The 68,527-nt window shown below is 38.7% G+C and overlaps 8 protein-coding genes and 1 pseudogene across 25 annotated transcripts in view; 4 read left to right on the forward strand and 5 right to left on the reverse strand.

The window, feature by feature from the left end:
* Positions 1-1,120: 1,120 nt before the first annotated feature.
* LOC103408968 (gibberellin 3-beta-dioxygenase 1-like) lies at positions 1,121-2,602 on the reverse strand. Its single transcript, XM_008347785.4, has 2 exons — positions 2,115-2,602; positions 1,121-1,920 (listed from the first exon to the last, which is right to left on the reverse strand). Exons 1-2 carry the CDS (start codon positions 2,600-2,602, stop codon positions 1,326-1,328), a joined length of 1,083 nt encoding a protein of 360 aa, XP_008346007.1. The 3' UTR covers positions 1,121-1,325.
* A 2,358-nt stretch (positions 2,603-4,960) lies between these two features.
* Positions 4,961-6,347, forward strand: LOC103410544 (gibberellin 3-beta-dioxygenase 1-like; annotated as a pseudogene).
* Positions 6,348-6,404: 57 nt separating this feature from the next.
* Positions 6,405-11,878, reverse strand: LOC103408978 (uncharacterized). 2 transcript variants are annotated; one of them, XM_008347802.4, is made up of 8 exons: positions 11,533-11,878; positions 10,773-11,375; positions 9,884-9,984; positions 9,724-9,800; positions 9,451-9,520; positions 7,751-7,841; positions 7,609-7,671; positions 6,405-7,148 (listed from the first exon to the last, which is right to left on the reverse strand). In XM_008347802.4, exons 1-8 carry the CDS (start codon positions 11,611-11,613, stop codon positions 6,525-6,527), a joined length of 1,710 nt encoding a protein of 569 aa, XP_008346024.2. In that variant the 5' UTR covers positions 11,614-11,878; the 3' UTR covers positions 6,405-6,524. The 2 variants fall into 2 exon arrangements, with proteins under 2 accessions (XP_008346024.2, XP_008346017.2); XM_008347795.4 differs by having other exon boundaries at positions 9,884-9,993.
* Positions 11,879-13,188: 1,310 nt separating this feature from the next.
* LOC103418492 (vacuolar protein sorting-associated protein 36) lies at positions 13,189-24,246 on the reverse strand. Of its 3 annotated transcripts, XR_011574052.1 has the most exons (9): positions 23,501-24,245; positions 23,132-23,320; positions 22,387-22,480; positions 22,208-22,265; positions 21,956-22,025; positions 21,034-21,169; positions 20,828-20,912; positions 19,547-19,744; positions 13,189-13,522 (listed from the first exon to the last, which is right to left on the reverse strand). XR_011574052.1 is itself a non-coding variant. In XM_029095041.2 (8 exons), exons 1-8 carry the CDS (start codon positions 24,143-24,145, stop codon positions 19,687-19,689), a joined length of 1,335 nt encoding a protein of 444 aa, XP_028950874.1. In that variant the 5' UTR covers positions 24,146-24,244; the 3' UTR covers positions 19,184-19,686. The 3 variants fall into 3 exon arrangements, 2 of the variants coding, with proteins under 2 accessions (XP_028950874.1, XP_028950876.1); XM_029095041.2 differs by lacking the exon at positions 13,189-13,522 and having other exon boundaries at positions 19,184-19,744; positions 23,501-24,244; XM_029095043.2 differs by lacking the exons at positions 13,189-13,522; positions 19,547-19,744 and adding an exon at positions 19,839-20,022 and having other exon boundaries at positions 23,501-24,246.
* A 455-nt stretch (positions 24,247-24,701) lies between these two features.
* On the forward strand, positions 24,702-28,422 carry LOC103418533 (uncharacterized). The gene is made up of 3 exons (XM_008356649.4): positions 24,702-24,995; positions 25,507-26,445; positions 27,053-28,422. Exons 1-3 carry the CDS (start codon positions 24,987-24,989, stop codon positions 28,091-28,093), a joined length of 1,989 nt encoding a protein of 662 aa, XP_008354871.2. The 5' UTR covers positions 24,702-24,986; the 3' UTR covers positions 28,094-28,422.
* Positions 28,423-28,661: 239 nt separating this feature from the next.
* On the reverse strand, positions 28,662-49,466 carry LOC103418491 (NADP-dependent D-sorbitol-6-phosphate dehydrogenase-like). 2 transcript variants are annotated; one of them, XM_029095067.2, is made up of 6 exons: positions 48,890-49,159; positions 48,560-48,654; positions 48,360-48,477; positions 47,998-48,130; positions 29,197-29,416; positions 28,662-29,087 (listed from the first exon to the last, which is right to left on the reverse strand). In XM_029095067.2, exons 1-6 carry the CDS (start codon positions 49,020-49,022, stop codon positions 28,857-28,859), a joined length of 930 nt encoding a protein of 309 aa, XP_028950900.1. In that variant the 5' UTR covers positions 49,023-49,159; the 3' UTR covers positions 28,662-28,856. The 2 variants fall into 2 exon arrangements, with proteins under 2 accessions (XP_028950900.1, XP_028950895.1); XM_029095062.2 differs by lacking the exons at positions 28,662-29,087; positions 29,197-29,416 and adding exons at positions 46,661-47,087; positions 47,197-47,416 and having other exon boundaries at positions 48,890-49,466.
* On the forward strand, positions 35,108-45,487 carry LOC139187469 (uncharacterized). 3 transcript variants are annotated; one of them, XM_070809794.1, is made up of 9 exons: positions 35,108-35,360; positions 35,558-35,632; positions 35,717-35,827; positions 42,652-42,745; positions 43,403-43,500; positions 43,608-43,703; positions 43,815-43,847; positions 44,820-44,940; positions 45,369-45,487. In XM_070809794.1, the coding sequence occupies exons 1-8, from the start codon at positions 35,244-35,246 to the stop codon at positions 44,838-44,840; spliced, it is 645 nt and encodes a 214-aa protein (XP_070665895.1). In that variant the 5' UTR covers positions 35,108-35,243; the 3' UTR covers positions 44,841-44,940; positions 45,369-45,487. The 3 variants fall into 3 exon arrangements, with proteins under 3 accessions (XP_070665895.1, XP_028950917.1, XP_028950914.1); XM_029095084.2 differs by having other exon boundaries at positions 44,820-44,904; XM_029095081.2 differs by lacking the exon at positions 45,369-45,487 and adding an exon at positions 44,982-45,220 and having other exon boundaries at positions 35,110-35,360; positions 44,820-44,904.
* A 12,263-nt stretch (positions 49,467-61,729) lies between the features above and the next one.
* On the forward strand, positions 61,730-66,167 carry LOC103426959 (uncharacterized). Of its 12 annotated transcripts, none has more exons than XM_070809827.1 (12): positions 61,735-61,876; positions 62,014-62,100; positions 62,193-62,359; positions 62,635-62,698; positions 62,896-62,970; positions 63,055-63,165; positions 64,254-64,336; positions 64,683-64,852; positions 64,959-65,009; positions 65,379-65,428; positions 65,787-65,876; positions 66,031-66,167. In XM_070809827.1, the coding sequence occupies exons 2-6, from the start codon at positions 62,029-62,031 to the stop codon at positions 63,133-63,135; spliced, it is 459 nt and encodes a 152-aa protein (XP_070665928.1). In that variant the 5' UTR covers positions 61,735-61,876; positions 62,014-62,028; the 3' UTR covers positions 63,136-63,165; positions 64,254-64,336; positions 64,683-64,852; positions 64,959-65,009; positions 65,379-65,428; positions 65,787-65,876; positions 66,031-66,167. The 12 variants fall into 12 exon arrangements, with proteins under 12 accessions (XP_070665913.1, XP_070665928.1, XP_070665924.1 ...); XM_070809823.1 differs by having other exon boundaries at positions 64,778-64,852; XM_070809820.1 differs by lacking the exon at positions 64,683-64,852 and having other exon boundaries at positions 63,055-64,092.
* A 2,045-nt stretch (positions 66,168-68,212) lies between these two features.
* Positions 68,213-68,527, reverse strand: part of LOC103407383 (putative laccase-9) — a 6,526-nt gene continuing 6,211 nt past the window's right edge. The window contains exon 7 of the mRNA XM_029095060.2: positions 68,213-68,457. Within this exon, the coding sequence (XP_028950893.1) occupies positions 68,318-68,457 (140 nt within the window). The 3' untranslated portion in view covers positions 68,213-68,317. The remainder of the gene's footprint in view (positions 68,458-68,527) is intronic.

Genomic DNA, 68,527 nt, shown 5'->3' on the forward strand with positions numbered 1-68,527 from the left:
TTATAGGAAAAAATAGAAGTTATATGAAAATTTTTGTAAATAAAAAAAAATAATAATAATGTAAAAAAAAAATCAAATCAAATGCAATGGCTAGTAGCCGTTTCATTTGAATTTTTTCTTAATAAATCCTGTCGGTTATAACCGACAGGAATAACAAAACATTAAAAAAAAAATAGCCAGCCTGGGGCGGGCTGGCTGGCTGGCTGAAAGCAGCCAGCCCTTTGGCCCTTGGCCCTTTAAAATTCCGTGGGGGCCTCCCAGATTCCCGAGCCCTCTGGCCTAGCCCTCGGTTGGAGACGGTTTTAGGGCTATTTTCGGTCCTCTGGCCCTCTAGACCCTTCGGTTGGAGATGACCTAACTCACTGAGCTATTCACTATGTCGGCTTAATGGGCTAAACATATGACGGTTGTTTCTATTGTAAAATTGAAGGGTGAATGCATTAGTTGTGTCTTACGGATAATTAGGAATCAGACTTTACTATTTTACTACAAATATGATAGTCATTAACATTATGTGAGTCGAATTTGAAATTTCTCACTTACAAATAAAATAGTACTAGTTGGTTTTCTGATTTTTATCTTCTTTTTTTCCTAGTTGGTTTTCTGATTAGTTAAAATCCTTAATTTGTGCCTTTTACTTTTATTTTTGGATAAATTCAGTACAACGAACACCAACTTTTTTATTCTTTTATTTTTTTTAAGAAAACAATATATTCGTGAATCTAACGTTCTGTTTGGTATAACATTTTTTTCATTAAAAGTAAGCAATAAACACTGTTTAATAAAAATAAAAAATCATATTTATTTTAAAAATAATAAACTCCCTCAACAACTTTTAAAATGTCTTTAGGTTACTTTTGAAAGATGCATTCACAAATCAAATGAACTCTAGAATAAAGTCAATTTTGGATTAACCAGTGTAACTTTTTTTTTGGGTTGAAATCACAGGTTTAAGGTCAAAATCAAATATTGATTTTAGTCCCTTGACCATATATATGTCCCAGTCATATTTTAATTTTCTAGTAGTCTATTTTGGTTAATTTTCTATTAGCCTATTTTGGGTTAATTTTCATCGATCTTCCTTTAAGAGTTGATGGAAATCCAAATCTTACCCAAGGACTGAATCTAATTAACCTTTTATTCATTTGGGTACATAACCATTACAAACTTCATATCGAAAACAAACATGCATCCACCCCATTGAGCATATCTCAAATAGAGTTCTGCAACTTAAGATCTTTGAAAGCATGACAAGAGACAGATTAGAGGCAAAACCTCAATTATTTAATCCAAATAAAACTTGATAATTTAGATCTGCAAACCCATTACTTCATAAGAGGATCATAAAGCCGAAGTGATGGAAGTGCTTTGCCCTTGAGCTTTGCCTTGGTACTAATGTACTCATTCCAATTAGTGACCGGCGGGTAGAGGGGAGGGTGGCTTGGGCCAAATAGCTTTTCTAGGGGTGCGATTTTGACGGCTGCCGGCGGTCCATAATGGTAAACAAGTGATATACGGTGTTGTGCCCGTTTCACCAAGACTCGATGGAGGACACTCGAGTACAAACCGTTAGATAATATGCTCATGAGGTCACCAACATTGACCACCAGAGCACCGGGAACTGGTTGAATCGTGAACCAACCGGTGCCCTCCCGAAAAACTTGCAAGCCATCGATGTTGCTCTGGTGGACAATGGACACAAGGCTCGAATCAGTATGGGGAACAAGGCCTAGGGTCCGATCTGGATCCGGACAAGACGGGTAAGAGTTGAACTGGAAGACAGCTGATGCATTTTGATCATCACCTTTTGGACCATCCCATTCGACGTCGTCCTTGGATATTCCTAACGAGGCAAGCATTAGCCACATGAGCCTAGAGGCAAGCTTCTTGATCTCTTTCTCAAATTCTTCGGTAATGCAACTGAAAAAAAGAGAAAATACTCAAAACGTTGGGTCAGTCAGTGCACCCGAATTAAGCAAGAACCACTTAAAAAAAGGGAAATTAAAAGGCGTACGTTTCATATACAATGATAGGACCCGTCTCTAAATAACAATCAATCTATAAATAACAAAGAGTAGTTAGTTGTACGTGTCATGAGTACTGTGATAGGTTACCAGAATTTGGTGTAATCTTGGGGCCAAAGTTGCTCATAATGTTCAAGTGGTGAACCAACAATAGTGAAGCACTCAGACCACTGCTGCTTGTCCCAAAAGGCAGCTATGAGATGGAAGCCGTAGCCGGAAATTTGACCCGGTGAGCGGGCAACTTTGAGCTTTTGTTGGGCTGGCAGGGAAAAAAGGCTTCGAGCAGCAGATTCCATGTCATGAACCAGAGTCTGGGGGATGCCATGGTTTGTGAGTTGGAAGACACCCCAAGTCTTGCATGCATGGCCTAACAGTTGAAGGGCATTTGGGTCATTCAGATCGACAACGGGGACGGAGTCCGAGTCCAGGGAGGGATGCTCGTTGAGGGTTGTCCATGCATACGAATCTGGCAACTCATGTAATGAGTTGAAGTCATCAGGGACTTGGTCCAACACCACATTCACAGAGTTGCCTTCGTAGGCATCAGGGACAACTCTTGCACTTGCACTTGCAGGCATGGTAGAGAGGGAGAGAGAGAGAGAGAGATAATATTTGTACTTGGGATGAAATTTGATGCCCTTAGCTAGTGAATATATAGGCATTGTCAAAGCTTCTCAAACCCAATAATTAACCCAACACATTTTTAGATCACGTGGGTGTACCATAATGCGACAAATGATATTATAATTAACATTAATGAAATAAACTCATTAATGACATATATACATCACTTGCAACATCAAATCTTACACCAATGTGATTTAGTATTTTTCAATAATAAAAGACGAAGATTGGTAGAAAAATAAGAGGAGTCATGTTTAGCTCTATAAATTAAGTAAAATGTCAGGAAGACCACATTTTTGCAACACTTTTGTGTACCATTCTGATGTGGCAAATAATATGCATATGTCACGTCTATTAATGAATTTATATATGGATATATTGATTGTATGCATCACTTGCCACATAAGATTATATACGAATGTGGTATGAATTTGTGTTCTCCCTAGCATTACTCATAAATTAAACTGTTGAATTTGATTTAATGAGCTAAAACATTTAAATTGAGAGAAAATAATGAAACAAGAAAAGAAAAGAAAAACAGATTCATAAACAAAAGTGAAGTGTGGTTTCAATGCTACGTATCATTTAGTGTGTTTAAGGCGTAATATTTATCTCTACAACTAGTTAGACCTTATTTTTAATCTCAATCATTTACTTTATCATCTCATTTAATGTTACGTAGTACTGAAGAAATTCCCATGAAAAAGGGAGTGAGATATAAGAGAAGAGGATGAAAAAGGAGCCAAAATGATGACAAGTAACCGATACCACACAAAAATGAGTGAAATGAAGGATGAAAAATGTGAATGCACACACATTAACAATGTGGGAAAAGAATGAAAAATGTGAATGTGTGTTTAATGAATATCTTCAAAAGATGTGAAACTGATAGAAGAACAAAAGGAGACAAACGTGATCTCAGTCCATAACTGAAACATTTTTTTCTGGGTCGATTGTTTGTTTCTATGAACTTGAATATATACAGTGTCAAAATATATTAGAGGATTATCCATCCATGCACAAATGACAAATGAAAAATAAATGAGAAACTTGCCACCGTAAAGTGGTAGATTGTTCTGGTGGTTAGAGTCTTTTTCTTCAACCTACATTATTTCAGGTTCAAACCCTCCTTCCCCTCTTTAGCGTGAACTGGTGTAAAATATTGCTTGTAATAAAAAATAAAAAAAGGGATTTTTGAACATTAGTCCTTGCAAAAGATTAAAATTAAAAAAAAAACCTAGTGCTTGATTACATATTCAATTTAATCCCTTAAAGTGTACTTTTATCAAAATTTATATTCAAATTTTTGTTATTTAATGTGTATTTCTATTTAATCTCTCCACATTAAATTTTAATTTTATTATAATATGCACATATTTAGTTCTTTAATTATAAATGAACATAAATGAGAAAATATTAAAAGAAATTTGTGATACAAAAATATATAAATACACAAGTGTATAAAAATGATTGTGCCGAAATATATAAAATTAACTTTTTTGTATCTAAATATTTGTACCTACATGATTGTACCGAATTATATTATAATGAACCTAAATGTATGCATCGAAATATATTATATTGAATTAATGTACTTAAATGTCAATACCGAAATGTAAGTACCAAAATGTATGTACCGAAATATAGTATATTGAATTAATGTACCTAAAAGTCAATACTCAAATGAGAGGTATTAGGTTCGAATCTCGTGGATGGCGAATTCGATACCAAATTAAGTTGTCCATTGTGTAGCTTAACCGAACACGTCGCCTTAGTGTAAAATATATTGTTGTACTCACCAAAAAAAAAAAAAACTCAAATGTGTGTACCAAAATGTACGTACCTAAATGCATGTATATGTTTGTATCAATGAATTAATGTACATATATGTTTGTATCGATGGATATACAAAAATATTCAAATGTATTAAAATGTATCTAAATGAAGAACATACAAAATTGTGATCGGACTATATATTATACAAAAAATTAGTTGCTTAAATGTAGACATTAAAAATATATTATGATAAATGAAATGAAAATTAAATTTAAATGTAATTAATAAATTAAAATAGGAATAAAAAGATAAATAAAACATAAAATATAACTAATAAATGAGATGATTAAATGTACTAGGGACTAAAATTGGATTTTAATCTTACACAAGGTTATAGCTTTTTAAGGATTAAAATGAAGTTTTCTAAATAAAAAATAAAAAATAAAACTTGCCACCATCTCTATTTATATGCGCACAATCCTCCCCCTCCCCCCCCCCCCCCCCCCTCTCTTCTCTCTCTAGTAGAACTATCGACTATGTCCAGTGGAAAACTCTCAGATGCATTCAAATCCCACCCTATCTTTCTCCACAAGCAACAGCCAGACGACTTCAGCTCATTGCAGGAATTGCCGAAGTCGTATGCATGGACGTCACAGCTGAACGAATATCCATCTTTCGAATCATTATCTTGCTCAGAGTCTGTGCCGGTAATCGATCTCACCGACCCAAATGTCGTTGAACTCGTAGGACATGCATGCAAGACTTGGGGCATGTTCCAGGCCACAAACCATGGCGTCCCTCAAAAACTTGTTGACGACATGGAATCTACTGTTCGAAGCCTTTTCTCTCTGCCACCCCAACAAAAGCTCAAAGCAGCTCGATTGCCCGATGGCTTTTCCGGCTACGGTTTCCATCGCATATCTGCCTTTTGTGAAAAGCTAATGTGGTCTGAGAGCTTCACTACCGTTGGCTCACCACTTGAACATTTTCGCCAACTTTGGCCCCAAGATTACACCAAGTTCTGGTACGTACGCATGCATGCACGTATTACTCCAGCCACTAATAATTACATATACACTGTTTAGATATACAAAACTAACAGATGTGCTTTACAATATGTTGTGTATTCGAGAATGTGTTAGCAATTAAGTGTCAGTTTTTTGTCTCTAAATTGCATATTTAAATATATATATGTATATATATATATATATGTATATGTATGTATGTGTGTGTGTGTGTGTGTGTATTGTGTTTTTGCTTTGAATGGTGTTTGATTTTTGTTTGGTCAGTTGTATTGCTGAAGAATATGAGAGAGAGATGATAAGGCTTGCGGCTAAGTTGATGTGGCTAATGCTTGGCTCATTAGGCATATCCAAGGAAGACATCAAATGGGCGGGTCCAAGAGGTGAATTTGAAGATGCATCTGCAGTCTTACAATTCAACTCTTACCCAGCTTGTCCGGATCCGGATCGGACCATAGGTCTTGCCCAACATACCGATTCAAGCCTCATTTCAATCGTCCACCAAAGCAGTAACGCCAGTGGCTTGCAAGTTTTCCGACAGGGGGAGGAGGAGGGCCGTGGGTGGCTTATGGTTCCACCAGTCCCTGGGGCTTTCGTGATCAATGTGGGTGACTTCATGCACATGCTATCAAACGGATTGTACCAGAATGTCTTTCACCGGGCAGTGGTGAACCGAAGCCAGCACCGCGTATCAGTCGCTTGCTTATATGGTCCTCCGGAGAATGCTCAGGTCTCACCCCTCTCAAAATTACTTGGCCCGAGCTGTCCTCCGCTGTACCCGCCGCTCACTTGGAATGAGTACCTTGGAACAAAGGCAAAGCTTCACAACAAGGCACTTGAATCACTCCGACTGTGTGCTCCTCCGAATTAGTTAGAGGATTTAATGAATGTAATCATATAACCATGCTTCGTCTTCCCTTGCTTACTTCTTCCCTGTAATAAAATAATAAAACTTCGATTTCTGCTACATAAGAAATTAAAGATATAAATATTTCTTACATGCCTTTGACTTGCTATAATATTCATGAATTTAACGCACAAGGAAATACATTACATTTTTGTACAAAAAGTAGAATTTCTAGTTTATGATTTCTTCCTCTTCCTCCCCAGGTGTCTCTGTTCCCTCTCCTTCACCATCATCTTCATCACCGCTATCATCATAATTCCTGACATCGTTGTTATTTCCAGAATGATTGTTATAAACTCTTCCAACCATGGATTTATCGCTTCCCTTTAAAGCATCTTTCTCCGCAAGTGAGGACAACTTTTCAGCCACCTCTTCCTCACCCGAGCTTTCTTTAACTGCTACAGTAGGAAATTTCAAAGGTTTGTCTGGACAATCTTTGAAGAAAGAGTTTGCCACCATGAACCTAAACGCCTGCAGCAGGTGGCTTCTGTCTCTCCTAATATCTGCACTAAGAAGCTTCTGCAGCAAGGTTGGCTCCCTTTTGTTTGGCTCCATCTTGTTGAAAGAAGGGTTATTAGACGAACCCTTTTGATGTGATCTTTGCCTCTTGGAAAACCGATCCTTTCTATCATATTTTTCTCTCTTACCAAACTTGTTTGCCAATCTCCCCTTCTTGGTCAATGATTCATTATCTTCTTTTACATGCCCTTGATTAGAATCTGCGAGGTAGTATGATGGTACTTCGGCAACTTCAACTCCCAACTCAGCCTGCTTTGTAAGAATTTCTTTGAGTTGCTGCAATGAAGAATAAGTAAAACTATCAAATATAAGAACGTGGTGGCAAAGATTTACTTCCTCAGTGTCCGGAACAAAGTCAAGGAAAACCAGTATATCACCTTTTGAAACATAAACATCAAGCATCATACCAGTAATAGAAGAAGGTGACATAAACATCAAGCATGATACGAGTAATAGAAGAAGAGCTATCTCAAAGAGCTCTCATGAAATGATCCAAAATTTCAGGTTTAATGTAATACCAGTGATCTCTTTGAGTAACAATTAAAAATATAAGCCACGATGCAGCTTATAGACATACTAACAAAATGCAAAAAGTTAACCAGAACTAGCTCAATTGGCCTAGGTGATAATGAGTTGAGCAAAAGTATTTCTCAGTCTTCTTCAATGATTAGTGCTCAAATAATCAGTGCGAGCGTGCACGCGCACAAAGAGATAGAGAGAGAAGTAACCGGCACACCTCTCGTCGAATGTTGGCCTCTCTTTCAATGATCTCTGAATTTATCATCTTTTCATTTATCTTCTGCAAGTGGCATTTTGATATTAGAAAATCTACATTTAGATGGAAAGAAAAAGCAGGCATGTCTCACAGTCAGCCAAACCTTCTCTATGTTGGATTTTGATGGGTAGTGCTTCCTACGTTCCTCACGCCACCGCTCAATCTCTTGTTCCGTATATGACAAGGAAAGAGATCTTCTCATTTGGGACAGAAAGAAGGCGAGTCCATATACATAAAAAGAGTGACGAGTTTCATTAAGAAACAGGACAGTGTGATCACTCAAAAGGCAAGATGTAAGGATTATGGATGCGGAGAATGTAAAGCTAATTCATGACTGTTAATTTTGCAATGTAAAGCACAAATACATATTACCTTTTACTCCTATCTGTGAGTTTCTAGGTACCAAGCCCATAATTGTAAAAAGTTTTAAGACTTCAGGATTCACATATGGCTACAGAGACACTCATCATAAAATTCAAGAGTAAAGAGGAAGTTTCTTGTTATCTATCCTCTTTCTTGGAGAAACATTATGGTGTATCATCAATTTTGGGATTACATTAAAATGGTATTTTCAAAGTTTTTGGAACTACAGTCAAACTTTGGCCTTCATTGACAAAACCAGTCAAGTTTCAATACTAATGTTACTGTGTAGCAAGGAGGGCGAACAAGAGGGAGAAACAATAAGACCCAGTTGGTATTATTAATACAAGTTTTTTATTTTTTTTTTATTTTTTTTTTAGCACTGCCAATTTGGCTGAACTGGCTCAAAACCCAACTTGTTTAGCTAAAACATTTTAGGTTGAGCTGTCTTTGAACTTTGAGTAAGCTTATTCTGGATAAAGGTTTGTAGGCCTGAAAAAAAAGGGCTAACGCATATATCAGGCCTCACACAGTATCTTCAAATAATTTTTCCATGCCGACCTGCGAGTGTCTCAGCCCAAATACTGCTCTACATAAAGGTCATCTGATCGCTTAGGCTCGAAGGTTGGGCTGGGATCAGCTCAGGCCAAGGAAATTGTATCTTAGTGAAGCTCAAACACGCCACCAGCCTGCCAATTGAAAATCCTACATTTGACTACTCAACTACTCAAGCAAGCTATTATATTTTGTGACACTGTCGAACTGCCATGGTAAAGTAAGGGCCTGTTTGTTAACACTTCCATTTTTGGTTCAGTTTTTATATTTTAGTAATAGGTAGTGAGGAAACGCAAGGGATAAATAACGGATGGATGGGAGAATGATGGTTAGGGAAGGATTGATGGACGAGGGACGAAATGTACAAGAAATGACCTACAAGGAAAACCCAAAATTTAAACCTAAAAGCAATTCCAACTAGAAATTTAAACGCAAAAACAAAAGTGTTTCGAAATGAGCACTAAATAATTGAATATGATTATATCTAATGATGTTCTCAACTAATCCTCTTTATCAAATTCCCCCGAGAGAAAAAGTTCACTAATTACCACTAAAGACTTGGCAGCCTAAAGTTATGTTCCAAATGAAAAAATAGCTCTTTGTTAGAGTTTATAATGCAATAAACTAAGCCAAAACCAGCCTCAAAAGATGTAGTTAACCCGCTTTGTTGAAAACCATCTTAACAGAGTCAGAGACAGGTATAATTTAATCAAGAGTATGTTGTTAAACTTATAAAAGAGTGTATAATTTAATCAAGAGTATGTTGTTAAACTTATAAAAGAGTAAAAGTATCTTCAAGACAGTCTACAAGCCGGATTGGTGAAATTCCAATTAGAGAAAACTCATGAATTCATTCAAAACTATATGATATGAGAGAGCAGAGGTTACCTTTTCCCTTGCTTGCCCTGGTTTGAAGAGTTGGCCAGAGCAAACTTTCCTTCGCTCTCATTTCTTAACCCTGCAATTTTGTGGACAGAGAGAGTCGGAGACTCATGAATGAACATCATGCTTACAAAAAGTATTCTGTACTTGAAACAGTAACAGGAAATCATGGTTTATGATTTCTCTGCAACCCATGAAGCATGGACAATGACATTAAAGGAATAAACAGGAAAGATACTATATAAACTTGGTACTTGGTAGACAGGTATAAGTCCACACCTTTTCCTTTGTGCCCATTACGAAAAGTGAACTTTCCCTTTGCATTTTTCATATGATGTGACTGCGGATTCTGAAATCTACACAAACCATATTTATTAACAATCCCAAATCATTGGTATCTTCAGAAGTAAAATAATGAAATGACACTAGTATGACCTACCCCCCTTGGTGATTCTTCGGATTTTTTGTAAAGTTTCTGCTTGGTGATTGTTTCCAATTGGAATTTGAATTGTAACCACCATTACTGTTTGTATTATTTCCCTGCAGAAGCTGACACCATTTTTATCAACCACAGCAAATGCATTTACTTCAAAGTTATATAAATCTACTCTAATTAGCAACTAATTGTTTTTAAGAAAATGTACTTCATAAAAAAAAATGATGGAAAACTATCTACATCAAAGTTAACAGAAAAAGGAGGCAGAACATTTTGACAGCCAAATGATGTATTTTCAAAAAGCATGGCCTTACTATATCAATATAATGTAACAACCTTGTCCATCAAATCGTAACCAACAATAAAGTGACTTACTTATCAGTATATGTAATGAACCACGGAGCACACACATATACACAGACAAAGGTGATCTCGGAATTTACCATGCCCTTATAAAACATTACAAACTAAGTCTCTTACTAATCTTAAGAAGAAGAAACAAAAAAAAAGGTTCATTTTACAACCATTATGTTTTTAGTTTTTAGTTTTGATTTTTGATTTTTCTTTTCCAGTTAGAGATAAAGGAGAAATACATGGGTGCAATGAGGGACGTAGAAGGGTGGAGGAGGGATGGTGGAAGAGATGTAGAAGAAATGTATGAGGAAAGGTACACAAAATGAAAACTAAAACCAAAAAATATCAAGATTTTGTTCTCATTCATTCTTCCCCTCTCTCCCACCACCCGTCTTCGTCCGTCCTTTCCCCCCTATACTTCGCCCATATCTCAAACACAATAACTGAAAACTAAAAACTAAAAATTATCAAACAGATAAATAAATGCAGCGATATTCATGTAATACTTTTTGCCACAAAGAATATAAATTCAAATTACCTGTGTCCCTTGCACTGGAGGTAGACCCAAGTTTTGCTGATTCTGGTTAGCTTGCTGGCCTGCCTGATTAGAATGCAGATTAGCCTGGTTATTTGCAAACAATGGGACATTTTGAGACATTGTGGCCCGAGGTGCTTGATTTGATCCCTGGAAAGCATAATTAGGACGGACTTGCGATGGATTTTGCATTTGCATTGGCACAAATTGATTCATGTTTTGCATGGAATTCGGCAAACAAAACTGCCCATACGGCAAACCCATATTCGGGTTCATCTGTTGCTGTAAATTTAACATGTTATGCCCAAATATCTGCCCAGGCACTTGAGAAGACATCAATTGATTCACTTGCTGCACCAAATTGCAAAATTGCCCAACCGAGTTCATACCTTGCCCGTTACTTTGCGAACCAAAAAACCCAACATTCGGCTGACCCGGCTGAGATGTAGGGCCAACGGAACCGAACTGAGGCATACCCAGATGGTTATTTTGCATAGGAGGAAGGTTGTTTGGTAGATTCATGAAATTGGGTTGAGCTATCATGGAATTAGAATTACTAAATTGGACTGGAATTTGGGGATTCCTGATACCCAATTGAGGTTGCATCTGCATACGCATAGAACATTGCAACATATCAGCAACAGATTAGATTCCGTAACCTCCTGCTTCTTCTTAAACAAGCCATAAAAACCAAAACCCAGAAAGCAGAAGCAGGTTGAAGTGAGTGAAAGCGGTTATATTTTGGAATGCAGGAGAAAATTACCTGGTGAGGAGGTGGAGCCGAGATACCGGTCGTGTGAGCTTGGTTGGAATGGCGAGGAAAGGAATTGTAGTGAGGTAACATTTTGCAGCGTCCAGACTGATACAGCGACTTCTGGATACTTCTTTGAGGTAGCGGAGGAGGAGCTAGGGTTTAAGAAGGGTTTAGAGTGCCTCGTTGTTCGCTGTGTCGGGGGGAGGGGGACAAGGATTTTTGGAGGATGGAGTGATTGGGCTTCTTTTGTTTCTTTTTCTATTTTTTTACATATTGGGCATGCAACTTTAAGCCCAAAGGCTTCGGTTTCTTAAGCCCTTCAAACTCGTGGACAAGGACACATCTCCACCAATATGGGTTATATGATCGGAGCGGTCTCGCATTTTTACACTCACTTCATGGGCCCAGTATATTTCAATAGTTTAACCGTCTATTTTTTTACGTATTTCTTAAAAAATCATGTCTAAAAAAACTCACTGAAATTCATAATATAACAATTGGTTTAAATGATAGTCGTTTTAGTGTCTTTGTATAATCATATTTGTTCATTTTTTTTCACTATAAATAAATGTCTTAGTTTTAATTTTTTTACAAGGATAATCTATGAATAATAAATTCAAATATAGATAGTTCGGATTGTTAAAATAAGTTACAGAGTGAGTCCTACAAAATGTGTCAAAAATGGGTGTCCCCTCCCCTTATTCTTACCGCAATATAATATATAAACTTACTTTTAGCTATGCTCCCTAAAACATAATTTCGATCTTTACCCCTTGAAAATAAAAAATTGCAACTTTGCTTTGCTTGCTAGAGCTCTAAAAAATTGCAACTTTGCTTTGCTTGCTAGAGCTCTGTTTTGAACCCACTTTGCTCCCTGAAATTCAAAAGTATCCACTTTACTCCTTGAAACTTAATTTAGATCACACTTTGACCCCCTAAAAGTCAAATGTCACTACTTTACTTCCTGAAACTCTATTCGCTCAACTTTCGCTTGTTTCTATATATTCCATTAAATTTACTTATGTGCATAATTATGATTTAATTATGACTGATGTGGCACAAATATAGCTCACATATCGAATCAAATAATGCCACATAGATTGAAACAAAAAACAAAAACAAAAAAAAAAGTAATTTTCAAACATTGTATAACGTGTTATAAAAAGATTGGTGGGGAGGGAAGATTCTTTTTGTTACTTTTTATTATTCATTTATTTTCAGAATAAATTTTGCATATTACCAATTATAAATTTTGAATGGATGAACTATTTCTAAAAAATAAAAACAAGGCAATTTAAAGCGAATTGTAAGTTTCAAAAGTGAATTGGCAAGTTTTGAGTTTTAAAGAACAAAGTGCAATAAAAAACATGTTCCTTGAAGTAAAATGAAGACTTTTGAGTTTAAGGAGGCAACATGGAATCAAAATCGAGTTCCATGAAGCAAAGTGACGACTTATAAGTTTAAGGAGGCAACATGAAATCAAAATCACGTTTCAAGAAGTAAAATAGTGACTTTTGAGTTTCAAGGAGTATCCTATTAGATTAAGGCTCAGGTTGGTATTAAACTCTTGACCGGTTACATTAGTGTTTCCCCTCGCTTATATTCTTCACAATAATTGAATATCTTAATGATTTTGAATTTGACTAATTTTTTACAAAGATGATCTTATGAATGATTAATTGAAATATAGAGTTTTGATCATAAAAAATTCAAAGAATAAACTCTAAAAAGCGTGCCAAAAAAGTCTCATCCTGACCCATATACAGATAGGGTACGAATCGAGATAGACTTTCCGAGACATTTTGATTTATCGGACTTAACTACGATACAGGCATTTACATAATACATTCATCATCTAACAATCAGTCATAGACAAACAATGTTCTCTCCTTTTGATTGCATCTTCAAAGGGTCCTCTTCTTGGAATGACATTGTTATCTTAATTCAACATCAAAATAGGTATGGAGAATGAATGAATTTTCCTCCCACTTGCATGCCACTACAATGTCAAATTAAGCTTTCATCTAATACTACTAATTTCACATGCTCATGGCTAAACAGCTCTAAAACAAATTAACAGCAACTAATTAACACCAAGCCAACTAGAGGGCAGAACTGGTGTTAATTAGTTGTTATTTTTGGGTTGTCAAATTAAGCTTTGTTTTAGTTAGTGTTATTTTTGTGTTAGAATGTAATGGAGATAGAGGGAAAGTACACGAGAGAAATGAGAGAGATAAGAGAACGGACAAAGGATGGTGAGAGATATGTAGAAGAACGTATAACGAATGTACACAAAATGAAAACTAAAAACCAAAAACTGTTTTTAAGTTGTTTTCAGTTTCAAGTTTTTGCTTTCATATAATCTCCTTCATTTCTCCCTCTCATCCCTCCCCTTCATCCTTCTCCATTCCTTATTTCTTTCATAAATTTCCCTCTATATCTAAAAACAATAAAAAATTAAAAACTAAAACTAAAACAAGTTGGTTATCAAACGGGTCCTAAATTAATGAAAGCTCGTTATTTTTCAGCCACTACATCTCACATTACCAACAACAACAACAACAACAACAAAGCCTTTTCCCACTAAGTGGGGTCGGCTATATGAATCTTAGAACGCCATTGCGCTCGGTTTTGTGTCATGTCCTCCGTTAGATCCAAGTACTCTAAGTCTTTTCTTAGAGTCTCTTCCAAAGTTTTCCTAGGTCTTCCTCTACCCCTTCGGCCATGAACCTCTGTCCCTTAGTCACATCTTCGAACCGGAGCGTCAGTCGGCCTTCTTTGCACATGTCCAAATCACCGGAGCCGATTTTCTCTCATCTTTCCTACAATTTCGGCTACTCCTACTTTACCTCGGATATCCTCATTCCCAATCTTATCCTTTCTCGTGTGCCCACACATCCCACGAAGCATCCTCATCTCCGCTACACCCATTTTGTGTACGTGTTGATGCTTCACCGCCCAACATTCTGTGCCATACAACATCGCTGGCCTTATTGCCGTCCTATAAAATTTTCCCTTGAGCTTCAGTGGCCTACGACGGTCACACAACACGCCAGATGCATTCTTACACTTCATCCATCCAGCTCGTATTCTATGGTTGAGATCTCCATCTAATTCTCCGTTCTCTTGCAAGATAGATCCTAGGTAGCGAAAACAGTCGCTTTTTGTGATCTTCGCTAGATTGCTCCGGTCATTAGTGTGGATAAGTATATAAATGGATAGAGATAGGAAAGCAAACACAAGATGTACGTGGTTCACCCAGATTGGCTACGTCCACGGAATAGAAGAGTTCTCATTAATTGTGAAGGGTTTACACAAGTACATAGGTTCAAGCTCTCCTTTAGTGAGTACAAGTGAATGATTTAGTACAAATGACATTAGGAAATATTGTGGGAGAATGATCTCGTAATCACGAAACTTCTAAGTATCGGAGTGTGGTGTCGTCTTGACTTGCCTTATCTGTCTCATAGGTAGATGTGGCATCTTCTCTGGAAGTACTCTTCCTCCATCCAGGGGTGGTATCTTTAACTGGTGGAGATGCACAAGGTAATGTATCAATTTCACTTGAAGCTTACTTGTAGTTTCAGGCTTGGTCAAGCGCGATACAAACCATGTAGTAGGAGTCCCCCCAAGTCGCCGAGCTAGGGGGTCTGCTGAAAGAGGTGACAGACAAGGTAAGCAATCAGAGCTCCGACTGATTGTTCACCTTCTCCCCATCTTGCAGCAGCATGAAGGATAAAGAGAAGAAAAATGAGAAAAGATGATATGAGATACTTTTGCTTTTGAAGAAGTAACTTTCCACAGGCTTATTCTTGAACTGAGCTGGAGGGTTTTCTGGTTTCCTCCAGAGTATAAGGCCGACTGAAGAATTTGAGGGTCAAAACAAGTCCATCAAATCTAGAGTACGTTCCGCCCTGCTGATATGGGATACTTTTGCTTTTGACAGAGTAATGGATGTATCGGCACGTGTGCTGTTACGCTTGTCTCCACATGCTTCCTTGTATCCTTCGCACTTGCCCTATCTGTTCCTCAAGCAGATGCGGAATCTTCCCTGGAAACATAAGATGTTGAACATGAGTACTCGAGAGCAATGCCAGGTAAGTAATCAGGTAAGGGGTTCCAGGCAGTCAGTTCTTGGCTGGAAGCTTGATTCCAAGTGCTGACTGATTGCTCTCTTTCTCCTTGTCTTGCAGGTAAAAACAAGGCCAAAGGAAAAGACAGGGAAAAAGCATGATATGGGATACTCTTGCTTTTAACCCTGATGATATGAGATATTCTTGCTCTAGTATAGCTTGTTTGCAGAGGTATTATCGGGGGGAAAGAAAGCTGAATATTTCGAAAGGCTTCGTTGGGAGTGCCCTCTCAGATATGATGAAGGGTTGAGCATTTTTGCAGGTCTGCCTGTCCGTTGGGGATGGAGGTCGACATATATAGGAGTCTCCCTAACAACAAGTAGTAATGCTATTCCTTTACCCTGTTTGGTCATAGCACGGTAGTGGGAGCTGCCAGTTTCACATGTTTTAACTCTGTCAGAGCACTTTGAAAAAGTGGTCTGTGGTATCTGGCTCTCGAGATTCGGAGAACGATGCCTCATCGATTTTTGAGAAAGCAATCATGTTGGGGGTCTGACTCTCGAGATTCGGAGAGCAGTGTCTCTTCGATTTTGAGGAAGTAATCATGTTGGGAGTCTGGCTCTCAAGATTCGAAGGGCGGTGCCTCTTCGATTTTGGAGCAAGCAATCTTGTTGGGAGTGTTGTCTCGAATGTGAGTAAAGGTTGGGCATGTTTGCTAGTCTACCTTGCCACGAAGCACAAAGGTTGACACACAGGGACTTTCCAATTATCCAGCAATGGTACTGTTCCTTTACCCTCTGTTCGACTTTGAGAAAGTAGTCATGTTGGGAGTCTGGCTCTCGAGATTCGGAGGACGGTGCCTCTTCGATTTTGGAGCAAGCAATCTTGTTGGGAGTGTTTTCTCGAATGTGAGTAAAGGTTGGGCATGTTTGCTAGTCTACCTTGCCACGAAGCACAGAGGTTGACACACAGGGACTTTCCAATTATCCAGCAGTGGTACTGTTCCTTTACCCTTGTGGGTAATAATATGGTAGCTAGACCTTCAAAATTTATGTGTCTAAACTTTGTTAGTGCTGTTTCTTTGCTATTCTTTTACCTTTCTTGGTCAGAGCGATGTAGTGGGAGCTGCAAGCTTCACGTGCTCAACTTTGGCAGAGAACTTTGGCAAAGTTATATGTGGTACCCATGAGCTATTGTTGCGTGTGGGAAGTGGGTGATTGAACAGTAAGATTCATGTGCTTTCTACTTCACCAGAAGTCTTCGACAGAATGCCCATAATTTCTGCAAAGCTGAGTGTGCGTGTGACAGGTGCTGACAAGGCTAGAAAAGTAGGTGCCTCTTCGATTTCTGAGATTGGCCCTCGTGGTCTCTGAGCAGCCCAGCTTTTGAGAAAGCGAGCGCCTCTTCGATTGATTCGGAGAACGATGCGTCATCGATTTTTGAGAAAGCAATCATGCTGGGGGTCTGGCTCTCGAAGATTCGGGGAGCAGTGTCTCTTCGATTTTTGAGAAAGTAATCATGTTGGGAGTCTGGCTCTCGAGATTCGGAGGGCGGTGCCTCTTCGATTTTGGAGCAAGCAATCTTTTTGGGAGTGTTTTCTCGAATGTGAGTAAAGGTTGGGCATGTTTGCTAGTCTACCTTGCCACGAAGCTTCTCTTCGATTTTTAAGAAAGTAGTCATGTTGGGAGTCTGGCTCTCGAGATTCGGAGGACGGTGCCTCTTCGATTTTGGAGCAAGCAATCTTATTGGGAGTGTTTTCTCGAATGTGAGTAAAGGTTGGGCATGTTTGCTAGTCTACCTTGCCACGAAGCACAGAGGTTGACACACAGGGACTTTCCAATTATCCAGCAGTGGTACTGTTCCTTTACCCTTGTGGGTAATAATATGGTAGCTAGACCTTCAAAATTTATGGGTTTAAACTTTGTTAGTGCTGTTTATTTGCTATTCTTTTACCCTTCTTGGTCAGAGCGATGTAGTGGGAGCTGCAAGCTTCACGTGCTCAACTTTGGCAGAGAACTTTGGCAAAGTTTTCTGTGGTACCCATGAGCTATTGTTGCGTGTGGGAAGTGGGTGATTGAACAGTAAGATTCATGTGTTTTCTACTTCCCCAGAAGTCTTCGATAGAATGCCCATAATTTCCGCAAAGCTGAGTGTGCGTGTGACAGGTGCTGACAAGGCTGGAAAAGTAGGTGCCTCTTCGATTTCTGAGATCGGCCCTCGTGGTCTCTGGGGAGCCCAGCTTTTGAGAAAGCGAGCGCCTCTTCGATTTCTGAGATCGGCCTTTGTAGTCTTTGAGCAGCCCAACTTTTGAGAAAGCAAACGCCTCTTCGATTTCTGAGATCAACCCTCGTGATCTCTAAGCAGCCCAGCTTTTGAGAAAGCAAACGCCTCTTCGATTTCTGAGCAGGCGCTTCTTCGATTTCTGAAGCTCCGTCGAGTGCAGATTTTTATAGGGGCTGGCATTAAGTTCCAAAGCACACTTGAATCTCCACCAGTAGAAGCTTCATTCTTGCACTTCTAAGATCTTGATTTGTCCGACCAATTCTCTCTTCAACACCTTTGAAAATGTCTGGCCCCTCCGACCGTCGTTTTGACTTGAACCTTGTTGAAGAGGCAGCCCCGCCTTCTCCAGACAACATATGGCGCCCATCCTTCGTCTCCCCTACTGGTCCTCTTACCGTTGGGGATTCCGTGATGAAGAATGATATGACCGCTGCGGTGGTGGCCAGGAACCTTCTCACTCCCAAAGATAACAGACTACTTTCCAAACGGTCTGATGAGTTAGCTGTTAAGGATTCGCTGGCTCTCAGTGTTCAGTGTGCAGGTTCTGTGTCTAATATGGCCCAACGCCTATTTGCTCGAACCCGCCAAGTTGAATCATTGGCGGCTGAAGTGATGAGTCTCAAACAGGAGATTAGAGGGCTCAAGCATGAGAATAAACAGTTGCACCGGCTCGCACATGACTATGCTACAAACATGAAGAGGAAGCTTGACCAGATGAAGGAAACTGATGGTCAGGTTTTACTTGATCATCAGAGATTTGTGGGTTTGTTCCAAAGGCATTTATTGCCTTCGTCTTCTGGGGCTGTACCGCGTAATGAAGCTCCAAATGATCAACCTCTGATGCCTCCTCCTTCTAGGGTTCTGTCCAGTACTGAGGCTCCAAATGATCCCCCTCCGGTGCCTTCTCTTTCTGGGGCTCTACCGACTGCTGAGACTTCTCCTAAGCAACCTTTGTGAAGGCTCCCTCTTGTGTGTTTATTTTGACTCATGTATATGTACATATTTGTAGCTTATCGGGGATATCAATAAATAAGCTTTCCTTCATTTCAACGTATTGTGTTAAATACACCAAAGCCTTATTCGCTAAGTTCTTTGAATTTTCTTTTGTTGAAGCTTGTATGTTGAAGCTTTCTGAGTGGAGCATGTAGGTTGGGGTAGTGTTCCCTTAATTTTCCGAGTGAGGAAAACTTCTCGGTTGGAGACTTGGAAAGCCTTAAAGAACACAGAAGCAAAGCCTTAAATATCAATCCAAGAATCAATCAAACATAATCAAAACTTGGAGCGGTGAAGATAAGAGAAAACCATTGTAAAAACACACTTAAAAAAATGGCTCGATAATTCTCCATGTTCCGAATAAGCAATTGGGAAGGGGGCAAGGTGGGGAGATAAAGAAAATTTTAAAAAATATATAGTAAAAAAACGCTTCCCTCCCCACACATATTATTGCCCCCTTTTCTGTTCAATTACAAAGTCGATGTATTTGTTAAAGGCATGGACCAGAGACACCCAACTCTCAAGAAGCACATATGTACCTATAATTCTGTCATATTGGAGTCAAGTATGTCCTTGATGCATGGTAGCGGAACTTTAAGTCTGTGCATTGCCCCAAAATTGAAAGTTTGAAGATTTTCGGGGAATTAAAAAGTGATAAATAGGAATAAACTCACCTGAAAACATTTGGTATTCATCAATTTGTATACATCTTAACTCCTGATTTCGGCATCATTCATCCATTTATGTCAGTCTTATTTGCTTCTGATTTCAGCCGCATGAAAATGGAGAAAGGGATTACCGCACAAATCACCTCTCATCCAGAAGCAGACGCCGCCCTCAACCATGTGTGATAGATTCCATAGTCTTTCACTCTGTCCAAAGAGAAAATACTTATTACAATAAAATACATAATGAAAAGTGCATGTATATAATAATAAAAAAAAAAGAGTTTAAGTCCTACCACCACCTTGTCATCCACTCTAATTTTTTTACAGAAACTTCAAGATGTATCGAGTACATAAAAGGATCGAGGGTTTGGGATGGTTTAAAGGAAAAATTGGGGCATTTTTTTCAGTGGTTCAAGGCTTGAAATTTAATGTCACAGGGTGGTTATGCTGGACTTTGACAGTAGACATTCCAACTGCTAAACCTGTCACACGCACACTTACACATGAGAATATGCAGACGCATGCATTATGTGTGCTATCCTAATGTTATAGGGTTCCCGTTTTTCCTTTTTTTTTTTTTTTGTGATGTAGCATGTCGATCATTCAGCTGGTGATCTCATCGACCTCCTGCAAGGTCTCCTTAGATTTGATCCCTCCAACAGGCTAACAGCTCCAGAAGCCCTTAGGCATCCCTTCTTTACCAGGGATCATTACCGGAGGTTTTAGCCAGTTGGAAAATTCATTCTTGCATTGTTAGTAGGTTTGCTTAAGAGGTCGCACTTGGTGCGATGGCAAGTGCCTTCGCACATGAACGGTAGGTCTCGGGTTCGAGACTTGGGAGCAGCCTCTCCATAAATGGGGGTAAGGCTAGCCGACATTCACCTCTCCCAGACCCTGCGTAAAGCGGGAGCCTTGTGCACTGGGTACGACATTTTTTTTGTTATTTCTTGCATTCAAAGTCTACAACATCCCCACATATTTGCATAACTAATATTACGGCCGGAAAACTATATATACATTATCTACCCCCATCTTCCATCTTTTCAGTTTATTTTTACCATTGGCTCCACCACCAAATAAGTACTACTGTAGAGGTTGATCTAATAATCTTTTTGATCTAATGATAATCTTCTTGAAGATGCTTAAATTGTATAAAAATTAAATCGAATCACTGGGAGACATGGTAATTAAGATTTGACAAACAAGTTCCTTCAAGAGAAGATTGAATAATAACATTAAATAAGGAAAAACATCAGTCTTCAAGATCAATGACAGATTTTCACTTACAGGTACAAGTCATTTGGATCGATTTCGGGAAACAGGTTGATATAAAAGCGAAAGCCATCAGGGCTTATATCTCTGCACAGCAAACCTACCAAAATATCCAAAATTAATTAATATTCAACCACAGTACTAATATTTTTCGTAGAAAACATTTACTCTTATGAAGAAAATAATATCAGAGTATTGTCAAACAATGTTGTGCAACACACCTTTGCTTTCAGCAGTAAGAAGATGCTCCTTGGCCATGCCTGGTGCAATACCTAATGTAATTGCAGCATCACTAGCACTTATCCCATTTCGAAGAGCATCAGGCTTTGTTACAAGGTTCTTGATTCTAGCAAAAACCTGATTTCCAAAATACAGTGAGTTGTCTCATGCAACTTGAAATGGCTTCTGATGTAGAATGACAGATGTCATAATGAAAGATGCAAAACAAAGTACATTCTGGCATCGTACAGGGCCAGGATGTGTTTTGGGATGTGATATCCACACACCCCTTTTTACTTCTCTCACACCCTTTTAATTTTCGGCCGTTGGATCGGATGAATTGAAGCAGATCAAAGGACATAAATTAACAAGGGGTGTGGGAGAAGTAAAAAGGGGTGTGTGGATAGCACACCCCATGTGTTTTTCATCATTTTATGAATAAATAAAAAAAACCAAAAAATTGATGTGTACCATATAGCTTGAATGGACTAATGAAATAATTCTCATTCATCCCTATTCTAGCCTGTCTTACACTAAAGTAATCAAGAGAAACATAGGTGCCATTTAAGACCCGCATAACATCTATCTCATTCCTGTTCAGGAATCAGATTCCTTGTGGGGAACTTAAAGTTAAGATCATTAGCACCAGAACAAATGTTTTTTTCTCTCTTAGAATGTTAGAACTGAATCTATCTTCTTTTTTGAAACCAATATCATTTAGTCTTATTGTGTATGAAAACAATTCTTTTGCAGCAGGACAATGCAATGGTTAGTGTTAAGTATGATTATGGTGGGCTTTAATGGTAGTATTAATTTACATGCATTCCACCACTTTGGCTCGGAAAGTGCAAAGGCAATATGTTTCAACCAAAACAATTAGACATTTTTATCAATGTGAAACAGCTTATAATGATATAAGATCACCTCTTCGTCACTGTGGGACTTATTCTGGATAACCATGACTCCACTATCAAACTTTCGAAGCATTACTGGGCTGCAAAGAAAGAATAATCAACAAGATGATATAGTATCATACTCATGACACATAATATTGATGTCGACAGGTATTCATTTTTTACTCACTACAAGTAATGTATACTAGCATTTACAGTATGCATTATTTAATAATGTATTTCCATGCTTTCAAATAAACAAATTGAAGAAATTCCTACATACACGTCAAACTTCTCCCAGAGAGAACATGCTTGCAGCAAATCCTCTGGCGATATCAGTTCTGCATAAAGAGAGATACTAAGCCACATTTCACGCTTTAAAATTTTCAACATGAACTCGAAACTTAACCAATTAGTGCTCACAAATTAAAAAACAAGAGATCAGGTATTATCACACAACACCTGTGCCTCGAGCACGATTGAAGAGACAGTAGATGTCTATAAGATTCATCATCCCTCCAGCTCTCTCAAGTGGAAGTCTGACAAAATCTGCTAACTATATATCAGAAACAACAGAAAATTAGTTTTCTTTTCTAAGACTAAGAAATTGGAAAAATAATAAGTGACATGATGCATTTTTCATCGTAATGACATAAGTCAATACTATGTGAGTGTTACCTACCAAAAAAACAATAATGTGAACGTCCGATAAGAATGAACGTAAATATCAGATACCTTAAACAAGCCAAGACATTAGAGTTTAACAAGGTCAAATAAGTTATGAGCAATAAATAAAATTAACTTCACATAAATGGGGGTAAGGCTAGCCGACATTCACCTCTCCCAGACCCTGCGTAAAGCGGGAGCCTTGTGCACTGGGTACGACCTTTACCTTTTTTATAGCCTGGTCAAGAAGTTAGAAAGTATCCTTCACATTCTATTGCTTTTTATACGTTAGAATGAAAACTGGGAACAAATTTGATTTTTCATATTGTGTGATGCTAAATCTTCTTCAATGACAAACCGATATTCAAGCGACACAATCTGAAAGAGATATATGTTCTCAAATTCAAATTTCATAGTGTCCTCGCTTTGCCCCGCCGTCCAAACAAACAAACTTAACAGTTCACTTGGTTTTACAATAAGGAAGAGAAATTAAACAAAATGGATTCATTCACAATCACACAGAACACGGAAAGAAGACAACCTGACGGGACAATTGTTGGTGATACTGAGCACCCGCAGACTCCTTAGTAACGGGCGATATAATACCAACACTGAGCATCCAATCTTGCATCTCTTGTTTGGAACCCAATTCCTCATCATTTGGCTGCGAGCCGGATAAAAGCTTCTGCCTCATTTTTTCTGCTAGCATCACCATCTCTTTAGCCTTACTCTGTAAATTTAATGTTACTCTACAACTTAAAACCATTCACAAACAGAATGCACGAACACTCAACTCGAATCGAAAATCATACAAACTGAAAAACAAAAACAATTCAATTGCAGCAATTAAAATCCCTGAAATTCAAGAAGTTGTTTGTCATGGTAACCGAAAAGACGAGATTATTATTACCATGAGAGCATTCAAGTCCTGGAAAGCGTCCTGCAAGCTCTTATCAGTACTCTCCCACATCTCCTGCTCTTTCCTCAATATCCCCGAAACTCCAACCATCCTCACCGTCCCTTCCCTCGTATACAACCCGGAACTGGACGCTGAACCCGAACCCGAAACAGCATCGGAGCTGCCCTGCTCATCCCCAATCTCCCAGGCTCTACCCCGCCAGCTCTCCCAAAATTTGCTCAAAAACGCGTCCAAATCGCCCTTCCCCCTCACCACCACCGTCACAACCACCGACCTCGAACCCAAACCGGAATCCGGAACCCGGCCTTCCGGCGAAACCGAGAGCTGGAATCTGAGCCGGGGCGAGTGGAACATCGACTTGATTGACTTTTTGGCGGCAAAGATGTGGGTGACGGCGGCGAGAGGGATGGCGGAGGCTGAAGAAGAGGCGGTGGGTATTGTGGTGGTGGAGTCGGGAAGCCATAAGAGGCGGTGGGTGGTGAGAATGAGGAGACCCGATTTGAGGTGAGGGAAGTTGGGGAGGTCTTCGCATTCGAGGTCTACGGCGGAGAGGAGGGAACATTCGATCTCAGTTGGGAGGAGGACTGGGCGGCCGCTCGTAGTAAGCTCCACCGCTTGCAGGCAATTTCCGGCCATTTGACAATCATGTGAGTCGTGAATCGTGATATGAACTTGAGTTTACTCTAACGAAAGTAAGGGTGGATTAGGATTTCGTGGGATTTTAATTCATGCATTTGGGCATTTTAAGTTTTTTTTTTTTTTTTTGAAATTTAATGGGTATTCAATAAGTATTTTAAAATATTTTATTAAAATTTATAAAAAACTAAACATATTTAATCAGAATTTTATAGAATTTATAATATTCTAACGGTATTCGATTAGAATTTTAATTTAAAGAATTTCCAAATTTTGAGGAATTAAAGAAAAACAAAGAGATTTTGTATAGATATTTCTCTCTATATTTATGAAATTTTGAAAGAATTGAATCAAGATTTTACATAAAATTTATACAAATCAATCAAACCTTATAAAAATTTATAAATTTATAAATTTATTAAAATATTTTCAATTTCCAATTGAATACACGCTTACACGTGTAAGGTCAGCGCTAACCTCCTATGAGAAATGCCAAAAAAATAAAATTAAAAGAAATTAAAAAAAAAAGAAGTAAAACAAAAAAGACTTTAAGAAAATACTTTTCTTGTTCATTTTGTTTGATTTGGAACCCGTCCAGACGATGAAAACCAGAGGCATGACAAGGAACCCATCAATATCATCCATGGAGATTTCCCTTTCCCTTCCCCTCCTCTCTTCATCTGAACAATGCTGTTTATGAATACTTCTGAATTTTTATTCTTCTGAGCATCGGCATTGGCATTGGGTATTGCAGAATCCTAGGATCTCCACGCAGGTGACGGAGGCACCCTTTGAAGAAGAAGAAGATTTTTAGCACATCTCCATCTCATTCGTCGCAAAAATGATGCAGGTGGTAATTCAAATCTGGGGTTTCTTAAGAAATTCAAAATTGTTTGCAATCAATAAGTTTTGCTATATTATTTTACCGGTTCCTTTCAAAAAAAATTTTTACCGGTCGAAATTTTTTGCTATGTTGGTCAATGGAAATTTAGAGGCAGAGTAAATCAGGAATTTGAGATTTTGTGGTTGATTGGCCAGCAGAATTTTCTTTCTTCTTTTTTATTAGTATCATTACCTGGGAATTATGATCATAATTGATATGAATTGTGAAGAGCAAATGAGGATAATAAATTAAAAACCTAGATCTTGATTTTAGTAACAATCTAGAAATTGAACATGTGCAATCTGGCGACGAACGCTTTTCGGAGAATTTAATCTCTTGAATACTTGTATGTGATATTTGTTTATTTTGTTTCAATTCGAGGATGAAGAATTGCTTCGAAATCCTTCTTTTAACTTGCTGTTGGAAACTTGAAACTTACTGGTTAATTTGGTGTATTAAAGGCTGTAATTGTTTGTAGGAATTGTCTACCATTGATGATCTGCCTGCAAGTAACGTGGAACTCAAACCAGAAAAGTTTGAAGGCGGGAAGGATGGAGGTCCTTCGTACCATTGTGATCTTTACGACACAGAATTAGTTCACAAGATAGCTCAAGTGTTCATCCCTGGATTAGCTACAGCTTGTGTTGACAACACGTCTGGTGATATCTTCCGGACCCCTGGTTCGGTGGCTGCTGATATCAGAAAGGAAATGGTGGAGTATATTACTCAGAGAAGCCAAAATTTTGTGGCAGAATCTGTTATCTTGGAAGATAGCACAGATGCACAAGTATCTGATCATCCGTATGATATCATTTCTGATTTTGTCGATGACTTTGCAAGTTCCAAGAGAAATCTGTTTGGTAGGGTTTCAGGATGGCTGCTAAGTGAAAAAAGAGAAGATAAAATAGATGATTTCGTTCAAGAGATGGAAATTAACGGGTTTTGGTTGATTGATAAAAGAGAAGCAATAGCACAGACTCTACTTAAGAATGTCGACTTTAAGAATGAACATCACTGCAACATGAAGTTTAACTCTCCAGAAGCGCTTGCTGAGCATGCTTCAAGCTGCAGTTTTAGGTCTATGACTTGCACAAATGAAGGGTGTACTACTGTATTTTGTGCAAGTCACATGGAGAAACATGATTCAATTTGCCCGTTCAAGATAATTCCATGTGAACAAAACTGCTCCAATACCATCATGAGACGCCAGATGGACAGACATTGTATTACTGTCTGTCCAATGAAGCTTGTTAGTTGTCCTTTCTATGCAGTGGGTTGTCAATCCCCTGTACCACATTGTAAAGTTGAGCAACATCATTCAGATGATCTCCATTCTCACTTGCTTTTCATTCTTCAAACTATTCACAAGGAAGCGTCTGCAGAGGATCTAAAGAAACGAGTGGAGCAAGTAGAAAAGGTGAGTTTCTTCGTATTTTGGACTCAATCATACTTTTCCATCCAATAATTGCAATTCTCATGGACAAAGCAGAAATCTAATTGAGCAATAAGCTTTCAATTTGGTTTTTTTTGAAAGAAATTCTGACATAATGGTGATTCCAAAGGATAATCTCATGCAGTTAAACTAATGGTATTCGTGGTAGTGTACACCGCTTTGCAGCTTCAGATAAGGCTTTTAATGCTTCAGGATATTGAGAATTGGAACAGGAAAAGTATTTTGTTTGATTGCTTCTAAAACAAGACTATGACGACTAACCTTTTGGGAATATACATGCTGGAATTGAGTTTGTTGCAATGTTCCAATGTTTTGAACAAAACCGTCCTATTAAGGTGCAGCTAAGGTAGTAAGCACCGGATATCTATAAAGTTGCAAATCTTGTGCGTTTAGAACCCCATATAATGTATTATACTCTATTTTAGATAACAAAACGACACTGCAAATCTCATATATTGCTTTAATTGTTCCTATTAGCTTTGTATTTTATAATCATGTCTATTTCCCTAGGTTATGATATCAAATACTTGTCCCCTGCTAATTAAGATGAGCACATTTCATTACATGACAGGCATCTTCATCCAGTCAATTAGCGGAAGCTCGAGATGTGAGGTCGTTAACATCTGCAGTCAAGGGTATTGAAGAGAAACTTGGTCCAATGGAAGTGACCAGCAAGCACCCAGAGGATGTTGAATCAAAGCTAGGGCCAGTGGATTTGAGCAGCAAAAATCCAGAGGATCCTGAAGCAATATTAGGGCCAACGGAAGTGACCAGCAAACCTGCTGAGGATCTTGAAGCAAAATTTCAGCCACAGGAAGTGAACAGAAGTGCACCAGAGGATGTTGAAACAAAACTAGGGCCAAAGGAAGTGAGCAGCAAACCCCCAGAGGATCGTGAAAATAAACTAGGGTCAAAAGAAATGAGCAGCCAACCCCGAGAGGATCTTGAAACAAACCAAGGGCCAAGGGACATGAGCAGCAAACCCCGAGAAGATCTTGAAACAAACCAAGGGTCAAAGGAAGTGAGCAGCAAACCCCCAGAGGATCCTGAAACGAAGGTTGGGACAAAGGAACTGAGCAGAAAATCCCCAGAGGATGTTGAAAAAAAGCTGGCACCAAAGGAAGTGGACAACAAACCCCCCAAGGATCCTGAAACAAAGGTTGGGCCAAAGGAACTGAGCAGAAAATCCCCGCAGCATGTTGAAGAAAAACTAGCGCCAAAGGAAGTGGACAGCAAGCCCCTAGAGGATCATGAAGCAAAAACCAGGACAAGGGATGTGGACAACGAATCCCTGCAGGATACTGAAGCAAAATGGGAGCCAAAGGATGTGAACAAAGAATCCCCCAAGGATATTGAAGCAAAACACGGACCAAAGGAAGTGAACAATGAACCCCCCAAGGATATTGAAGCAAAAGTACGGTCAAAGGAAGTGAGTGGCAAATACTCGAAGGATATTGAAGCAAACGTAGGTTGTAATGAAATCAGCAGCAAACACCAGAAGGATCTCGAAGCAAAACTGGGGCCGACAGAAGTGAGCAGCAAACACAAGGATGGTGGAGAGAGTAGGGAAACCTCAGCCTCTGAAAATGCCTTGGAGGATGCTGAAACATAAATCCTAACCTGCCAAGTCTCCTGTTTTACAAAACCTTATTCACGTTTGGTAGAGCTATCCATTGCCAGAAACTGAGTCATCTGTACCTGTCCTCTTGGTTCTTGACCGGTCAGTTTGATCTTTACGTAGATACTTCTATGATCAGCTTATTTTGTGCCTCATTGTTTATTCTTTGTTTACCTTAATCATTTTTTGTAAGCAATAGAACGTTGTGATACAGTTTATAGGTTTTTCTCTGGAATATTTGTCTAGTGACAATGTGATATCACTTTTGTCAAATGGCAGTGTAGCCACCTAGTTAAAACATCGGCGACATCTCTTTCTGTCAAGTTCTGATCTCTTCCAAGTACTAGACATCGCTTCAGTAGTTGTATAACTTGCATATATTTATGGGGAAAAAACATCACTGACCAACCCTTGTGTTATCCTCAATAGTATAGCGATTCCCCCGTGAATTTCTTTTAGTATCGTAAAATTCTTTCCTTTCGGTTATTTCAAGATGAAAGTGGAGCTGCAAACTCAACCGGCCAAATGCAAACAGAGGCCATACAAGGGAAGACAGTCAAAGTAAAAAGAGTAGGTTCATTGAAAGATCAAATTTAGTTTGTGTCCGAGTTATATCTAACATGTCTATTCAACCTTCAAGAATGATTCAGCTTGTAGTTTACAACTCGGAGAAAGAAACACGTCTCCAGTACTCTGTTATTCTTTGCCAACACAAGGCATTTGTTCTCATGGGTAGAGAGAACAGTTACAGGCAAATCTATGCAAACAGATCAACGCCCCAGAACTTGGCAGGCTGATTTGTCCGGTGTTTCCTGTCTACCTTTGCAATCAGGTCCATGTCCTCTTTGATGAGCTCAAAGTCAAAAACTTGGAAATTCTCTTTCAATCTCTCAAGTTTTGACGTCTTCGGGATGACAACTGTGTTCCATTGGATGCCCCACCTTAGAACAACTCGGGCAGCAGTCTTTTTGTATTTCTCAGCCAGATTCTGGCAAATGAGGAATGTGATTGAGAAGAAACAATCTTACTATATTTGACTGGTAATTTGAAAATAAATCCAGTAATTCAACTTCAAGCGATAGAAAAAACGAGCTTACCTTAAGAACTGGATCGTCTAGACATGAAACTGAACCAAACCACTCACTGTTGGCCACAGCACCTCCGAGAGGAGTGTGGGCAGTGACACAGATGCCATGCTTCTGACAGAATTTGACAAGAGATTCGCGCTGGAAGTATGGGTGAGTCTCAATCTGATTCACGGCAGGCTTCACTTTGGAATAAGCTAAGCAATCTCTTGTCAGAAAGATGTCATGATTACTGCAGATAATTGTTCCATCAGAGCACAATTCATATACAAAACAATTGACAAATGAATGAAACTAAAATGCCAAAACACTAGGGTTGGTGGCATATGTTGCTAAGCATGAAAGAGAGAAAGAAAGTTTAATTTATATCTTTATCCAAAAAATCTAAATTCCAACTTCCAAGTTGCAAACATGATCACAGAGCAATAACAAAGTGACATGATCAGCTAAATAAAGGAGCTTCCCATATCATTTTGTGCGTATTCAGAAGCACCCAAACTTGTTGATACTGTGTGGCACAACTCAAAGAAAGCCCGATTACTGAAATAAACCTAGTGATATTGCGACATAATTTTTATCGGCAAGGGTCGCTGTATCTCCATCGGCACCCGGATGCAGTGTTAAATGAGTAAGGGGGCTATAGAAACTTCTTTTCGAACGACTCCACTCAAAGTTGTTTGGGAGCATATGCTCTTATCAACTTTACACGGGACACACAAAAGAAGTACTTTGATCCTATTAGACGGGGAAGGGTGAAGAAGCTAGGACAGAAGGGTAGAGTTCAAGAGAGCAAAATGCGTTTAGGAACGTGGAATATAGGAACCTTGACGGGAAAATCTATGGAAGTAGTAGAAGTTATGGTGAGGAGAAGGATAAATATTATGTGCCTACAAGAAACTAAGTGGGTTGGTCGTAAGGCAAAGGATCTAGAAAACTCAGGGTTTAAACTATGGTATTCGGGCACAAATAGAACGAGAAACGGTGTTGGCATCATCGTGGACAAGACCTTGACACAAGATGTTGTAGATGTCAAAAGGGTAGGAGATAGAATCATGGCAATCAAGATTGTAATAGGACAAGAACTTATCAATGTGATTAGTGCGTACGCACCTCAAGTAGGGTTGGATACGAGTTCGAAGGAGAAATTTTGGGAAGACCTTGGAGACTTGGTGCAAGGAATTGCTCAGACGGAGAAGTTATTTATAGGAGGAGATTTAAATGGACACGTGGACAAGGAGACAGGCAAATATGGAGGTTTTCATGGTGGCCATGGTTTTGGGGAGAGAAACGAGGATGGGGAAGCTATCTTGGATTTTGCAATGGCATATGATCTCTTCTTAGCCAACACCTTCTTTAAGAAGAGAGAAGAACATGTGATCACCTACAAGAGTGGGTCGTCAAAAACACAAATAGATTTTCTTCTAATGAGGAAAGGGGATCGTATAACTTGTAAGGATTGTAAAGTTATACCAGGAGAGAGCGTGGCTAATCAACATCGCTTGTTGGTGATGGATGTACATATCAAAAGAGTGAGAAAAAAGAACAAGACTTGGAAGTGCCTAAGGACTAGATGGTGGAATCTAAAATAAGAAAAACAAGCCATTTTCAAAGAGAAAGTAATCACCCAGTGTGTGTGGGATAGAGAGGGGGAAGCTAACCAAATGTGGGATTCCATGGCTAGTTGTATCCGAAAAGTAGCAAAAGAGGTATTAGGAGAGTCCAAAGGCTTTGCCCCACACCAAAAGGAATCTTGGTGGTGGAATGAGGAGGTACAAACAAAGGTGAAGGCTAAGAAGGAATGTTGTAAAGCCTTATACAAGGATAAGACCGATGAAAATGGTGAAAGGTATAGAAAAGCGAAGCAAGAGGCGAAAAAAGCTGTGAGAGAAGCTAAGTTAGTGGCTTATGACGATATGTATAAGCGACTAGATACCAAAGAAGGAGAGTTGGATATCTATTAACTAGCTAGAGCAAGGGAAAAGAAGACAAGGGACCTAAATCAAGTGAGGTGCATCAAGGATGAGGATGGAAAGGTTCTTGCTACAGAGAACGCGGTTAAAGACAGATGGAAAGGTTATTTTCATAATCTTTTCAATGAAGGACATGAAATGAGTGCTTCTTTAGGGGAGTTGAGTAACTCAGAAGAGTGTAGAAACTACTCTTTTTATCGTAGAATCCGGAAGGAAAAAGTGGTTGTAGCTTTGAAGAAGATGAAGCATAGAAAAACAGTAGGCCCAGACGATATACCAATCGAAGTGTGGAAAGTTTTGGGAGAGACAGGTATAACATGGCTCACTAACCTTTTCAATAGGATTTTGAAAACGAAGAAGATGCCAAATGAGTGGCGAACGAGCACTTTGGTGCCTATCTACAAGAATAAGGGCGATGTACAAAATTGCATGAACTATAGGGGTATTAAGCTAATGAGTCATACAATGAAGCTCTGGGAGAGAGTCATTGAGCATAGATTGAGGCAAGAGACACAGGTTTCGGACAACCAATTCGGGTTCATGCCAGGGCGCTCAACCATGGAGGCAATCTATCTCTTACGAAGATTGATGGAAAGATATAGAGATGGAAAAAAGGATTTACACATGGTCTTTATAGATTTGGAAAAAGCGTATGATAGGGTCCCAAGAGACATTCTTTGGAAGATTTTAGAGAAGAAAGGAGTACGAGTAGCATATATCTAAGCTATACAAGATATGTATGAAGGAGCAAAGACTGCCGTAAGAACTCATGAAGGACAAACCGAAAGCTTTCCCATAACTGTAGGATTACATCAAGGCTCATCCTTAAGTCCTTACCTTTTTGCATTGGTAATTGATGAGTTAACAGGACATATTCAAGATGATATTCCTTGGTGTATGCTTTTCGCAGACGATATAGTGTTGATAGATGAAACTCAGGAAGGGGTAAATGCAAAGCTTAACCTTTGGAGAGAAGTGTTGGAATCTAAAGGTCTTCGCCTAAGCCGATCAAAGACAGAATATATGGAGTGCAAGTTCAGTGCAAATGGAGGCCAAAACGAGTTAAGGGTGAGGATCGGAGATCAAGAAATACCAAAGAGCGACCGTTTTCGTTACCTAGGATCTATCTTGCAAAAGAACGGAGAATTAGATGGAGATCTCAACCATAGAATACAAGCTGGATGGATGAAGTGGAAGAGTGCATCCGGCGTGTTGTGTGACCGCCGTATGCCACTGAAGCTCAAGGGAAAATTTTATAGGACGGCAATAAGGCCGGCGATGCTGTATGGCACAGAATGTTGGGCGGTGAAGCATCAACACGTACACAAAATGGGTGTAGCGGAGATGAGGATGCTTCGTTGGATGTGTGGGCACACGAGAAAGGATAAGATTAGGAATGAGGATATCCGGGGTAAAGTAGGAGTAGCCGAAATTGAAGGAAAGATGAGAGAAAATCGGTTACGGTGGTTTGGACATGTGCAAAGAATGCCTACTGACGCTCCGATTAGAAGATGCGACTGTGGGACAGAGGTTCAGGGCCGAAGGGGTAGAGGAAGACCTAGGAAAACTTTGGAAGAGACCCTAAGAAAAGACTTAGAGTACTTGGATCTAACGGAGGACATGACACATGACAGAACACAATGGCGTTCTAAGATTCATATAGCCGATCCCACTCAGTGACTTGGATTTTCCAAGTCTCCAACCGAGAAGTTTTCCTCACTCGGGAAATTAAGGGAACACTACCTCAACCTACATGCTCCACTCACAAAGCTTCAACATACAAGCTTCAACAAAAGAAAATTCAAAGAACTTAGCGAAGAAAGCTTTGGTGTATTTAACACAATACGTTGAAATGAAGGAAAGCTTATTTATTGATATCCCCGATAAGTTACAAATATGTACATATACTTGAGTCAAAATAAACAAATAAGAGGGAGCCTTCACAAAGGTTGCTTAGGAGAAGTCTCAGCAGTCGGTAGAGCCCCAGAAAGAGAAGGCACCGGATGGGGATCATTCGGAGCCTCAGTACTGGACAGAACCCTAGAAGGAGGAGGCATCAGAGGTTGATCATTTGGAGCTTCATTACGCGGTACAGCCCCAGAAGACGAAGGCAATAAATGCCTTTGGAACAAACCCACAAATCTCTGATGATCAAGTAAAACCTGACCATCAGTTTCCTTCATCTGGTCAAGCTTTCTCTTCATGTTTGTAGCATAGTCATGTGCGAGCCGGTGTAACTGTTTATTCTCATGCTTGAGCCCTCTAATCTCCTGTTTGAGACTCATCACTTCAGCCGCCAATGATTCAACTTGGCGGGTTCGAGCAAATAGGCGTTGGGCCATATTAGACACAGAACCTGCACACTGAACACTGAGAGCCAGAGAATCCTTAACAACCAACTCATCAGACCGTTTGGAAAGTAGTCTGTTATCTTTGGGAGTGAGAAGGTTCCTGGCCACTACTGCAGCGGTCATATCATTCTTCATCACGGAATCCCCAACGGTAAGAGGACCAGTAGGGGAGACGAAGGATGGGCGCCATATGTTGTCTGGAGAAGGCGGGGCTGCCTCTTCAACAAGGTTCAAGTCAAAACGACGGTCGGAGGGCCAGACATTTTCAAAGGTGTTGAAGAGAGAAGAGGTCGGACAAATCAAGATCTTAGAAGTGCAAGAATGGAGCTTCTACTGGTGGATATTCAAGTGTGCTTTGGAACTTAATGTCAGCCCCTATAAAAATCTGCACTTGACGAAGCTTCAGAAATCGAAGAGGCACCTGCTCAGACATCGAAGAGGCGTTTGCTTTCTCAAAAGCTGGGTTGCTCAGAGACCACGAGGGTCGATCTCAGAAATCGAAGAGGCGTTTGCTTTCTCAAAAGCTGGGCTGCTCAAAGACCACGAAGGCCGATCTCAGAAATCGAAGAGGCTTGCTTTCTCAAAAGCTGGGCTGCTTAGAGACCACGAGGGCCGATCTCAAAAATCGAAGAGGCACCTACTTTTCCAGCCTTGTCAGCACCTGTCACACGCACACTCAACTTTGCAGAAATTATGGGCATTCTGTCGAAAATTTCTGGCGAAGTAGAAAGCACATGAATCGTACTGTTCAATCACCCACTTCCCACACGCAACAGTAGCTCATGGGTACCACAGATAACTTTGCCAAAGTTCTCTGACAAAGTTGAGACACGTGAAGCTTGCAGCTCCCACTACATCGCTCTGACCAAGAAGGGTAAAAGAATAGCAAAGAAACAACACTAACAAAGTTTAGACACATAAATTTTGAAGGTCTAGCTACCATATTATTACCCACAAGGGTAAAGGGACAGTACCATTGCTGGATAATTGGAAAGTCCCGGTGTGTCAACCTCTGTGCTTCGTGGCAATGTAGACTAGCAAACATGCCCACCCTTTACTCACATTCGAGAAAACACTCCCAACAAGATTGCTTGCTCCAAAATCGAAGAGGCACCGCCCTCCGAATCTCGAGAGCCAGACTCCCAACATGATTACTTTCTCAAAAATCAAAGAGAGGGTAAAGGAACAGTACCACTGCTGGATAATTGGAAAGTCCCTGTGTGTCAACCTCTGTGCTTCGTGGCAAGGTAGACTAGCAAACATGCCCACCCTTTACTCACATTCGAGAAAACACTCCCAACAAGATTGCTTGCTCCAAAATCGAAGAGGCACCGCCCTCCGAATCTCGAGAGCCAGACTCCCAACATGATTACTTTCTCAAAAATCGAAGAGAGGGTAAAGGAACAGTACCACTGCTGGATAATTGGAAAGTCCCTGTGTGTCAACCTCTGTGCTTCGTGGTAAGGTAGACCAGCAGGATTGCTTTCTCAAAAATCGAAGAGGCATCGTTCTCCGAATCTCGAGAGCCAGATCCCCGACAGGATTATAAACTTGTGATGCTTAATTAGACTGACGACGTAGAACTAAATAATGTGAGTGTAGGAGATAATATGCATAGCAGTTGGAGGTTGGTGACGAAATTTGATATTAGGTTACAGAAGTCATACATGCGTCTGCAATTATTGAGTTCGAGATAAAAAGAAGGAACATACATCTATACATAGGTATAGGCGGATGTATGAAGTTAATTTTGTTCATCGTTTATTCCCTCTTTCCATGCAGAGATATTTTAAAGAATCTAAAGCGCCATAAGGACAAAGATCTTCTTAAAGGTCAAGCAGTGAAGAACCAAAAGGTGCGTTGTTCAAGATAATAGCTCTTGTAATATCCATGAAATAGGTTTTATTTTTCATCATGAAATTATTGCTCCTTGATTAGAGCTTCTTTTTATGCCTCGCCTTAAAGTTGACAAAAAATATTTATGTAGCGGATTATTGTCTGATCGATGTTTATTTTACCCATTTTTTATGTTTTTTTTTCATTTTCCCGAAGGCTCTCTGGGACAAAGCTCTTGAGTTCAGATTCTTGCTTCAGAAAGCATTCTCAAATTCAAATAGATTACCACAGGTCGCTTTTGCTTCTCCCTCTTTTTTTTTTGTAGCTTTTTGACATGTTAAGATATTATGTTCTTACCCGAGAGGTTGTCTGCAGGAGCCAGTTAGGTCTTTATTTTGTGATTCACATCAAGTTGTCAGTACAGCATATTCTGATCTAGTTGACTCATCAAAGCGAACTTTAGATTCTCTAGCGGAACTACAAGAGGTATGGCTGTCATAAAAACTTGTTGTCTACCTAGTACTACTTGGTCTGTGGTTTAGCTTCATACCTTGTGGTAATATAATATAAATTTTACGATTTGTTAATATTGACATTTGTATATGCTAAAATTTATCACTTGGTGCGATAGCAAGTGCCTTCGCCCATGAGCGGTAGGTCTCGGGTTCGAGACTTGGGAGCAGCCTCTCCATAAATGGGGGTAAGGCTAGCCGACATTCACCTCTCCCAGACCCTGCGTAAAGCGGGAGCCTTGTGCACTGGGTACGGCCTATGCCATTTTTTCTTGTTACATGCTTTACTTGAGAAGAATCCGTCCATAGTTCAAGCAACAGATAGTATCATACTATAATATTTATTTTGTAAATTGTAATACAATTGGCTCTCTATTACTGTTGTGCATTTGCTATTGGCGTGATAAGAATTGCCAGTATGTGTAAGATTTGTTATGCTGGTACTGAGTTATTATTAAAAGAGTAAGAGTGTCAATCAAGAGGAATGGATTAAGCTGAGCCTTGCCCAAGCTCATCCCAAAGTACAAAGCTTCGAGCTTGAGCTTGGACCGGCTCAATTGTTAACCTAAATCTTCGCACATCAGCTTTGGGTCAGTTGAATTGTAATAAAGTTTGTGCTTAGTTCTAATTGAGATCAAGGTAGTCCCAACAGGTGATGGTTTACACACAATAGGTTGGATTTCAGAGTAGTTTGATTGGTCAGAAATATTGTTGTATTCAACAAAAATTAGACACTGCGATTTTGTATACAGCATTCAAGGAAACATCAATAGGGTTTTTAGGTATATGTTCCAGTGGTCAAAAGCATAATGTTGGCATAGAAGCTAAATCAGTTGGGTCTTGCTTTGTTGATCTGAGGATAGCCAAGATGAAGCCAGATTTGTAATCTGCCCCAGGACAAATCTTTCCTGCTTGATCTCGTAAAAACCTTAGCCTGATTAAGCAACAACAACAACAACAAAGCATTTTCCCACTAAGTGGGGTCGGCTATATGAATCCTAGAACGCCATTGCGCTCGGTTTTGTGTCATGTCCTCCGTTAGATCCAAGTACTCTAAGCCTTTTCTTAGAGTCTCTTCCAAAGTTTTCCTAGGTCTTCCTCTACCCCTTCGGCCCTGAACCTCTGTCCCGTAGTCACATCTTCGAACCAGAGCGTCAGTCGGCCTTCTTTGCACATGTCCAAAACACCGGAACCGATTTTCTCTCATCTTTCCTTCAATTTCGGCTACTCCTACTTTACCTCGGATATCCTCATTCTCAATCTTATCCTTTCTCGTGTGCCCACACATCCAACGAAGCATCCTCATCTCCGCTACACCCATTTTGTGTACGTGTTGATGTTTCACCGCCCAACATTCTGTGTCATACAACATCGCTGGCCTTATTGCCGTCCTATAAAGTTTTCCCTTGAGCTTCAGTGGCCTACGACGGTCACACAACACGCCGGATGCACTCTTACACTTCATCCATCCAGCTCGTATTCTATGGTTGAGATCTCCATCTAATTCTCCGTTCTCTTGCAAGATAGATCATAGGTAGCGAAAACGGTCGCTTTTTGTGATCTTCGCTAGATTGCTCCGGTCATTAGTGTGGATAAGTATATAAATGGATAGAGATAGGAAAGCAAACACAAGATGTACGTGGTTCACCCAGATTGGCTACGTCCACGGAATAGAAGAGTTCTCATTAATTGTGAAGGGTTTACACAAGTACATAGGTTCAAGCTCTCCTTTAGTGAGTACAAGTGAATGATTTAGTACAAATGACATTATAGTACAAATGACATTAGGAAATATAGTGGGAGAATGATCTCGTAATCACGAAACTTCTAAGTATCGGAGTGTGGTATCATCTTGACTTGCCTTATCTGTCTCATAGGTAGATGTGGCAGCTTCTCTGGAAGTACTCTTCCTCCATCCAGGGGTGGTATCTTTAACTGGTGGAGATGCACAAGGTAATGTATCAATTTCACTTGAAGCTTACTTGTAGTTTCAGGCTTGGTCAAGCGCGATACAAACCATGTAGTAGGAGTCCCCCAAGTCGCCGAGCTAGGGGATCTGCTGAAAGAGGTGACAGACAAGGTAAGCAATCAGAGCTCCGGCTGATTGTTCACCTTCTCCCCATCTTGCAGCAGCATGAAGGATAAAGAGAAGAAAAATGAGAAGAGATGATATGGGATACTTTTGCTTTTGAAGAAGTAACTTTCCACAGGCTTATTCTTGAACTGAGCTGGAGGGTTTTCTGGTTTCCTCCAGAGTATAAGGCCGACTGAAGAATTTGAGGGTCAAAACAAGTCCATCCAATCTAGAGTACGTTCGACCCTGCTGATATGAGATACTTTTGCTTTTGACAGAGTAATGGAAGTATCGGCACGTGTGCTGTTCCGCTTGTCTCCACATGTTTCCTTGTATCCTTCGCACTTGCCCTATCTGTTCCTCAAGCAGATGCGGTATCTTCCCTGGAAACATAAGCTGTTGAAGATGAGTACTCGAGAGCAATGCCAGGTAAGTAATCAGGTAAGGGGTTCCAGGCAGTCAGTTCCTGGCTGGGAGCTTGATTTCAAGTGCTGACTGATTGCTCTCTTTCTCCTTGTCTTGCAGGTAAAAACAAGGCCAAAGGAAAAGACAGGGAAAAAGCATGATATGGGATACTCTTGCTTTTAACCCTGATGATATGAGATATTCTTGCTCTAGTATAGCTTGTTTGCAGAGGTATTATCGGGGGGAAAGAAAGCTGAATATTTCGAAAGGCTTCGTTGGGAGTGCCCTCTCAGATATGAGGAAGGGTTGAGCATTTTTGCAGGTCTGCCTGTCCATTGGGGATGGAGGTCGACATATATAGGAGTCTCCCTAACAACAAGTAGTAATGTTATTCCTTTACCCTGCTTGGTCATAGCACGGTAGTGGGGGCTGCCAGCTTCACATGTTTTAACTCTGTCAGAGCACTTTGAAAAAGTGGTATGTGGTATCTGGCTCTCGAGATTCGGAGAACGATGCTTCTTCGATTTTTGAGAAAGCAATCATGCTGGGGGTCTGGCTCTCGAGATTCGGGGAGCAGTGTCTCTTCGATTTTTGAGAAAGTAATCATGTTGGGAGTCTGGCTCTCGAGATTCGGAGGGCGGTGCCTCTTCGATTTTGGAGTAAGCAATCTTGTTGGGAGTATTTTCTCGGATGTGAGTAAAGGTTGGGCATGTTTGCTAGTCTACCTTGCCACGAAGCACAGAGGTTGACACACAGGGACTTTCCAATTATCCAGCAGTGGTACTGTGCCTTTACCCTTGTGGGTAATAATATGGTAGCTAGACCTTCAAAATTTATGTGTCTAAACTTTGTTAGTGCTGTTTCTTTGCTATTCTTTTACCTTTCTTTGTCAGAGCGATGTAGTGGGAGCTGCAAGCTTCACGTGCTCAACTTTGGCAGAGACTTTGGCAAAGTTATCTGTGGTACCCATGAGCTATTGTTGCGTGTGGGAAGTGGGTGATTGAACAGTAAGATTCATGTGCTTTCTACTTCACCAGAAGTCTTCGACAGAATGCCCATAATTTCCGCAAAGCTGAGTGTGCGTGTGACAGGTGCTGACAAGGCTAGAAAAGTAGGTGCCTCTTCGATTTCTGAGATCGGCCCTCGTGGTCTCTGAGCAGCCCAGCTTTTGAGAAAGCGAGCGCCTCTTCGATTGATTCGGAGAACGATGCCTCTTCGATTTTTGAGAAAGCAATCATGCTGGGGGTCTGGCTCTCGAGATTCGGGGAGCAGTGTCTCTTCGATTTTTTAGAAAGTAATCATGTTGGAAGTCTGGCTCTCGAGATTCGGAGGGCGGTGCCTCTTCGATTTTGGAGCAAGCAATCTTGTTGGGAGTGTTTTCTCGAATGTGAGTAAAGGTTGGGCATGTTTGCTAGTCTACCTTGCCACGAAGCACAGAGGTTGACACACAGGGACTTTCCAATTATCCAGCAATGGTACTGTTCCTTTACCCTCTCTTCGATTTTTGAGAAAGTAGTCATGTTGGGAGTCTGGCTTTCGAGATTCGGAGGACGGTGCCTCTTCGATTTTGGAGCAAGCAATCTTATTGGGAGTGTTTTCTCGAATGTGAGTAAAGGTTGGGCATGTTTGCTAGTCTACCTTGCCACGAGGCACAGAGGTTGACACACAGGGACTTTCCAATTATCCAGCAGTGGTACTGTTCCTTTACCCTTGTGGGTAATAATATGGTAGCTAGACCTTCAAAATTTATGGGTCTAAACTTTGTTAGTGCTGTTTCTTTGCTATTCTTTTACCCTTCTTGGTCAGAGCGATGTAGTGGGAGCTGCAAACTTCATGTGCTCAACTTTGGCAGAGAACTTTGGCAAAGTTATCTGTGGTACCCATGAGCTATTGTTGCGTGTGGGAAGTGGGTGATTGGACAGTAAGATTCATGTGTTTTCTACTTCCCCAGAAGTCTTCGACAGAATACCCATAATTTCCGCAAAGCTGAGTGTGCGTGTGACAGGTGCTGACAAGGCTGGAAAAGTAGGTGCCTCTTCGATTTCTGAGATCAGCCCTCGTGGTCTCTGAGGAGCCCAGCTTTTGAGAAAGCGAGCGCCTCTTCGATTTCTGAGATCGACTTTCGTGGTCTTTGAGCAGCCCAACTTTTGAGAAAGCAAACACCTCTTCGATTTATGCGATCAACCCTCGTGGTCTCTAAGCAGCCCAACTTTTGAGAAAGCAAACGCCTCTTCGATTTCTGAGCAGGCGCCTCTTCGATGTCTGAAGCTCCGTCGAGTGCAGCTTTTTATAGGGGCTGGCATTAAGTTCCAAAGCACACTTGAATCTCCACCAGTAGAAGCTCCATTCTTGCACTTCTAAGATCTTGATTTGTCCGACCTCTTCTCTCTTCAACACCTTTGAAAATGTCTGGACCCTCCGACCGTCGTTTTGACTTGAACCTTGTTGAAGAGGCAGCCCCGCCTTCTCCAGACAACATATGGCGCCCATCCTTCGTCTCCCCTACTGGTCCTCTTACCGTTGGGGATTCCGTGATGAAGAATGATATGACCGCTGCGGTGGTGGCCAGGAACCTTCTCACTCCCAAAGATAACAGACTACTTTCCAAACGGTCTGATGAGTTAGCTGTTAAGGATTCGCTGGCTCTCAGTGTTCAGTGTGCAGATTCTGTGTCTAATATGGCCCAACGCCTATTTGCTCGAACCCGCCAAGTTGAATCATTGGCGGCCGAAGTGATGAGTCTCAAACAGGAGATTAGAGGGCTCAAGCATGAGAATAAACAGTTGCACCGGCTCGCACATGACTATGCTACAAACATGAAGAGGAAGCTTGACCAGATGAAGGAAACTGATGGTCAGGTTTTACTTGATCATCAGAGATTTGTGGGTTTGTTCCAAAGGCATTTATTGCCTTCGTCTTCTGGGGCTGTACCGCGTAATGAAGCTCCAAATGATCAACCTCTGATGCCTCCTCCTTCTAGGGTTCTGTCCAGTACTGAGGCTCCGAATGATCCCCCTCCGATGCCTTCTCTTTCTGAGGCTCTACCGACTGCTGAGACTTCTCTTAAGCAACATTTGTGAATGCTCCATCTTATTTGTTTATTTTGACTCATGTATATGTACATATTTGTAGCTTATCGGGGATATCAATAAATAAACTTTTCTTCATTTCAACGTATTGTGTTAAATACACCAAAGCCTTCTTCGCTAAGTTCTTTGAATTTTCTTTTGTTGAAGCTTGTATGTTGAAGCTTTCTGAGTGGAGCATGTAGGTTGGAGTAGTGTTCCCTTAATTTTCCGAGTGAGGAAAACTTCTCGGTTGGAGACTTGGAAAATCCAAGTCACTGAGTGGGATCGGCTATATGAATCTTAGAACGCCATTGTGCTCGGTCCTGTGTCATGTCCTTCGTTAGATCCAAGTACTCTAAGTCTTTTCTTAGAGTCTCTTCCAAAGTTTTCCTAGGTCTTCCTCTACCCCTTCGGCTCTGAACCTCTGTCCCACAGTCGCATCTTCTAATCGGAGCGTCAGTAGGCCTTCTTTGCACATGTCCAAACCACCGTAACCGATTTTCTCTCATCTTTCCTTCAATTTCGGCTACTCCTACTTTACCCCGGATATCCTCATTCCTAATCTTATCCTTTCTCGTGTGCCCACACATCCAACGAAGCATCCTCATCTCCGCTACACCCATTTTGTGTACGTGTTGATGCTTCACCGCCCAACATTCTGTGCCATACAGCATCGCCGGCCTTATTGCCGTCCTATAAAATTTTCCCTTGAGCTTCAGTGGCATACGGCGGTCACACAACACGCCAGATGCACTCTTCCACTTCATCCATCCAGCTTGTATTCTATGGTTGAGATCTCCATCTAATTCTCCGTTCTTTTGCAAGATAGATCCTAGGTAACGAAAACGGTCGCTCTTTGGTATTTCTTGATCTCCGATCCTCACCCCTAACTCGTTTTGGCCTCCATTTGCATTGAACTTGCACTCCATATATTCTGTCTTTGATCGGCTTAGGCGAAGACCTTTAGATTCCAACACTTCTCTCCAAAGGTTAAGCTTTGCATTTACCCCTTCCTGAGTTTCATCTATCAACACTATATCGTCTGCGAAAAGCATACACCAAGGAATATCATCTTGAATATGTCCTGTTAACTCATCCATCTTGAATATGTCCTGATTAAGCAAAAAAAAAAAGGCTTTTATGCTACTTTGGTCTAATCGACTGTCCTAGTTTGTACTGTTTGCATTTTCATTAGTTTCATACTGCATATGTTCATGTAGTGCTTCTCCTAATAAATATCCTATGCTGAAGGTAAATCTGGACAATCTAAGAAGTCAGAGTCATCTAAGATCATTGACAGTGATGGTGATGAGGATTGGTCACAGATTTCTCAGTTGCTGTCGAGGTACTCAGATCGTATTTTAGATATTCTGCGAAGAATTATGTTCTACTAACTACATATGCTCGTGTTGAAGTATATCAATACTTTTATAAAACTGAAATATTTTTTTTCTTCTTCATGCCATATTTCACTACTCCATATGGAGCAGCAAAAGGAAATGTGGAATTTTTCTGTTTTATTGTTTAAAATTCTCGTAATGGTAGATTCAAGTACCTTACTATTATTGCTGTATTTCAATACCATAGTAACTAACTTTTGTTATACTTCAATATATAGTTTTTATCAGTTAATACATCAGCCTGTTATGTTGTTTTGTCTCAACTGTTTAATATGCAATATACCCGTCGATAGTTTTCTGACATTGAAATTCCATTAGGCACTAAAGTAAATTTGTTTGTTATCCAAAGGGGCCGGCAAAGAACATTGAAATGAATTTGTAAATCATACTTGTAAAAAATCTATGTTGCCATATGTTTACTTTGAGATGTAGGGCAGTTCTGGAATAAAAAATCTTCTACTTTTAGTCATGCTCCGTTAACTTCTCTTGCATGATTTCTTGAAATTTGTTCTACTATGTTGTTCAACTTTTCATTATTGTATGCATTTCCATTTGGGTTACTTGGTCTAACTAATCCTGTCACATTTTATCTTGTAGAATAGCTACTTTCAGAGACAAATCCATCAACAAATGGCAGAGGAAGACAGAGGTGACCACAGGCGCTGCTGCTATTAAAAGCAAACTGCATGCTTTTAATCAGGTCTGGCCCTACAATTAAAATTGTAACCATGCGTTCCCCTATGAGCGGACTTGTGCCATCCCTTGCGAGATATTCAACCTGAATTCATTTATCCTTTCCAATTGCAGAATGTTAGTGAACAAGTTGCTTCTTATATGAGAGATCCAAGCAGAGTGGTTAGGCAGATGCAGATGAGGAAATCAGTAGTTTCTGTATTTGGCACTGTAAGATATTAACTCTTACATCTAAATTTAAAAAATTGAAAATTTCACACTTCCCAAGCTTCTTGAGCATGCTCAAAGAGATTTCTTCTTAATTTTTAAATGGATTTGCAGGTTCCTGAGGAGAAAAATACTGCAAAGGGGGAGGTAATCCTACTGTTCTGCAAATAATTGGTTAACTATAATTCTATTCAAATCTGAGGCTCACCTATAAATTTGTTGAACTTAAATGTCCCGTGGATTTTACAATTTCCTAAGTGCCATTTTAATTCTCAAACGAGGTACAAATTCATTGTTTGAGGAAGGATGCATTCTGTTAATTTGATACCATATTTGAACAATATTTTGCGTCGTTTGTGGTGTTTACTTCAATTTTCATTTTGGATGGCCCCAATTTTATTTGATGAATTTGTTCCTTTGCTATAGGAATGAATCATGCCACCTGTGATTATTTTAGTACTCATCATCTGTAGCTTTGATTGTATCTTTTAATTAAAAAATTTCTTTATAAATGGGGGTAAGGCTAGCCGACATTCACCTCTCCCAGACCCTGCGTAAAGCGGGAGCCTTGTGCACTGGGTACGAGCTTTTTATTTATTCCTTCACTCTGATAGGGGACACAATCCAAAGCTGGTGCACAAGCTGACGGTGACCCTGAACTTTTAGATGACTCTGAGTTTTAGCAGCAGTTACTGAAAGAATTTTTTGAGACAATTGACCCAGCATCTTCTGGTAAAATTATTAGGGCATCTCGTACGTAATACATGATTGCATTTGAATGTGATATACGGTTTATCCAAATCTATAAGCGTTTCGGTAAATCAAAACACACAGAGTCAGATTGCATTTAAAAATTGTGGCTTTTGAAATTGTGTATGATTGTATACACCCAAATGATGCCGGATAGCCTTGTTAATTTTCTGTTTTGGATCTGTATCTGCAGCTATTGTCTTCTTTATAGTGGGCTTGGAACCTAGTCGATCCTGAACTTCTATTATTCAAGTTTTTGTAACCTTAAAAATGAAACGCGCTATCGTAGTTATTCCTGCTAACAATTAAGCCATATATTGTCAGCATATTGTTATTGATTCTGATTTTGCACAATTTGATTATCCTCAGAGACAGCCTTATATTCTTTGAAAAAGTTGCATACGAAGAAGAGGAAGATTGTTGACAGAAGAGCCTCTAAGAGTCGCAAGATAAGGTATCAATAGATTCTTCGGTTCCCTATGTGAAACTGGTATGATTTTGTTGAAGGCTTATTGTATTATGCTTTTGCAGGTACAATGTTCACAAGAAGATAGTAAATTTCATGGCCCCAGAGACTATGGCCATTCCTCCGATGCTTCCTGACCTCAATAATTTGTTCGGGTTGAAGAAGCAAAAACCAGCTTCCGTAGTGTAGGCAAGGATAATGTTTGTTGTACTGATATTTATGTAATTGACACAATTTTGTTGCAAATGACAATTAAGATCTGTAACTTTTGACAGTTATAAGCAAAGCAGATGTCTTGCTTTCCCCCGTGCCGAAGTCTTTTCCCCCAAATTCAAAGAATTGATTCTTGCCTGTGTTGCTAAAGATACCAATGTCAAAGGTGTGTAGAAGTTTTTTTGTTTTCCTTATTTACAACTCGCATACAACCATGTGTATGTCTTGGGTTGCATGAGGTCGTAAGCAATCAGTGGCAGGGAAGAAAATTTTTGTAACGCTAATGCCATAATGTACACAATATTTGATGATGCTTAAGACATTTGAACTTGATATCTAATAGCAAGGGTCTTTCGTATCCCAAGCGGTTAACACGGCTTAGTTATGAACTCGAAGTCTTGTGTTTGAAGGCAGAGAACATCTTGAAGACAAGGTGATAATGTAGAGATGTCTGGATCTAGTAAAATTAAAAACTCATGGAGGGCTTTTTGACTACTGTCGCTTCTTTTTCTGAGAGATGGAGGGCCGAACGATTAGAGTTAGCGTGAGAAAGAAGACGGCAGCAGTGACTAGCCCCCTCCATCCTCCCAGATGGCAGTTATTGCCTCTAGCCCTCGCTGCTGCAATTTTGTGATCAAGATCCTTCTGTTGCTCTTCTTCTTTGTCTACCAATAAAATACACCACAACAGATAAAGGATTGGGTATATAACCTAAAAGAAGACAGCTTCTCCATGCTTGCACCCAGCACAAACCAGGGCTTTAGTTCGAGGAAGAGTAGGATCTGCAGCTACATCCTGCAATATTTGAGTGTGCTCGCTAACAACATGGTGCATCACATTTCTATAGGCACAGTTGGTCTCAGCAACCTCTTGCAAACAAAGAAAAAACATAACACAGTCACTATCGACCCTGAATTAACTGGTTACGGAATTTATAAGTTAAGAGAATAAATTCATAAAAACATTCCCGAAAATTGCTTCACTAGAAACTCGAGAAAAATAACATACCTGAAAATTGCTTCACTAGAAACTCAATATGTTCCATGGACCAAAAACCTAACACCAACACAAAAATTGAAGAGTCAGTTGAAAGAGACTGAAACGAAAACAAAACTCCAAATCTAATAGAGGTATTGAGAGAACAGTGAACAAACCTTATTTTGTGCCTCATTGTTATTGAACGTTGTGATACAGTTTATAGGTTTTACTCCGGAATTATGTCATATTGCTTTTGTCAAGTGGCAATTTAGCCACCTAGTTAAAACATCGGTGACATCCCTTTCCGTCAAGTTCTGATCTCTTCCAAGTACTAGACATCGCTTCAGTAGTTGTATAACTTGCATATATTTATGTGGGGGGGGGGGGGGGGGGGGGGGCGCGGGGGGGGGGGAACATCCCTTGTGTTATTCCCTCGTGAATTTCTTTTAGTATCGTAAAATTCTTTCCTTTCGGTTATTTCAAGATGAAAGTTGAGCTGCAAACTCAACAGGCCAAATGCAAACAGAGGCCATACAAGGGAAGACAGTCAAACTAAAAAGAGTTTAGTTCATTGAAAGATCAAATTTAGTTTGTGTCCGAGTTTTATCTAACATGTCTATTCAACCTTCACGATTGATTCAGCTTTAAGTTTACAACTCAGGAGAAAGAAACACGACTCCAGTACTTGTTATTCTTTGCCAACACAAGGCATTTGTTCTCATGGGTAGAGAGAACAGTTGCAGGCAAATCTATTCAAACAGATCAACGCCCCAGAACTTGCAAGGTAGATTTGTCCGGTGTTTCCTGTTTACCTTTGCAATCAGGTCCATGTCCTCTTTGGTGAGCTCAAAGTCAAAAACTTGAAAATTCTCTTTCAATCTCTCAAGTTTTGACGTCTTCGGGATGACAACTGTGTTCCGTTGGATGCCCCACCTTAGAACAACTTGGGCAGCAGTCTTTTTGTATTTCTCAGCCAGATTCTGACAAAAGATGAATGCGATTGAGAGGAAACTATCTTACTATATTTGACCGGTAATTTGAAAATAAATCCAGTAATTCAACTTCAAGCGATAGAAAAAACGAGCCTACCTTAAGAACTGGATCGTCTAGACATGAAACTGAACCAAACCACTCGCTGTTGGCCACAGCACCTCCAAGAGGAGTGTGGGCAGTGACACAGATGCCATGCTTCTGACAGAATTTGACAAGAGATTCACGTTGGAAGTATGGGTGAGTCTCAATCTGATTCACTGCGGGCTTCACTTCGGAATAAGCTAAGCAATCTCTCGTCAGAAAGATATCATAGTTACTGCAGAAAGCACAATTCATATGCAAAACAATTGACAAATGAATGAAATTAAAATGCCAGAACATAGACTATGAATCTTCCACTAGGGCTGGTGCCATATGTTGCACTAAGCATGAAAGAGATAAAGAAAATTTAAAGGAGCTTCCCATATCATTTGTGCATATGCAGAGAATACCGAATTAATGAAATAAACCTAGTGATATTGCGACATAACTTATAATCTTTCTCTAACTGCACATATCATGTGTAAGTTTGTATTATGTGCATCAACAAGCAATAAGACACAATAGTTAACCTCTTCCTGAACTAAACTATATGATATCTCCAACCGAAGCTGTATTTGTAAAAATTTATTACCATTTTAACGCGCGCACACATTACCGCAACGTTTCAATTTTCTTCAGCACATTCACTTATATTTTTGTGAGTTGGTTTCCCATATATACCCCAAATGAACTAGGTTGCATAGCTAATACCGTAATATATTGCACAGGAAGTAAAAGGGAAACATAACCTAAATTCGCAATATCATTATTGATTCAAGAAATGATCCTTGAAATGTGCAAAGTTTGTATGATCACCTAATTCCAATGCTACGAACTAAACCCATAGAGACCAGCTCTTCCATAGCATGCCAGGTAGTTTCCAAAGATATGGTTGTGTCTATTTCTAGCACCCCATCCTCATCCAAAGCACTGCCAGTCGTACCAACTCCTGCATGTATATAAATAAATAGACAGATGAATTCAATACTCAATATAAGAGAATCCAAGCTGTAGAGACATCAGTTGGTAGCAAGCAAACTGTTGTCCTTGTGGAGTAATCTATAGTTTTCTATCAAACACTAGTATTGTCAACCACATTTCAAAAAATAGTAGAGCACAGGTCACATAATATAATACAGAGGTTTTGCACAAAGTAGTCAAATACCAAGAATTAATACCGGTATGCTTGGTGGCAACAGGAAAGTGAACAAGGTACAGATCCAGATAATCCAACCGAAGCTTCTTCAGACTGTCTTTACAGGCCTCTACAACATGTCCATGATCCGAATTCCAAAGCTGCATTAAGGAAGAAGAAACAGAGAGAAAAATACTAGTCAGCCGGAGCGGCAAATAAGATTTTGATTGAAAATACACTTGCCTTGGTGGTGATGAAGATATCCTCTCGCCTAACAAGCCCAGTCGAAAATGCTTCTGCAAGTGCCTCCCCAACTTCTGGTTCATTCTTGTAATCAGCTGAAAGCAGCATGAACTCGTCAACGCACGTTACAACCGCAAAGGTAATTTGTACTACAAGCTACGAATTCCCGCCATATGGGCAAAAATGATTATGAGAAGGTAGATTCAAATGTTTTAGCTGGGAAACCCAGATGACAAATTAACGAAAGAAAAGGAAAGAAATCAAACCCATATGAACAAACAACAAAGTGTAAAGCTGGGTGAGAATTAAGGTGAATGGATAGTTGGATACCAGCGCAATCGAAATGGCGATAGCCAAGGTTGAGGGCATTGAGAACGAGGTCTCTGATTTCTTTTCCTTCCATGCGCCAAACACCCAGACCCACTACTGGCATGTTGAACCCACTGTTGAGTGTTATCGCCATTTTTCCTTCCTTTCTTTCGAGTTTGGATTTTGGCCTCTGCCTCTGCCTCACTCACTGTAATAGTGGAGTTTGGAGTCCGCGACGGCAGCTGCTCCGCTATAATCTCATCTGCCTTTGTCTCTCTCCGTATTAGTGGGGCATTATAAGATGGATTTAAAGATAATATCCTCTTCTGATAAGTCCAAAGGAGAGTGATGATTTCTTTTTGTCCATTTGTCGCTCTTTTTATTCCTAACGCTACAGCCAAAGCATTGAGCTTTAGGCAAGCGAGGGAGATTTTTCAGTGAAATCCAACACAAAATCACTGTTCATTAACAGTGAAAGGGCGGAATCGCCCTTTTTCTGTTTTTGTCGCACTGAAAAATGAGGACTTTGCCCTCGCTGGGCACGAGTGCTTCATCGTTATCGTTTCCTGTTCGAGTATATAGCAGAAGTGAGAGGGACAGGCTTTGTTGGAGTGTCGTTTTCCTATATATACTGTCGAGGCATTAGAAACTCAGACCGACATGGGAAATTTGGAAAAATAATCAAATTCTAGATCTCATATAGAATTATAACCATCATTTTAATTTTATGATAATTATAACCAAAACTTGATGTAAAAATATTAATATACCCTTAATACTAGGGTTTCTCATAACAACCACAACACAACCTTTAAACTACCTTAAAATGTTGAGGATTACTGCAGATTGAGTCCACTGAATTAACTTTCTCTTTAATTAGCAAGACAACCTATGAGAATGTTCTTCAGAAGGTACTAATTCCATAGCTAATTATAATTTTTGTAATTAGATACTTCGATTTAGTGTTTCACTGACTAAATTGTATACATTCCAATATATTTTTCCAGTGGATGAAGAAAGAATACAAAATTGCATATGCAAAGTGAATAGTGAAAACAAAAAAGTGATGAAGATTAATTTCTCATTTTAGGGTAGTTTAAAGGTTTGTTTTGGTTGTTGTGGGAAACCTTAATATTAAGGGTATATTAGTACTTTTACATCAAGTTTTGGTTATAATTATCATAAAATTAATATGATGACTATAATTCTATATGGAGTCTAAAATTTGATTATTTTTCCAAATTTCCCGACCGACATCTTCTTTCTCCTTCCGAATATCCCTTCCCCATTTTATTTTATTTTATTTTATTTTATTTTCTACTACTAAATATTATATATTTGGCAAAATACCAAACCCCTCTCTCTCCCTCTTCTGATGAGGATCTGTTTCTTGAGCACGAAAAACTGTTTCCTTAGCAAAAGAAAAGTCTTCTTTTTCTCATTTAGCCTTTCTGTCACTGTCAGTAAAATTTTCAACCAATTGCTTCGAAGATCATGCGTGAATATATGAATGATTGGCATTAAAAAGAATATAATAATTTTCATCATCGTCGATCAGCAGAAGCTCCACAAGCGAATGTCACTTTCCTCATATAAATCATACATCATAGGTGGATGCGGATCCAAGATCAATCATCTGTTTTACTTTTTCTTCAGTGCCGATTTCAATTCTTTATTTTCGTGGCTTTTTCTGCCTGTTTTGGTCTCTCTCAAACCCTGTGTTCTCTGCATTTTCCATCTCCACATCCTTCTTATCTTTTCCATCCAAATTATCTGTTTAAATTTCTTTCGTTTAAAATCGCTGGACAAGTTAATTGTCGCTGTAAAGTATCTGCTTCTACGGCCGTTCTACATCTATTCACACTGTGTGTACTTTTTTCGGTCTGGGATTTCCTGGTTTTGGCTAGGATAAGCAACGATTACGACGAGTGGATAACTGCAATTATTTACTCATAATTGTTATGCTTATAACCGCATAGCTATTTACTCGTCAAGTTGAATGAGCTATATTATATTATAATTAGCTATATAAATCATACACTAATTATCAATAGCATTGATCTAAGTTTTGTCCGATAGAGAACATGATTTGTGTTAATACATATATAAAATAAATGGGTAAACGGTTACCCGTTTATAACAGCGGTTAATACATATAACCACTCATTTAAATTTCGCGGGTAAATGGTTATACTCATAACCGTTTATTTATCTAAACGGTTATCCATAACTGTAACCGTGAAATTTAAATAGGCAGGTAACCGAGGTTACCCATAACCGCGGGTATTTTGCCGATCCTTCTTCTGGCCTGAATTTTGGCTGATTTCCACCCCTTTCATCGCAACCTGTCTTCAGATCACTACGGAACTAATCTTATTTAGTTGAGGTGTGCTTTATAATCGTTAGAGAGAGAGATGGCAGCCGCGGCATTGGTTGGAGTTAGAGGTGTGTTTTATAGGTGAAAAAGGATAACATTTTTTTATTTAGTTAGAGGGTTTTGTTTCTTTGTTTAGATCTTAGGTATTACTAGATAATTTGGTTGTCTTTTCTTGGAGGAAATAGTTATTTTTTAGGGCTTTGGATGCAGCCTTTAAAGTTTAATGTTACTTGCTTTCAATCTGTTTAGAAAATTTTTATTAGAAAACTTCATTTTAATCCTTGACAAAGATGACTTTTAGTTTAAAATCATGAGTAAGATTAAAATCTAATTTTAGTTTTAAGATTAAAATCTAATTTTAGTTCTTTGATATATTACTAACCTCATTTATTAATTATATTTTGATTTTTTAATTATTTCTCTTTTTCTTTCTATTTTTTAATGTATTAATTTTATTTCATTAATTTTTATTTCATTTATTGTAATATATTTTGTTGTAAACATTTAGATAAATTAATTTTTGTTATACAATATATTTTGATGTACTTTGTCATTTCCATTTAGGTACATTAAATTCTTTATAATACATTTCGATACATACATTTAGGTACACACATTTCCATACATACATTTCGATACAAACATTTAGGTATATTAATTCAATATTTCGGTACACACATTTAGGTACATTAATTTAATATAATACATTTAAGTGCATAGATACTAACATTTATGATACACCTCGACCGAAGTCGAGACGTGTTGGCCGTCACGTGAAGGTGACGTAGCCAAGTACGCAACAGAAGTGTATACGATAATAAGAAAATGCGAATAAATAAAAAACCAACCTAAGCTAATTTAACTAGTGATACTAAATAAGTGCGTGAAAGTGGTCAAATACCAAATACAAGTATTTAGAGCATAGGCAATCCAACAGTGTTGTCAAACCAACTAAGTGCTAATTATACAAAAAGGGAGAAGATCCCTACTTATTTATGGATATGTCAAAACCGCCGGGAAGTCCTCGTGAGCCATCCAAAGATGATCAACTACGTAGAACCTGGAGGGGTGCAAAACAAAAGGGTGAATGGGCAAAAACAAAACGTTTAAAAACACATTTATCTTTTCTGAACATAATAACCCCTCACTATAAACCCGTATAGTTTCCAAAAAATAATACTACGTATATATGCAAAGCAATGCATAAGGGCAGTGAAACCCAAAATATGCCATGTCATAACGTTTCAACTTTAAATCAAGTAAGCTAGGTGTAGAATCAATATAAATAACATGCCAGTCGGAGTCACCTAATGTGACCTATACGACTGGAACCATAGCTCATCAACCTAGGCTAGCACACAAGTCAGAGTCACCTGATGTGACTTGTACGACAGGATAGGTATAAATACGTACACTCAAGTCCTACGATCACGTGAAGGCTGTGCGATAAATCACGGGTCACCTACGAGTCGGAACCACCTATTGTGGTCTGTACGACAGGCTGGCACCAGACTTGGATCCAAGGTGAGCGTGTGGTGCGGGAGGTGAACGACCACGTGAGGCTGTCTAATCCCCGGGCGAGAGCACTAATATCGGGTGCAGCCCTGATGAGCTCTAAATAAATATATGCATACCAATGCAACACAACCCATTCAATCACATCATACTCACTTGAAGCTTACCTGAGTCTTCATAGCATCACACAATATAATTCAAAAGTAACAGTGCAATACTCAAAGTGCAACTCATTACAACATGGCATTCAAAGTATAAATCATTTAAGAAAACGTTATATCAACCATATCATATATATATATAAAGAAAATGCCCACTCACTAATAAGTAGCAGGATCGTAGCCCTCTAGCCTCGGTTGTCCACGCTTGTCATCAGGGTACGTCTCACCTATATGCGAAATAACTAATTTTACATTAATTTTAAAGCACATACACAAACCTTAGGAATAACTTCTCATACGTTACTCAAATGAGGTGTTTGAATATACCAACGTAATCTACTTAACAACACGAGCACCCCCATATTTTTAGAATAATTTTTAGATGCCACACGTGCCCTCATGCACCGGACAAGGCACGGCCACACGCGCCTGCCACGCACAGGCACGTGCCTGGCACACTGACGGAATCCCTAACGGCATTAGGGAATATTCCGTTAAAATAATAAAATATTTCGTTAAAATCCTAACAGAGTAACCTGACGCCGTCAGTATATTCCGTCAAAGTTGACGGAATATTCCTCTTCTTCTCCAATGTCTCGTCGGAATCCGCCACCGGCCGCTGTCTGTTATGCCAGAAACTGGAAAAACTTCAAAGTTCAATATCTTCTTCAATTCTCAACCAAAGTCCATGAAATTTATATGAATTTGAAGTTCTTAAAGAATAGAACACAATCGTACCTATTAGAGGTCCAAAATCCTACGAAAAATGGTCGGAAAAATACTTGGAAAATCTAGCTACCTCTGCAACTTCTCGAAACCACGCGTCCCAACGTCAACTATGTCCTAAATCTAGTCTAGGGTCTCTAAGAAGTTGAATAAAAGCTTCCTCGAGCCTTAAAACTTTGTGAATCGTTCGTGATTCACGAGTCTCAAATTCCCACTGTGCCAGAGCTCGTGGAACAACGGCTAAATCTCACCAAAACTAGAACCTATGGGTATGGTTAGGTTTGAGAGCTTGAGAGGAGTGTGATGGTGATTTCCAAAAGCTTTATCCGTGCAAGTTGATGATGGTTGGGTGTTTGGGTGCTACGGTGTACGGATGAGGAAAGGTCGAGAATGTGAGGGAGAGAAGAATGGTGCATATGTGTGTGGGTGTATGTGTGTGTGTGCACGGGATTGGTCAGAATAAAATGATCACAAGCCCTGATTGGGCTGCCGTGAGGGAGAGAGAGTTATGTTAAGTGGCCCAAAGAAAAATGAAATCAAACCCAAAATCTGATTGGGCCCAATAAAGTAGGAATTAAGGTGATTGGTGGACAAGAATAGATATAATCCACCCTAAAATATATTTCTACCCATTCTCGCTCATTAATTGCCGTAACTTTTCCGTTAGAAAATCGATTCGACTCTAACTCGCGTCAATGCGCTCGTGACGTCGAGTACGATTTAATCACGACGACATAAATAATAATTTAAAACTGCATATTCACATCCACGTCAATAAGCCAACGAGGGCATATTCGTCACTTTACACACTAGGGGAGAAAAATATATAATAATTTGGGACGGGTCGTCACAATTTAAATACATTAGTTCAATATAATACATTATTTAGGTACATTAATTCAATATAATATATTTCGGTACTAACATTTTGGTACACACATTTAAGTACATTAATTTAATATAATATATTTCGGTGCATATTGCGGTACATACATTTCGGTACTAACATTTAAATACATTAGTTCAATATAATACATTTCGGTACTAACATTTAGGTACATTAATTGAGTCTTTCAAGTTTGAAGAATATTAAATAAAATTAATAAATTAAAAAACTCTTTTTTTGTAAAAAAAAAATGAATTAAAATTTGTGTATTAATAAATTTAAATATTTAATGGAAGACATTAAATAAAATGCACATTAATTATTTTGAATTAAAGACATATAAAGGGATTATAATCAATATGTAATCTAAAACCAGGTTTGTTTAAATTTTAATATTATTAAAGGATTAAAGTTAAAAACCCCCAAATTTTTATTTTGTCAAGTCATGAGGCATGGCGTCGATGAAATTGTTTGGTGTGGTATTGTTTCTTTCTTTGTATTAATTGAGCTTATAATGTATTTTAAGGCCTGTATTATAGATTTTTTTTTGTTTTTTCATATCAAATCTTAAATTATTGGTGTTAATAAAATTTATTTGGTTTTGCAGATCAGAATTTTTAAGCGACAAATCAACCTGCAAATTCAGTTCAGGTATGAATGCTTCTGCTTATTTAGATTGTTGAATTGATCTTTACCTTTACTAGATTTTATTTTTCAATGTTGTTTGCTACATTATCGTGTTACTTTATTATTAATAATACTAATTTGGTTATGTATATTAAGATTTTTAAGCGAGAATCAAGTTCAAAATTCAATTGAGGTATGAGTCTTTTTGCTTATTTGGGCTGTTGAATTCATCCTTGCCTTTATTGCATTTCTTTTTTTACTGTTGTTTGGTGCATTCTGGTATTTATTTCATTGTAATTTTATGGATTTTAAGTGGTTATTTGGATTTTGGATTGTGAGAAGGATCTGGTGGGTTTTCAAGATAATCAAATAAGTTCCTACATTATTTGAAGTCTGTCAGAACCGTCGTACAGTCCTCGTGAGCCACCAACACGAACGTCTAACTAGAGCCTGGAGGGGCGCAAAACAGAAAACGTGAGTGGGCAAAAACAAAGCTTTGCAAAACCATTTCACTTTCCAAAAATAATAACCCTTCACCGTAAAACCCGTATAATTTTCCAGAAAGTACTAATACATACGTATATAGAAATCATGCTCGAGAGTAGCAAAAACCAAATATATGCCATGTCAAGTATCTCATCAATGAAATAGGTAAGTCAGGTAAAATGAATCAATGTAAAATGATATGACAGCCAGAGTCACCTAACGTGACCTGTACGGCTGAACCTATAGCTCATCTACTAAATCTGCACACGAGTCGGAACCACCTAATGTGGTATGTACGATAGACTGTGTGTAAATAGGTATGCTCAAGTGCTACTATCACGTGAAGGCTATGTGAAGCATCGCAAGTCACATACGAGTCAGAACCACCTAAGGTGGTATGTACGACAGGCTAGCATTTGTCTTGGATCCAAGGTGAGCATGTGGTGTGGGAGGTGAACGATCATGTGAAGTTTAGGCCCTGGCCTCGGGTGGTGCACTAATACTGGGGTGCAGGATAATGAGCACTAAATGTATCTATACATAATCATACACACTACAATCATTATTATCAATATGTACTCACCTGAAGCTTACCTGAGCGTCTGCATCGTCATGCAATAATATGCATATCTATACTAATGCACATACTAAAATGTAATGCAATTGACATGCCATTTAAAAAATGTAAATCCATTTAAAACAATTTCTGGGAAAAATGTAAAGCATATATACGTATATATAGAAAACCAAAAGCCCACTCACTGGTATGTAGCAGGGTCGTAACCCCCAAGTTTCGCTTGGCTGTGCTCGTCCTCCAAAAACGTCTCACTTATATGTGAAACAACTATTTTAGTGTTAATTTTAAGCACATAACCAAAACCATGTAATAACTTCTCATACGTTGCTCAATTGGAATGTTTGAATATACCATCGTGGCCCACTCAACACCACGAGCATCTCCATATTTTTAGAATAGTTTTCCGACGTCCCACGTGCCCTCACACCCTGGCCATGCGTAGGCACGTGCCTGGCACACTGACAGAATCCCTAATGGCGTTAGGGAATATTCCGTCTAAAAACTAATGGTGTTATCTGATGCCGTCAGTATATTCCGTCAAAGTTGACGGAATATTCCTTATCTTCTCCAGTGGCTTCGCCAGAATCCGCTGTCGGCCACCGTCTGTGTCGCCGATTTTTGGAAAAACTTCAAACTTTAATATCTCACTCATTTTTCAACCAAAATTCACGAATTTTATATGGATTTGAAACTCTCAGAGAGTAGAACACAACCTTACCTATTTGAAGTCCAAAATATAACAGAAACTAGACGGAAAAATCCTTGGAAAAACCAGCTAAACCTGGAAACCCACAGTAGAGCTTATTCTGACGTCCAACCTTAACCAAAACTTGTCTAAAACACTGGGGGAGTGGCGTGGATACCTTTTTGAGTCTTAAAACCAAGTGAAACTTCGGCGATCACGTCGGGGAAACAGGGCACCCCGTCAAAGCTCCTAAGTTCTCGAGTTCCCGTGAACCATTCTTCGTTCCAAAGGTATCACTAGGATAGTGAGACCATGAGGAACATGATGATGTGAAGTTCGTGTTAGATCTGTGAAGTTTTGGAGGGGTTTGTGAGTTGGGGGTCTCGGTGTACGAAGAGAGAGAGTGTTCAAGAAAGATGGAGAGATGAATGGTGAAGTTTAGCACGTGTGTGTGTGTATTTGGTCACTGGATTGTGCAGAAATAAGGGAAACAGGGCCTTGATTGGGCCATGAGATATAGGGCTAGTAAATGATCCAAGAACAACCTTAAATTTTAATTGGACCAAAGAAAGTAGGAGGTTTGGTGATTGGTCCATTTCCTTAGCCCGATTACACATTCGTTTATTCGTAATATTTTCATGACGAACCCAACTCGGCCCTAACTCGCGTCAACGCTTTCGTGACGTTAAGTACAATTTAATTAAGTTAGCCAGAAAATAATTTAAAATTATCTACGTACATCAAAGTCACTAAGCCTCGAGGGCATAATTATCATTTTCACGCATTCGAGGATAAAATATATATATTAATTCGGGACAGGTCATCACAAAAATGACAAATGTTTCTTCAAAATTTTCATTAAAAATCATTCATTAATGTGTTTTTCAATGCAAATTTGTTGTGTGAAACTTTTTTCATTAAAGATCCCTTATATAAAATGATTAAGACAAAAAGTAGTTATTTGATCTAAATAAAATTGATTGGAAACCATGAAAATGCAAGGAACAAGCTTCAGCAAGACACACGTGTGCAGATGTGGTTGCATGTGCTCAAATCAAAATCAAATTGCTGCTTAAATTTTCAGCTCTATTTCTCTTGTATATAAAATACTTCAATGATAGGTTGGGTGGTCATGCACGTGTGGTAGTGTTGGATTTCAAAAAAATTCATGTTGGAGCTAAGACACTAAGGTCTCGTTTGGCAAGTCGAATTGTACTGGCTATTTCAGTCGGATATGATAAATAGTCGTCGGATAGTATTAACTAAATTAGTCGGACGTTTGGTGCAACATCAGACTAATGGTCGTATTATTTTTATTGTGTCTGTTATTATCTAGAAACCTAAAGACTTTCAAATCCTATATTCAAAACAAGAAGCAAATAAAATTCCCCCAAATTAAAGCAAAACCTAATTTCAACTATGTTTGATTATGTGCTGGATTAATAGAACTTTAGATTGTAATTATTTTTTATTGATAATTTTGAAATAATGATTGATGGTAAAATGAAGAAAAAAAAGCAACTACACATAAGAAGAATTAAAGAAAATCAGAAAAAAAAAGAAAGAAAAAAACAGAACAGCACAACACCGCCACCATTGTGATTCTCACCACCGACCACAAACCATCATCTCCATGGCTTCTAATCCTTTGAAACCGAAAAACAAGATGAAATCTCTCCTAATTTATTGAAATTTCCAGATTGTGTGGGGAGAAAGAGATTATGGTTCGAGAGGATTTCCAAGGAGTTAGACAGTTGTTGAAAATTTCCACATCCAGAGGAGAGAGACAGAGAGATTATGGTTCGAAGCTTTGAGAACCTAGAAATAAGTTGTTGGGTTGGAGAAGAATATGAGAAACTAGACGACATTGTGTTTCTGATTGAAAATGGAAGGGAGTGCGCAACGTGCTTTTGATTCACTGCCAGACTAATTATCCTTTGCCTTTCGAGAGTATTAGTAAGAGGGTGCTGACTGTATAAAAGAGGCTGGACCGTGTTATTAATCCCCCGACTATTTTATACCTAACTACACCAAACACTGGATCTGTATAATTAATCTTATCCGATTCATTATACAAGCTGCCAAATGAGGTCTAATACTACTTTATATTCAACTTCTTATGTAACATATAATTAAAGGTTATGCTATTTATACATCATTTTTTAAAAATCTTTTATACTATACAATCTTGTTATCTTTTGTTCCTTGACTTTCTTCAATTTATTCGACCCAACGACCAGAAATGAAAAGTAGTGTGTGGCGGTAAAAATAAGTGTGTGGAAAGCATCACCCATGAGAGCAACTTCACCCCTCCAATTGCAAGAAGGATTGGGTGATTCAATCTACCAAAACCAACAAAATGAGCTCCACCCCAACCCAAACAAGTCTGGCTACAGTAAAAAGACGGAGGCACGACTACTCACTCGGGCTAAATCACCTAATCCAGCATTTTAGGGAGTGTGACGTCACCTACGTTATTATTATTTTGGGCTAGGCGCTTGGGCTTCACATACGTGTGAGTGAAGATGAAGCTACTCTGGCCCAACCCCAGAAAGAGAGTTTGAAAGATTCAAGAAAGAGAGACAAGAAGGCTCTCTACCTCATCTACCAAGCATTAGATGACAATGGCTTTGAGAAGGTCTCGTGTGCAACCTCTGCCAAGCAAGCATGGGAGAAGCTTCAAACCTCTTACAAAGGAGCCGAACAAGTGAAAAAGGTTCATCTTCAAGTATTAAGAGGTGAGTTCGAATCTCTACAAATGAAAGGGTCTGAATCAATCACCAAAAGGAAGGTCGCGAACAAGGGTGAATGACCCCTAGGACCGTCGAAGGTCAGCCTCTTCTGCTTCCTCCCAAGCCGAGGTTAGGAGTGTGATGGAAGACGGCTAGTTCTGGCGTCGATAGACCAGAAATTTGTGGTCTGACAGATCTTCGAGGCTGAAGAAATACTTGAAGATTTATTCGGTGGACCGACCAACCCTGTAGTGCTAGGGGCCTTCAACCATTTGATTTGCACAAGATTTCTATCCTACAGTCCGGATTTTTCAACAAAAAAATTTCAAAAGAAAGGAAAATTTTGAAAAAAAAAAAAACTTATTAGCTATTGTGGCTCATGTGGCACTTTTTGGGTTGTTGGATTATAAAAAAGAATGTAATAAAAGGTTCATATTAATTAGGTAAAAAATAAATATTAGAAATTATAAAAAAAATTACAAATTACAGAATCATAACACGTGAAAAGATCAGTTAAAAATCTTATTCGAAATTAAACATATATTTATCTTCTTGTTAATTAAAAAAAAAATTTTGGGGTGTAGATGCACACGGGTAGTTATTGTTCACTAAGCAGTAATTGCCTTTACTCAATAGCCTGAACAATAATTGCCTTAGTACGGTGGAGTTGCTCTAATCAATCCTAGTACGCCATGTTCCATTGGGTCTAATATTAATTATTGGGATTAGGTAAATATAATTATTTGAATATTTTTCAGATAAAAGTATTGTTGGATTTTGTAATAGAGATAAGGTACACTTATGAGCCAAGCTTTAACAAACAAGTCGAGTTTGAACCAAATTCGAGCTATTTGATAAAAAGATACGAGCATTTCACTAGCTTTATGAGCTGAACATAGCAAAGCTCTATATGGACTTATTTCATTAACGAGTATTCTTTTGTTTGATTTCAACTCATTTCATTGAAAATCGACCTTATATGAGTAAAAAAAAACAAACCGATTCGAATTGGTTCAAGCATATTAAAGCCCAACATGTGGTGCCCACTTTATGAAAATTGTGGTGTTTTGTTTTGAATGCGAGAAAGATTAACAAGAAATATGGGTGCTAACTCAATTTCATTCCAAATCCACAAACAAAAGACATGGCCATAATTGAGGGATTGGAGGAGATGGGAGAGATTTAGAGGGAAATTGTTATAAAATTGGCTTGGGTTACATCTGCCAATCTATCACCACTATTTTAGGTATTTTAGGTAAGTCTCTATTATATTTTAAGAGGTGTTGGGTTTGAATTAGCCGCACAACGATTCAAATATCATAATTTAGTATTGAATTAGCCATTTAAATGAGTCCAATATAAAATTTAACACTTACTGAATCAAGAGATTTACTACCAGATTGTGGTAGTATATAAGTCACCCTTATTAAGTGTGCAACAAAATGCAAATCAAATGAGACGAACCTTATTCAGGTTTGGTTTGGTACTAAGGTGATTCTGAAAAAAGCTAGTATAAAAAAAAGATGGAGTTGTTTTTGTGTTTGGTAAACATTCAGCTTCAGTTTTTTTTCACAGTTTTGGGTGAAAAAAGCCAAAAACAAGAAGCTACAAAACCCAGCTTTGAAAAACCGGTTTTTTTTCCACATATGTTTTACATAAAAGTTTACTAAACACTATAATACTACTTTTTTTTTTCAAAAGCACTTTTACATATTCTCACAGCACAGCAGAAGCAATTTTTTTTTCCAAACACAACAATACCAAACCAGCCTTTAGTCTAATATTGGCCTAACTGGCCCACGAAGCCCATTTCAGGCCTAAAAGTCTTTTGATCAAAGAGGGAGGAAATAATCAATAGATTTGGGGAGTGAGGATCTTCGCCGGATTCTCTTTGTGAAGATCTCGGAATCCTTAAATCACATTCGTTCATAGTATATTGTGCAGTAAAAAATCTTTGTAAATTTTTTTATTTAAAATTGAATATAAATAATATTTGATGAAAATTAACCACACAATACATAATAAACAAATGTAATTGGAGGATCCTGAATCCTCTTAAAGAGGATCTGACGAGGACTCTCTCAGATTTGAGAACTACGTTTAGCAGCCGGGTTTGGGTTTTAGAATCGGGTAATTCCAACCGGTAATTCCAACCCAAACCCTGCAGCTGCTTCTCAGACTTGTCTCCGCCACTCTCCAACCCTCGCTGTCTTCCTTCTTCTTTCAGCTTCAGAAGGTTAGGGTTTCTTTCTCTCTCTCTCTCTCTCTCTCTCTCTCTCTCTATATATATATATATATATATATTTCTGTATACATATCATTTGTTTCGCTTCAAATAAAAAAAGGAAATTTCATCGATTCTAGAATTTCTAGGGGTCAGGCGGTCCAATGGGGAGGAAGGCTCGTCACTGTGACAGTGAGTTTGAGGACGATGGTGACTTCGACAGCGATGAGCTGAATGTTAGTTTAATTTGTAATTCTGTTGTTCTGTTTCGGTAGTTATCTGGTTTTGTTTTGGTGATTGTGTTGTTAATTGATGATTTGTGATGTAGATGGAGCAGGAAGAGGATGACTTTGATGATGAGCACGACGGTGAGGAGGAGGAAGAAGATGGACGAGAAGAAGGGGAAGAGGAAAATGGTGATGAGAAAAACGATAATAAAGATGCCGAGACGGAAGAACTCGAGAAAGAATGCATGAATCTTCGTCATCAGGATCAGTAAGAGACTTCTGTTCACAAACCTTTTATTTTTTATTATAAACTTGTGATGCTTAATTAGACTGACGACGTAGAACTAAATAATGTGAGTGTAGGAGATAATATGCATAGCAGTTGGAGGTTGGTGACGAAATTTGATATTAGGTTACAGAAGTCATACATGCGTCTGCAATTATTGAGTTCGAGATAAAAAGAAGGAACATACATCTATACATAGGTATAGGCGGATGTATGAAGTTAATTTTGTTCATCGTTTATTCCCTCTTTCCATGCAGAGATATTTTAAAGAATCTAAAGGACGAAGATCTTCTTAAAGGTCAAGCAGTGAAGAACCAAAAGGTGCATTGTTCAAGATAATATCTCTTGTCATATCCATGAAATAGGTTTTATTTTTCATCATGAAATTATTGCTCCTTGATTAGAGCTTCTTTTTATGCCTAGCCTTAAAGTTGACAAAAAATATTTATGTAGCGGATTATTGTCTGATCGATGTTTATTTTACCCATTTTTTATGTTTTTTTTTTCATTTCCCGAAGGCTCTCTGGGACAAAGCTCTTGAGTTCAGATTCTTGCTTCAGAAAGCATTCTCAAATTCAAATAGATTACCACAGGTTGCTTTTGCTTTTCCCCCTTTTTTTTTTGTAGCTTTTTGACATGTTAAGATATTATGTTCTTACCCGAGAGGTTGTCTGCAGAAGCCAGTTAGGTCTTTATTTTGTGATTCACATCAGGGTGTCAGTACAGCATATTCTGATCTAGTTGACTCATCAAAGTGAACTTTAGATTCTCTAGTGGAACTACAAGAGGTATGGCTGTCAGAAAAACTTGTTGTCTACCTAGTACTACTTGGTCTGTGGTTTAGCTTCATACCTTGTGGTAATATAATATAAATTATTACGATTTAAGCAACAGATAGTATGTGCAAGCAACATATAGTATGTGCAAACTACATTTATCATACTATTGTATTGATTTTGTAATACAATTGGCTCTCTATTATTGTTGTGCATTTGCTATTGGCGTGATAAGAATTGCCAGTATGTGTAAGGTTTGCTATGCTGGTACTGAGTTATTATTAAGAGAGTAAGAGTGTCAATCAAGAGGAATGGATTAAGCTGAGCCTTGCCCAAGCTCATCCCAAAGTACAAAGCATCGAGCTTGAGCTTGGACCGGCTCAATTGTTAACCTAAATCTTTGCACATCAGCTTTGGGTCAGTTGAATTGTAATAAAGTTTGTGCTTAGTTCTAATTGAGATCAAGGCAGTCCCAACAGGTGATGGTTTACACACAATAGGTTGGAAGTTCAGAGTAGTTTGATCGGTCAGAAATATTGTTGTATTCAACAAAAATTAGACACTGCGATTTTGTATACAGCATTCAAGGAAACATCAATAGGGTTTAGGTATATGGTCCAGTGGTCAAAAGCATAATGTCGGCATAGAAGCTAAATCAGTTGGGTCTTGCTTTGTTGATCTGAGGATAGCCAAGATGAAGCCAGATTTGAAATCTGCCCCAGGACAAATCTTTCCTGCTCGATCTCGTATAAACCTTAGCCTGATTAAGCAAAAAAAAAAAAAAAAAGGCTTTTATGCTACTTTGGTCTAATCGACTGTCCTAGTTTGTACTGTGCATTTTCATTAGTTTCATACTGCATATGTTCATGTAGTGCTTCTCCTATTAAATATCCTGTCCTGAAGGTAACCGGGATTTGTTCTTCTGGGTCAGTTTTTAAGGTTAGGGTTTTTTATTTTTTATTTTTTTTCGCTTTCTGTTGTTCTGGCAAGTTTTGTTGTAGTGTGTGTGTGTCCATCATCATGTCATTGGAATCATATGTTTGAATTTGGATTTGGAATGGTTTTTCTGATGTTTGTATTTTTTGTATATTATAATTCAGTGCAGGTTTGCGTTGGATATAGGATAGTCATGGATCTGTTCAAAGCTGGGCTAATGAAAGTTTCAGATCTTGATCATACAATGGTAGGTTCTGTAACTGGTTTTGTCATCATAGGTTCTGTAGTTTGAATAATATAAATTAGGGTTTTTCGGTTAGTGTCCAAAGGATGATTCTTTTTGTTATCATGCATATTTAAGCTGTAAACATTCTGAAAAGCTGCTTAATTGAAGTGAAATTTCCAGTTTTTGAGCCCGATTTCAAGTCTTGAACTTTGAATTTGGCTATATGTAGATCAGCTGAAGCTATCTACGTCATAGTTTAAAGTATTTGTATTGCTAATTATGTGTTTAAGTTGAGCAACTTGAGTTGCCCCAATATCTTTTGTGTGCAATTTGGTTTTTAGAAATGCGGGTTTTGATGTTTTGGCAGGCATTGGAAAAAAAATAGAAATTGGTTTTCGCTCAATGCGTAGTTAATCTTAAAATACGGTTTATTAAATTGGGTTCATGAATTATGGGTGCTAGCAAATTAGCGACGTCGACTCCTGTAACAAAGAGGTTGATGAGAGACTTCAAGAGGCTGCAACAGTACGCAAAAAGGCTGTTGATGCTCCTAGTTTTTTTTCTGTAATCGATTTAGGAGTTCCTATTGTATTCTTAAGCATAACGTCTGACTGCCAATGACATATTCTATTGCTTTCTACAGCTGCCAATGCCTAAACCTCCAACAAAATGGAAACTTTTGCCAAAACAAAAGGTAAATCATTACTGCAGGAGCTGAACAGTACCTTTCCTCTGTTTTTTTTTTCTTTCTTCTTCCCCCTTCAAGGCTTTGTTTTGGTTCTCATATGTGGCCATTTGGTCATTGAGAAATGTAGTTGGATTTAAGATTTTGAGAAATTGGACCATCTTTAGGAAAATATCAGAATTTGGGATTGGACCTGTCAAGTTGTTATAAGAAAAGTCATAGGTATCCACGGACATGATTGCTATCCATTTGAATTTTGTTACAATAGTTTCCCTTGAGCATAATGGTTGCACTGAATTTGTATTTTGATGATTCAATTTTGGGTTTGAAAAAATGCTCACTGGTTGAAATTTGAAATTCTGTTAATTTTCCATTCAGGTTAAACAAAATATCTCCAGGATCCCCATTTTTTTAATGGCGCTGTTAAGGTAAATTTTCTTTATCCCTCTTGCAGATTAATTTTCGATGGATTATGTCTTCTGAGTAGTATACAAGCCGGACATTGTATCTTTGAGAAAGTTTATGGTGTATAGTTTCTGCATAAGTTTATTTTGGGAGTGGTATAGAACCGTATATGGAGCTTTGTGGTGCATGCACTGGAAATTTTATGATTTAGGATTTTTTCGATTTCCTCCCCGTAGTTGTTTTATGTATGGTGGATTAATTGAATTTGGAAGGAAAGCAACTCAATGGTTGTCTTTTTCTTTTTTATTGCAAGAATGCTACTAGAAGAATGGCAGATTTTAACCATGACTGTCATTGAAGATTTATCTTAAATCTGGACAGGTTTTTGTCAATTGTTATTTACAAAGGTTGTGACTCTTCGTGCTGGCACCAAAATAAAGTTTGTAGAAGGTTGTTGACTGACGATAAAAGGTAGCTTGCAATTTTTATTTTAATGAATCTTATTAAATGCATTTGAGTACCACAGAAATTTACTCAATTATTTTAGCAATTAGGAAAATCACTCTCTTCACTAAAACTGTTATTCATTTACATTAACAACTTTTATTTTTCCAAATTGTAACAGAGAAGCATGCATATCATGAAAAATAAAAGACGGAAGTTCTGAAGTGACGACCAAGAAAGTTTAGAAGTCTAATATAGTTGTAAACAAGAATGTAAATCAGGGAAGAAAAATGTTAATATAATTATGATTCTGGATGACTCATTTGCGAATTTTATCTTAATTTGAATAATTTTTGTCTCTAGGTGTACAGTTACATCTGTGATTTTTTGTTTATGTGGTGAAAAAATAAGATGACTTTATACTTTTTTTTGATACTTAATCTTGAGTTTTGAATTTGAGTTCTCATCCAAGAAGAAAGGTCACTTGAGTTTTGAGTTCCCATATATTTCATTGTTTCATTTATACATCTGTTGGAGGATTGGAGGGGATTGGGAGGCAGATGAGTGAGACTTCTGATGGTTACACAGAAATAAATGGTCTCTCGCATCTTGAACCAGTTTCTCTGGATTTGGCAGGTATGATTCCAACCTTTGTTTTATTTTTTTATAGAGGAACTATGCTTTCCATATCAATCAGAATATTCTGTTATTACAAGCAATTACATAGAGTTAGGCCAACTAAACTGGCTGGACAGAAAAAATGGTCCTAATTTTTCACCATCTAATGATGTTGGCAAGTAATGTTGATTGTTCTAAACGTTGGCGGTCCTTCTGTTTTCCACAATGTAAGCCCAAGATTATGCGACGGTGCTCGATTTGGATTTGTTGCGTAGCTAGAAAGATGATCTTGCAGTAATTGTAATATGCCAAGGTATTGATTCTTTTGAATCCCAGTTTGAAAAAACAGTCAGATTTATATATATTTTGCATCATTACAATTAGTCTACTTGGGTTAGCTTAAGATTACAGAGAACACCCTACTACATGGGGGAATAAATCTTTCTTATAGCATGCATATCCATATATAGCAAGCAAAGTTTCACTTCGTTGGTTCTTAGGCACGAGACCGTCTTTCCTTTAGCTTATAATTAGCTGCTCATAAATTTTTGGCATCTTATTTTTCTTCTTATTGGGGTGTTTTACAGTGCCGTAGATTTTTTCAAGGAGCTTCCTCAGTTTGTTGTCAAGGTTGGTTCAATTTTAAGTAATATTTATGGTGTAGATTGGGAAAACAAACTTGAGGTATTAATTTTTCAAAGATAGTTTATGCTTGAAATTAGCTGTGTTTTTATGTCTTCCAACATTCTGTTTTCTTGGAGTTACTCAGTCCTGTACTCATTATTTGAGTTGTTAATTTTTCATGCTAAAGAGTTGCAGGCAAATGTTGTGTATTTGAGCCTGTTAAGCGAGTGAGTTCCTTCTTTTGCAAATTGTGAATAAATTTTTGCAATTGCATCTGGTCCAGTCAGTGTGCCCCTCCCTCCATCCCCCATGGTATTATTTTTTTATTTCAGTCATTCAGAGCAGACCACATATTTCATCTAATTACGATGCTCCTAATAACCTAATCATCCACCGTCAAAACATTTCCAATTTATTTACTAATTTTAATTTTGGCTTTTAAGTTTGGGTTCTGGTTTTTAATATTTATATTTTTTTCCAAATTCGATGGTATGAAAGGATTCGATGATTTCTGATTGTATGAAAGTTGTGTGGTTCAAAAGATGATAGCATTTTGTTCTAAGAATTAGGAAGCAGTTGCTAAGTGAGGATTCTCCGTTTCTCTTTGGATAGAGAATAATTAAGTGAAAATGCATTGATTTGGTTTTAATTTTCCTGATTTCTTCAACATGCGTATTAAACTAAAGCGGAATGCTTATTTCGGCGTATGTATTGTATATTAAACTCAACTAAATGGAAATGTTCATTACATTGCATGTGGTGTGTACTTTGTATTTTACGGACCTATGCTTTCTGTGCTAATGTTTTATTGTTGTTGGTGTAAGTTTTTATATCAAGTACTAGCAAACATAGTGTTTTTGCCTCTTGCAAGGAAATTGTCTTTTTTCCCCAGTACTTTTACAAGGATTTAGAATGGAAGTGTGTTGCAAATTGTTCTGTTTAATAGAAAACATAGACATGCAGGATGGAACCGATCACATATCCCTCTGTTCATTCATTATTATGTTGAATTTATTCAGGTAAATGTTTCTTATTCTTCCAGTTACCATTATTACGCTGACTTCCCACAGCATAGCGCGGGCTTATTTTCTAGTAATTCATAAATCAGGCTTATTTCAGGATGAAGAAAAACATATATAGTCACTCAAAGGCAAATACTTGAATCTTACAATTCTTTGTTAGAAATCCACAGACAACATTCTGGAGCTTCCAAACCAAAGAAATATCTAAGACTTGGAACAAGGAGGCATATGAGCAGGCGGTGGGAGGATGCTGGTTTCTTTGGTATTTCCATTCCTAACTATGAGCACAGTTACCATTCCCCAGCTGGTATGTCTTTCCAAATGACAATGCATAAACCATACTCCTGCAAAATCATAATCAATTCAAACATGTAACGCACGTTACTTTGGTAGCTATAAAACTAAGAGAGTGAT

The sequence above is a fragment of the Malus domestica genome, chromosome 02 (genome assembly GCF_042453785.1).
Source record: "Malus domestica chromosome 02, GDT2T_hap1".
In the NCBI taxonomy this organism is placed as follows: domain Eukaryota; kingdom Viridiplantae; phylum Streptophyta; class Magnoliopsida; order Rosales; family Rosaceae; genus Malus; species Malus domestica.

Excerpts from the sequence above, each read along its gene's own strand:
- LOC103418491 (XM_029095067.2), bottom strand. The coding sequence starts at position 49,022 with ATGGCGATAACACTCAACAGTGGGTTCAACATGCCAGTAGTGGGTCTG. Across the intron at positions 29,417-47,997 it reads GTTCGTAGCATTGGAATTAG|TAATCATGACATCTTTCTGA; the intron begins GTGATCATACAA and ends AATTATCTGCAG. Across the intron at positions 29,088-29,196 it reads TAGACGATCCAGTTCTTAAG|AATCTGGCTGAGAAATACAA; the intron begins GTAAGCTCGTTT and ends CTCATTTGCCAG.
- LOC103426959 (XM_070809812.1), top strand. The coding sequence starts at position 62,029 with ATGGGGAGGAAGGCTCGTCACTGTGACAGTGAGTTTGAGGACGATGGT. Across the intron at positions 62,699-62,895 it reads AAGCAGTGAAGAACCAAAAG|GCTCTCTGGGACAAAGCTCT; the intron begins GTGCATTGTTCA and ends CATTTCCCGAAG. Across the intron at positions 62,971-63,054 it reads ATTCAAATAGATTACCACAG|AAGCCAGTTAGGTCTTTATT; the intron begins GTTGCTTTTGCT and ends GGTTGTCTGCAG.
- LOC103418533 (XM_008356649.4), top strand. Across the intron at positions 26,446-27,052 it reads GAGTGGAGCAAGTAGAAAAG|GCATCTTCATCCAGTCAATT; the intron begins GTGAGTTTCTTC and ends ATTACATGACAG.
- LOC103418492 (XM_029095041.2), bottom strand. The coding sequence starts at position 24,145 with ATGGCCGGAAATTGCCTGCAAGCGGTGGAGCTTACTACGAGCGGCCGC. Across the intron at positions 22,266-22,386 it reads CAATCGTGCTCGAGGCACAG|AACTGATATCGCCAGAGGAT; the intron begins GTGTTGTGTGAT and ends CTCTTTATGCAG. Across the intron at positions 19,745-20,827 it reads GATCCAAATGACTTGTACCT|AGTGAAAGACTATGGAATCT; the intron begins GTAAGTGAAAAT and ends CTCTTTGGACAG.
- LOC103408968 (XM_008347785.4), bottom strand. The coding sequence starts at position 2,602 with ATGCCTGCAAGTGCAAGTGCAAGAGTTGTCCCTGATGCCTACGAAGGC. Across the intron at positions 1,921-2,114 it reads CAAGATTACACCAAATTCTG|TTGCATTACCGAAGAATTTG; the intron begins GTAACCTATCAC and ends TCTTTTTTTCAG.
- LOC103408978 (XM_008347795.4), bottom strand. The coding sequence starts at position 11,613 with ATGTTACCTCACTACAATTCCTTTCCTCGCCATTCCAACCAAGCTCAC. Across the intron at positions 9,801-9,883 it reads CCGAAGAATCACCAAGGGGG|ATTTCAGAATCCGCAGTCAC; the intron begins GTAGGTCATACT and ends TGGTTTGTGTAG. Across the intron at positions 7,672-7,750 it reads CAAAATCCAACATAGAGAAG|AAGATAAATGAAAAGATGAT; the intron begins GTTTGGCTGACT and ends TGCCACTTGCAG.
- LOC139187469 (XM_070809794.1), top strand. The coding sequence starts at position 35,244 with ATGAAGTTAATTTTGTTCATCGTTTATTCCCTCTTTCCATGCAGAGAT. Across the intron at positions 35,633-35,716 it reads ATTCAAATAGATTACCACAG|GAGCCAGTTAGGTCTTTATT; the intron begins GTCGCTTTTGCT and ends GGTTGTCTGCAG. Across the intron at positions 43,848-44,819 it reads AAAATACTGCAAAGGGGGAG|AGACAGCCTTATATTCTTTG; the intron begins GTAATCCTACTG and ends GATTATCCTCAG.